The following is a 68,549-nucleotide window of genomic DNA, read 5'->3' as shown; positions in this document are numbered from 1 at the left end:
CTGGAAGAGGCAGTGCTGCTCTAAAGGGCTTTGTGATAAGACTCTAGCAATAAACAGCTTTATCTTACGATGGGGAGAAAACCACTCACATATCAAACTATCTTCACTGATTTATTAAAAGATATGCAAAATAAACAAGCTCCAAGTTTTGGACAATTCCCTGGGCAGATCTGTTAAAGCAAAACTTCCCACAGATTTCACACTGAAGAAAAATAGAAAAATGAATTTTGAAAGTACAGCTAAAGCTTGCAAATCCCATCAGAACTCTTCTCTTCAGGATATCCTCCTAAGTCACAAAGGGTATTTTATTCAGAGATACTGGAATGTGCCAAGGTTACTTATTTTGTAGGAGGATTTATGGATCTGAGAGGAATTTGGTGCATGAAGAAGCTCCATAAAAAGGTACTTCTGTATGTATTTCTTACTTGGGTAAGAAAAATCCTGTTAGATTCTATATTTAAGAAGTTCTAAACCCCCCCAGCAAAGGTAAAAAGGCTGGGTTTAATGTAAAAGCAGGCAGATGATACTCTTCTACAAATGTTCATGAGGCACGCCAAAAAATTACAGGATTTGGAATGAAATTTTTGCTTTGTTAAGGGCACTAGCACATGGTGTTCTAAAATAATGACAGAAATAGTTGTAGCCATATTGCTTATCCCAGAAATCCAACACTTCTAGGGAGAATGCCAAATGCCAGGATTGATTTCTCAGTCGTTGCAAAGTCTTAGGAAATTACTGATCATCTTCTGGTGGGGGAAACACTGATCCAGCCAAGGGCTCAGCAGCCTTAGGTGACACAACAATCAGCCAGGTTTTTAAGGCTGAAAGCAGCCTAAAGAGTAGGAAGAAAAAGGAAGGAATAAAATTATGCACGTCTTGCACAGCCCATATCAGCTGAAACCCGAAAGTAGAATTTCAAGTTGAACGAGATAAGTGTAAATTTTTCTGAAAAATGTGTTTGGTGACTGAAAAAAAAAAAAAAAAAAACTAAACAAAAAAAAACCCAGTCAAATTTAATGAGGGAAAAATTAAACTCTGATCAAGATCCAGGTGGAGGATGTATGTGGCATTATTATAGGCTCCCATATGTTTCCTAGAGGGATTGAACGTGACAAGGGAATTTAGACACACAGAAATGTAATTATTTGTGATTGAAACAAAATAGCAGCCAGTTTATGCACACACTGCTCCTGTTGCATTAATATTATTGTACTGAATTGAATTGTTTTCAGATGCTGTTGTATTTTCAGAGGTAGACATAGGTTTTTTCATATTGTGTTTCACATGTTACTTTTTTTAGCCATCAGAACTTAGTGACATAAAAATTGCTGTCTGAGTTGACACAGTTATTCCCTCTTGATGTCTTTAAGTAGGAGCATAATGTGACAGATGAGAGTGCTGAAACTCAGAGTCTCACACAGGCTTAAAAATAAGTTGTTCCTGCAAAACTTTGAAAACTGTTCTACTGGGGAACAATTTTTATACTCTGAAATTTATTTGCTTTTCTTTCTCCCCTCATTTTTCTATGTCTAGAAACATCTATGAAAACAGGGGTTTAGTTGTTCAGGAACTCATTTCCTCCTGCTGTGCAGCCATCACAGGAAATCATAAGCCTTTCTCTCAGTAGCAGCTGAAGACCAGGCAGCAGCATAGATCAAATAAACACTGAAAGATTAAACAGGGCTGAGATTTAGGGCTGAGTTTAACTGCAAAAACATGAGGACCTGTGTCTGAGATTGGCAAAGTCCTGCGGATGGGTAATTTTGGCTCAAAACAAGGAAACCAGTGTGAAGCCTGGGCTGTGTGAAGGCAGGTCCAGCACAGCCAGGACACAGGGACAGCAGTGACAGCAGGCAGAAGGAGTATTTCTGAGATTCCCTAGTCTTGATACAGAGAAGTCGGTCCAGCAAGATCTCTGGTCACTCTGGAGCTCTCAGAGAAAGCTGTTCTTGGAGAACTTCAACAGCATCTAAGCCAGGCTGGAGTCACAGAATCCTTCCCACTCCAAGAGGAATCCTTTCCATTCCAAGAGGTCAGACTGAACTCCACTGGGAAAGAGGATTTGTATCCAAGCATCAACGTCCAGGATTCACACTACCGAACTTCCCAAGGCTTCACACATGAGGTTCTGGGTTTATTTCAAATGTTTATTTAATGTTAGATGAACCTGTTTGGGGTATTAACTACATCAAGCCCAAAACGATGATAAGAGTCAGCTCTTTGGGTATGAGCAGGTACAGAAAGTTCAGTTTCAGAAAATTGCATCTTTCCCTTCCTGCTTTTTATTATTTGGATAATTTGCATTAAAATAATGTCTCTGCCTGTGAGTGTTTGCCCCCACTGCTTTATTATTCACTCAGAACACTCATCCCTTGCACATGACATGATCGTTATTTGCTGTTGAAATACTTTTAATCACAAAATGGATTAAGTCTTCAAGTGAGGAGTGAGCAATTGGAAAGCCCTATCACCTAAGCAACAGCACTCCTATTTCATGCCTGTGTGTCTAATTATACCTAACAAGGCAAAAACCCCCTTATCTCCGAGGGAGTAATACCTTCCCTTTCTTCCCTAACAATTTTTTTTTTTACATCTTAAACGATGGGCAAAGCTGGTAGGTTCTGTGTTTTGTAACGAAGCCAAGCAGTTATTTGTTAAGCATCAGTGCCAGGTTGGTATCTGATACAAATGATCAGTACTGATCAAAAACGATCGGTTTCATATAAAACAATCCTGTTGTAACAAGAAGTGGTCGGGGGGTTGCAGTGCTTGGGACATCCTTCCACCGTGGCAGCTCCTTGGGGCAGACGAGGACAGGTCACTGGGTAAGCACTGGGGTGGCCGAGGCTTCCTGGGCAGCAGGGCTGACCCCCAGCCCCACTGTGACCCCCCAGTGCCCAGCCCAGTCCCAGGGGTCCCAAAATGCAGAGCAGAGCCCTGCGGAGCCCACGGGGATGGCAGCGCTCTGCTGCCTCCACGACTGCCCCGAGAGACCCTGAAACACGGCCGCGGTCCATAAAGCTCTTCCCAGGCACTTCCAGAGGCCTGTACGCCTTTCCCCAGACATTCCCCAAGCGCTTCCGAATGCCCCATAACGCTGTTCCCAGTGCTCCGTAACGCTCTTCCCAGAAGTCCCCGAGCCTCCTCCCGGGCAGAGCCGCGGCCTCGCCCGTCCCTCAGGGCCGGGTGCCGGTGCTCAGCTCCCGCCCCCGGCGCTGCGAGCGCGGGGCGGCCCCGTCCGGAGGAGCCCCCCCGAAGCTGCGGGGCCCCGCCGAGGCTCCCCCGCCCCAGGCCCGGCCCCGGCGCGGCCGTGCCCGGCTCCCGGCCGGCAGGAGCCGCTGCGGGCGCGGTGCGGCGGGGATGAGCGAGGCGGAGGGCGGCTCGGCCGCCGCCGTGGAGAAGCCGCCGCTGCCCGCGGCCGGGCCCGGGGCGGCCGCGGCGGTCGCTGCCGCTGTTGCAGCCGCGGCGGCGGCGGCGGCGGCCGGCCCGGAGCCCGGCGCGCCGGCGGAGGAGGCGGCGGTGGTGTGGAGCCCGGAGGTGGAGGTGTGCCTGTTCCACGCCATGCTGGGCCACAAGCCCGTAGGTGAGCGCGGGCCGCGGCCTCCGGGAGCGGCGGGAGCGGGGCCGGGCGGGGGCTCCCGGGCGGCTCCAGCGGCCCCCGCGGCCGCCCTGCAGCCGGGCCGGGCCCGCGGGGCCGCGGCGGGGCCTGTGGGAGGGAGCGCCGGGCCCGGCCGGGCCCGAGCCGCGGGGTGAGCGGCTGCCCTGCGCTTCCACAGAGCACAGAGCGGGTCACGCTGCAGGGAGCGCGGGGTCCCGGCTTAGGCAGGGTCAATGCAGGGCACAGGGCACAGGATTGTGTCCAGGCCGTCTGGAATATCTCTAGTGAGGGAGGCTCCACAGTCTCTGTGGGCAGTGTGTTCCAGTGCTCGCAGTAAAGATATTCTTCCTCGTATTCAGGTGGAGCTTCCTGTTCATCATTTCTGCCCATTGCTTTATGTCCTGTTGTTCTTGGCACTCCCCTTTAGATATTGATAAACACTGTCCCCTCTTAGACATCTCTTCTGAGACTGAACAGGCCCAACTCCCTCCCTTTTCATTGTCAGAGGGATGCTCCAGTTCCTTCTCTGTTGCCCTCAGTGGACCCACGCCTGGATCTCTGTGTCTCTCTTGTACTCTGGAGCCCAGCACTGGACACAGCACTCCCTAGACATCCCTCGCGATGTTTCTCACACAGCCCTCTAAAAGCTCTGGTTGTGTTGGAATTACCCACAGGGGCACCCTCAGCTCCCTAGAGAGCAGCACCTGCAGTGCAGGGTGAAAGATCAGCCTGCCCAGCTGCCAGCTGTCTCTCCTCCCATGTATGGATTCCTTGTAACAACATGGCTTTTTAAACTCACAAGTAAATAAATAAATTTCTTTATATCTCTAACTATCATAAATAAAACTGTTAGCAGTGTTAATTGCACTGGGTTCTTCCCCCAGGTGTGAATCGCCATTTCCACATGATTTGTATCCGGGATAAATTCAGCCAGAATATCGGACGGCAGATCTCATCCAAAGTGATCTGGGACCATCTCAGCACCATGTATGATATGCAGGCTCTTGTGAGTATAAAGGGTTGGTGCTGCCACAGGGTTTCATGGAGTTCCAAAGTTGTGCCAGGCCAAAATCACTGGGCCTGTTGTGCCTTCCATGGTACTTAGAATTAGGTGTCATTCCAGTGAGTTGATGGGGTTTTCCCTGAATAAAAGTAGATTAGGTAAGAGACAATAAAACCTGCAGTGGCTTCTGAGGGTTTTTTGGGTTTTTTTTGATACCATGTTCTGACTTTGTTTATTAAAGTTGCCTAAATGCTGATCCAGAAAATGTTTATATACATATATGTGTCAAATGAGAAAGTTACCATTGTTTACATAAGAATTTGCTATGTTTGGGTTCCAAAAATGATCTCAAATGATCGTGAGTTGTGATCTCAGGTATCCTGACCTCAGTAATCAGTTTGATATCAGAAGCCTCCTGATTCTCTAATATCAGAGGTGTCTTGTTAAAATTTATTTAGCTCCTAATTGCAAGTAAAATAGAACTTGAGATTGCATGTCAAAATTCAAATTAAAGTCTTTACCAGTCACTCACAGAGATCCTTCTTTTCTTTCTAAGCATGAATCTGAGATTCTTCCATTCCCTAATATAGAGAAGAATTTTGCTCTTCCTGACGAAATGATTCAAGAAGTGAGAGAAGGTGAGATGTGATCGCAGTCTCTGATTCTTGGTTGCTTTAATTTCATCTCAGAATCTTTAACAAAACTCCCCCCAGAAAGCATGTATTGTCAAATCTAATAGAAATGTGCCGGAGTTTGACAGAAATCTCAGGTTGAGCAGTGAGAGCTGGATTTTGAAATTTAGCTGTTGTGTGTTATCCAAAGAAGGAATTAGAAAGTTCAAGCACCTGCCAAAGGACTTCTTGGGATATTTTAAACTTCTGTGGAATGCTTCTCAATCACTAGGTACATTAAAATTTACACTAAAAATTCAGTGTAAAATCTCAGTACAAATAAGGCATTGCAATATGTTTTGCCTGCTCAGCATTTCACTTTCTCGTGTTAATAATAATTTCTTGGCACCGAATTACTGCTGAATGTTGCATGGAATATTTGCAAACCTGCAAATATGCAGAGGCTACTAATCCAGAAAAAAATCCACGTGGTTCTTTAAAACCATCTAACCATTGCCAACAATGCTTTCTGTAGGAAAAGTAATGATGGAAGAAGAAGTGAAAGAGGAAGTTTTAAAAGAAGAGATGGAAACGCATGCAGGTCCTGAAGAAGGTAATTTTGTAACTCTCTACTGTGTAATACGAGATTAAAAACCAACTGTAATTGAGAAATTAATGTTAAAATGTAAATCCAAATGCAGTGTACTTTGTGATTTGTACTCAGACTTAGCCTGTGCTCATGCTAAGAACTTGACTAATTTAAGAGTGCACAGAGTAAGCAGCTGCTTATTGAAAAGATTTCTTCTTTGCTCCTAATTTATCTGTATAAAGTTGTATAGCTTTGGAGACTTTTGGCTTTAATATGTACTTGACGAACCCCTGGGGGTCTGAAGGAATCTGAGGATCTCTGGAAGACAGCGGAGTCTGATTTTTTGGAACTTGAATGCTCTGTGTTGGGAACTTTGTAGTGATGGGGGAAATAGGACCTATAAGTCCAAAGAGATTGTAAAATTGCGTGCTGAAATGGGAAGGTGGGCAGAGTGCTTATTTTATTTTATTATCTTGCTGCTTTTAAATAAAAGGCTTGTTTTCCTAACACTTTGCTGTAGAACAAGTCAAATGTGAACAGTAGAGATCCTGCTATTTATCTTAACAGACCAAGCCAACTGCTAACTATATAATTCCATCATATTTATATCACTGAATAAGTGGTGTTTAAAGACTGTAATAAAAGATCTAAAATGTATTTTAAAATATATTAAATTTTTGGGTGTTCAGTTTTAAAATTATCTATGGTACCAAATGTAATGACTCCTGTTGATTATAAATTCCATAGACTGGTCCTATGTTTCTGTAAGTGTTCCTTTTAATTCTTTTAATATTAAGTGCTGTTTAATTCCACTTAATGAGTTTGATTTTTAGCCTGTCAAAATACATGCCTGTCTTTAAAGCAAATAATAAAAGCAAGATGTGCCTTTCTCAGAGATTTTTCCTTAAGACTTAAATGATGGACAAATATGCTGAGAGTCGATTGTTTTGAGAAGTTTTATGGAATATAAAGAAGTTTGATATCACTCTTGTTTGCCTATGTGTATGACTCTGATCTGGAATCATTACTTTGGTCCTGTTTCAGTTTTTGCACCCTCTGGAAGTTTAGGAAAAACAACAGAAAAGCCAAGCAGCAAAGAGAAAGAGAAAACTTCATCAGATCCTGGATCCAAAGAAGGGTCTGATAAGAGGAAGCGCAACAGAGTCACCGAGAAGGTTCTAAATGCCAACAGCAACCCCTCGAGTCCCAGCGCCGCCAAACGACGCAGGACGTAGAGCTGAGGAGCAGTGACAAACTCTGGGATGGGACGAGGGAGCAGGACAAACAAGGAGCAGCACATAAACTTTGGGAGGAAGTAGAAGATACCTGAGCCAGTATTTGAGGAGTCTGCGCAGTGGCTTTGTCTCTCCTGGGGGGTTTTGTGGGCAGCAGCGAGGAGCCGCCTTCCCGGGGTGTGGGACAAAGCTGGCAGAGGGGAGGGTGGGAGTGACAGTGCCAGGGCTGCATTTCAAACCAGCAACACACTCTGTGTCAGCACAGCTCGTGGGAAGAGTGCCCCACGGGGCACACGGACCATCAAAAGCAGAGGTGATTTCTGTAAATGTGGGATTGCTTTTTCTGCCATTGCTGTCTGTGACTATTACAGACCATCTGTGGGTAATGTTTGGCCATTTCCCTTCCATTTGTATCAAATGCCTCAATTTGTTGGTTCAGTAAAACTAAAATTGTTTTAAATGCAGATGATCACTGCATTTGAGGTGTTGTGTTGCTCTCTTTGCTGGAGGAACCTCATCTCACCCTTTTTGATGTAACATCTTTCAACCATAAGTAAAGTGAAAATTATAATGCCCTTAGCCCAAATAATTTTAAAAAGTGTCCTAAATAAAAGACCTGGTTTTATAAGGGATGAGCTGAGCTGTGCCTGAACATGGAGGTGTTGCTCCATCCATTTGTAATACAGTAGTGTATGACAGTGGGGTTTGTACTTAATTATTTATTTTTTTAAAGCAGTTTTAGTAGATGTGAATGGAATTGGTTTTCCAAAATGTTTGTTTTGTTCTACAACCGAAGAATCTTGCTGACATTGTAATGCTTATCTTTTGTATGCTAGGACATTGAGATTTGATGAAGCTACTATTTTTGTGTTGTCAAAAGATGGATCGCAGTCAACACACACCTGTTAAATGGTGAATGAAGCAGGCTGAAATGGTACTGAAGTTGTTTCACTATATTAACTATCAGTTAATAAAAAGAAGAATTACTTCTTGATCTCTCAGTATTGCCTTCAGGGTGAGGCATTAGGAGTCTTCTCATTTTTTGGTTTTATTCTAGGTACATAGCCAAGTTCTTGTCTGCCTAATTTACTTCTCTTGTTTTATACAAAGAATAAATTTGACTTGTTTTTATTTTATTAAATGGCAGTTGTTGTGTGACTTGATTAAAATCTGGCCCAACTTCTTAAAGAAGTAATTTAGCATTAAAGTGTTGGTTATTTTGTCACGATCTACATAAGATTTTGGCCATAAAGTGCAGATTTTGGAACTCAAGTCTCATGTGCCTGTGGGTAAACCCTCCTCATCCATGGGATTCTAATCAAAAAGTTTTGCTCTACCAATGAAATGTTTATATAGCTTGAAGTAGGAATATGTTGACAATGGCGTGTGCTGGTGCAACCACTCAGCACCACCCTCGTAGCACGGAAAGCCCACTTGGGGATTTCACAGACAATCCAGCAACACCGATTGTTTAGGAATTGTTTGGATGTGGAGTTGAGTATCAGCAAATGTAAACACTTTGCTTGTTGTCCCCCTTCCCTTTCAGAGTGCTGGCTCTTTGGGAATGCCGTTCTTTGATCCCTGTTCCTGTACAAGGCTGGGAATGCCGTTCTTTGATCCCTGTTCAAGGCTGGGAATGCCGTTCTTTGATCCCTGTCACTGTACAAGGATGGCAATGCCATTCTTTGATCCCTGTTCCTGTACGAGGTTAGCAATGCCGTTCTTTGATCCCTGTCACTGTACGAGGCTGGGAATGCCGTTCTTTGATCCCTGTTCAAGGCTGGGAATGCCGTTCTTTGATCCCTGTCACTGTACAAGGATGGCAATGCCATTCTTTGATCCCTGTTCCTGTACGAGGTTAGCAATGCCGTTCTTTGATCCCTGTCACTGTACGAGGCTGGGAATGCCGTTCTTTGATCCCTGTTCAAGGCTGGGAATGCCGTTCTTTGATCCCTGTCACTGTACAAGGATGGGAATGCCGTTCTCTGACCCCGCTGCCGTACGGGGCCCGCTCTCCGGGGCCGCTCTCCTGGCCCGGGGACCGCGGGCGGCGCCAGATCTCCCGGGCGCGGTGCGGGCGGGCGCAGAGCCCGCGCGGGCGGCGGCCAATGGGGCGCGGCGGCGCAGGAAGGGGGCGGGGCGTGCCCGCGCTTCCGTCCCCCCGTTCCCCCCCACACGTGCCCGGGCTTTGTGCGCGCGGGCGGGCGGTCCCGCCGCCACATCCCGGTCTCTTTCGCTTTCCCTTTCTCTTCCCCTTCCCATGGCGGCCTGGTTCGCGCTCAGGGCGGAGGAGGACGAGGCGGAGGACGAGGCGAACCTCTGGAAGTACGACTCCACCTGGGAGGGGGAGGAGGAGGAGGAGGAGGAGGACGGCGAGGAGGATGGCGGCGGCGGCGAGGCGGAGGCGGCGGCGGAGCGGCCGGAGGATGCGGGGGAGCAGCCGGAGCAGGGCCGGGCGTGCGGCTGGTGGCACGGCCAGGTGCGTGTGGGGGGCACGGGGCTGAGCGGAGCCTGCGGGGCGGGACGGCCTGAGGGCAGCCCTGCCAGCCGCAGCCCCTTCCCGGCCCTTCGTCCCCGGGCAGAGCCGCTGCTCGCTCGGTGCCGGGCGAGGCTCCGCGGCCCTCGGGGCAGCCGCAGCACGGAACGTGTCCCCAGCACGGAACGTGTCCCCATCTTGAGGGAGCACATCCCCCTGGAGCAGCGGGGCTTGCGGGGATGCTGTCACTTCGTGACTCCTCAAGGTCCGTGACACTGCCGTGAGCTGGGCGATGTAATTTTAATTTGTTTTTCCGCACTGTTCCCTATGATGTGGATATTTTAGCCCATAAGTACAGGTGGTGTGTGGCACCTGCCTGTTCGCCGCCGCTGCTGGATTTGACATTATGGCATTGATGTTATTTTAAGTTTTTGATTGGTATCCTCAGCTTTGTATGGTGGCCTTCCTAGGCTCTTTTATGCCATCAATAAAAATCCATTACATAACATCTGCTCAGTTTTAGAAGTGAGCTGTAACTCTTTATTTCTCGTAGACATGTTTTATTTCTTAGGGAGCGTGTGTAGAGCAACTTTGACAAGCAAAAAACGGAGTGCTTTAAAAACCAGAGGTACGTGTGCAGTTTTGAGCAAGCTGCAAAACACAAGCACTTGTGTCTGGTGCCTTAAAATAATATTTATTTGAAATAAAATTAATTTGTTAGTCTTATCTGAGGTTTGTGTTATAGCATCAGTGGATTTCAGTTTGACATTGGGTGTCAGTAATTTCTTCTCCAGCATTGCTTTGGAAAATAGAACTTTATCCTTTTCAGTACTTCCTATGCCAGGCAAAACACACTACAGTCCTTTAACTCCTCCCCTCTCTGGGAAAAGGAAACCACTGCTTCACTTCGAGTTTCATTTCTGCAGCTGATCCTTATATTTAGAATACAAATAGGCAGATAAAGCTTTCTAATGAATATACTTTTAAAAGAGCTTGATATTCAACTTCTTTTTTTTTTTTTCTTAATAAGCATTAAAATGGAAATAACCACCTTTGAAGGAACAGTAAATTATCTGTGCACATAGATCTGGGAAAGGCCAAAGGTATTTTGGGTGGAGTTCCTCTAATTCGGAAGGGAAGGGGCGGAGATTTCTTTTGAAGTTTTTTGCACTGTTGGAGTGCACCTTATCAACTTTTCTTTTGTTTGTGGCTGGACTTCACAAGCTTTAATAACTCCGGAACATTCCATTATTTTCTTGGAATGTGTTTGTTCTTCAGGTTCTTTGTTTTCCTTAGTGCAACTCTGGATGGTGGCAACTGTAAAAGCAGGGACCATTTTTTCACTCCAGTGAGTGCACTTTCCCAGCTTTGCCTTACAAAGGAGGATGATGTTGTCTCTGAGACAGCCCTGGAATATTATTCTGCATTTTTAAACAGGAGCTCTTCCTTCAGTGATGAATGTGTAGTCACCTCTCTCTGGCAGTGCCCAAAAAATTGTAAGGGCACTGAGATGAATGCACAAAGAAGCAGTAAATCTTCTGCTAGCCATTTATGCCTCTGCAGCCTGTCAAAGGCATGCATCAATTTCCCAAACTTGTTCCTTACTTCTGCTTATTTAACACTAATTCTCATTCTTCTCCCCTCAGCGTGGATGTTTTTCTTTACTCCTGAAGCAGATAATGTCTTTCTTTGGTACCGAGGTTAGAGTTTTTTTATTTTTATTTTCACTCCGCGCTTTCAAAACAAACTTAAAATTCTGCTTCTGTCTTTGCATTTCACTTGTTGTCTCTGTGAGTGTGCACAGCCTGAAGTTCCTGCAGGTGTGTCTTTCCAGCTCTTTTGCATTTCAGTGCCTTCAGCTTCTACGAGTGAGCTTTGAAATCTTTGGGGGTTGTGTTCATTTTAAGAAGTTCCCTCTGAGACTGCTGTAACACCTGGAGTCCATGATCAGCTGTTTTAATAACAAACCCCATGGTCCTGCCTTCTCTTAAATCTGTGTCAAGAAAAGGTTTCAATCACTCTTCTGGGCTCTTATCTTTCTTGTTCTTGTGCCTTGTTCACAATCCACATCCCCTTTGGTTCCAGCGGCTTTCCAGCTGGTTTCTCAGCCAGATCCTCTTTCTGCCACCCTCTCCTGGTAATGTTCTCTGCTTCCCTTGCCTTTCCCACAGCAATGCATGTTCTGCCTGGTGTGATGCAGGTTTGGAGTGTGAAACCCACTCAGTTTTGCCGTGAGACAAAAAGGTGTTGGATTTCTACAGGGAGGTTTCAGCCTTGCTCCTTGGTTTGTGTTTCTTACCTGGAAAGAAAGGCCTTAAGTGTGAAGTCTGTAGAGACCCAGGAACAACACCTGCTTGGAGGAGCAAAGCTGAGTTTTGCCCTCTTTGCTTCCCCATCTTGTTCTCTGGATTGCTGTGCTCCAGGTTGCCTTTTCCCTGGATCTGGCTTCCTTCTGGATAAGCCTTTTACAGCCTCTTACACCATGGCGTTGCATCTGTCCCTGTACCTGCAATGACTCTTCAGCAACCCAGTTCTCTTTCTAAGTGGGACCCACTCTGCTGTTCTCCTTTCCCACCTGACTCTGTTCAAGGATGTTACTTTAGAACCTTAAATCAAAGAATTTCTGGGATTATTTGGTAATTGGGAACAAAATTGTCATTAATGCCACATGACTGTCACCAGGACAACTGAATGGGTGACTTCATTACAGCAAGGTGTTCAAATGTAGACCAATTCCTGCCTTAATAATTAATGAACTAGTGACCAGTGTTTGTTAGAAGGTGGTTTTATTTTTCTCTGTACATGTGATGTTAAGAAATATCAAATGAGGTTATGAAGTAACTTGGGGGAGTTTTTGCTGCTTCTGTCTTCTAAATTTCATTTAATGCTTGTTTTGCAAGACTCTGCACATCTTACCCCCATTTCTCACCTTCCCTGTTCTCTCTGTGAGCTGGCATTGAACCCTCTGGCTGTGCTGTGCTTTGGGTGCCCTCTGTTCATGAGCAGTCTTGCTCCTTTTGGTGGTTCTCAGTTCAGAGAGCACTGTAAAATCCTGTCATGGTTTGGAATAAGATGGTTCAGCACTCAGCACAATTAAACCTGTCTGTGTTGCTTGTGAAATGTAACAAAATCCCTTATCGCTGAGGTAATCAAATGTATAAATAAATATTTGTATATTTCAGTTAAAATGCACTTTAAACTAAGGCATACTTGCAACTGGTATTTCCATGAAGTAGTGCAGAGGGGGAATTAAAGCTGTTCTTTGTGAGCTCTGTCCAAGTGTGACACTTGGAATGTATCTAGCACATCTGTGATGAGAACCTGGTGCGTATCCATGTGACACCACAGGTTTTTCTCTGTAGCAACTTGAATTATGCATAAAATACAGTGAATTCAGCTGTAACTAGGTAGATCTGTCACTTGGCAACTAATAAGGATCCTGTGAGTCACTGCTGTGGGTATTCTCATTTTGTATCTTTTTTTTTTTCTTTTTTTCTTAGTGAAGTTTGATTTCAGAATGTTCCAACTAAATGCATTTTATTTGCAGGATCAAAGCTCGAATTCCTCACTGCTGTCTTGGAGGGGTTTTCAGGTAGGCTTGACATAAAATTTGGTTACATGGAAAGATGGGTAATAATGAAGATTATGATTGGAAGAGAAGTCCAGTAAAATAAATAATGTGACCATGTGGCTCTGGTGCTATCCACTGTCTAAATCAGCAAGGCTGATCTTGAGCATAAAGCAAAGATGAAGAAAACTTTTATTTCAGCAAGGTCTGCAGGGAATGACAAGCTTGAATTCAAGGTATATTTCTGCATCATAAATTCTACAATTTTAAGGTCTAGCCTCTGTCTTCACTAGAGTTTATAGCAGCTCAGAGACGTGTCTTGTTTTCAAACCTTTGAGTTAAGGAAAAACAATCACATTTTCGTATTTGGGATCTCCAGCTTGTTCTGATCTTTTCCATTGGCAAACCCAAGTGGGACAAAAGATACACATAAAACATAAAAACGTTGATAAATAAGATGAGAAGGAAAAGGAAGTATTTTGGTGACAGGGGATGGTTTAAATTTGTCTTCAGGAATGCAGAGACATGACTACAGCACCAGTCTGGTTGGTTTTAGGGGGTGCTGGGAGTGCAGAGGACATGCAGGGGAACACGTGTGAGGTGCTGAATTCAGCCAGGGCATTATATTATGTGATTTTATTTTGCAGAAGGTGATTTTATTCTGAATCTCTGCTCTGTCTCTTCTCTCCAGTGCAGCGGGAGGCGCAACTGGACTGCGGCGAGAGACCTGCAGAGATACAGAAACCATTACCCAGTACGTGCTCCTGGGGCTGCTCCCACCACTTCTGCCTGCAGGAACTCTTCCTGGATTTGGGAGCACCTTTTTGCCTTTGCTTTACAGGCTCAGCACCCTCCAAGGATTCATTTGTGAGGGGGAAGGGATGATGTGCTTGTGGGTGCATCAGAAACAAGCTGCTACTTTCCAAAGCACATTTTGAGGATTTAGCTTGAAATGTGTGGGGAGCGTGAGGGAAAGCAAGGAGAGGTATTGCCTTTTGAAAGGTTGCTGCTTGCTCATTTCTTGTTCTCGTCTCTAGGACTTGAAAGAACCAGAGAATGAGGAGGATGAAGAGATGTGGAACTTAAGCTTTTACAAAAATGAGATTGTTTTTGTGCCCCATGGTGAGTGCCTTGTGTGGTGGCTGCTTGATGCCATCTGGTGCACCTAGTTGATGAAAGATTAGTTTCATCCATGTGAGACAATAAGAAACCAAACAACCAACCAAAACCACCACCCAAACCAATAAAAACCCATCAAGAACTTAAATTTTTAAATATTCCTGCCGTATTTTCCTTAATATTCTGATAGTAGGAAACAAAGGTGTTTTTCTGGCTGGTTGTCTTTTTGGGGAAGCTAATGCCAGTGTGTAAATATCTGGGTTAGGATAGGGAGCTGTGTGGAGTGACTGACTGGCTAACTTTAACTTTAATTTGGTGTCACTTCTTGCCTGACCTCTTCCTTTTCCTTGCAGGTGTGAATATTGAAACTCTGCTTTCATCTTGGGGGGACAAGTATGAAACGCTGGAAGAAAACCATTCCTACATACAGTGGTAAATTGTTTGCATGAACATAGTGCCTGTGTAGTTGTGCCTCTTTTAAGTGTCAGGTGGATCTGTGTTCCTGATTTCAGCTTCACACAAGGCCCAGCATTACTTTAGTTAATTGAGTTGCACTCCTCAGGAAGCAGTGCAGTAGAACTCCTGAAAACACAGGTTTCTAGTGCAGCCGTGGCAATAGATTTCAGTCATTTGTGGTCTTGTGGCACAAAGTTAAGGCAAGGAGGGAGATCCACATAAGCAACTTTTTTTTGTTATTGGTGTAGACAATACTTTAATGGGAGGAGTTTACTGGGAAATAACTTCTGTGTCCATAAGGGTGGGAGTTCTCCAAGAGCTGACTGTAGTACCACAAATTTTGCAGTCTTTTTTGGTTTGAACAAGTTAGGTATCCTAGGTTGGGTGTCATCTTTGCTCATCTGACCTGAAAATTCCTTTCTCTTCAGGCTGTTCCCTTTACGTGAACATGGGATGAACTTGCGTGCCAAGCCACTCACCTGTCAAGAAATCCAGGTATTTGTTTTAAGCTTTTGTCTCTCTTTTTCTTTGAGATCTGAAGGGTGTTAGGATTTCCCCTAAATACCTTATATTTAAAGTCTGATGTTTTTTTCTGTTGTTTCTTGGGTTTTTAGTGTGCACAGAGCTCACAGTGAAGCATTTGCCTGTCTTGTGTCAGCAATGAAATGCTTAGTGATACAATCAGCCCTTGTTTAGAATTCGGGTGCCACTTCATCTGGTGCAGCTAATTAGGGAGTTGCATTTTTTTTTTCTGATTGCTGTATCTTGTTTTCAGGCCTTTAGGAAGTCCAAGGAAGTCATGGACAGGTTTTTACGTGCTTACAAGCTCATGCTGGGATTTTATGGAATCAACCTGGTCAATGAAGAAACTGGAGAACTTGAGAGAGCAGAGAATTGGCGTGAACGATTTGAAAACTTGAACAGGTGATTGTGTTGATGCTGTTGAGCATTTACTGCAGCCAGGCATTTCTTTGAAGGGGGAAAAAAAGTCTAAGCCTAGGAAATCCCCAACCATTGAGGAATGGAGACTTTTGTTGATAAATGTTATCTAGTGAAAATATTTTTAACTTTTATTCTGTTAAGGTACAAAATGGAAGTCTTTTTGTATGGTTCCCTGATTGTTTATGAAGCACCCTTAATGTGTGTAAAATGCTTTGAGTCCTTGTGTGAAAAGTGCTCTGCAGATGGGATGGTTTTATATTGCAGGTTTTGTGGAGTAAATAACAACCCTTCCTGTTGATATTAAGAAGTGAGCACAATCACAAAAGAAAAAACAACTTGAAGTCCATCAAGTGTTAAAACAAAAAAGGAAAAGCCAGCTGTGGATAGCTCAAGGTCCTGAGGTTTTGGCAGCGCCCTTTCATGGCTGTGTTCTCATCACTACAGGCTTACCCTGCAGGGTCTGTCAGGGGCAGGACTTGTGTATCTGCCCCAACATGGTGGTTCTTACCTGCTGGTGGCTGATTCAGAAAGCCAAAACCTTTCCAAGCAGCTGATGATGAATCCCTGTCAGTCCCGGGAGGGTTAGGAAGGAGCTGCTGAAGGCAAACAGCAGCAGTTGGTGCCTTAAAAGTGCTCCCATCTGCATTGTCAAATAGTCTTTAGCAGCTCACAGTCAGTTTTCAGATGCCCCAGAGGTTCACAGTGACTTGTAAGACTTTCCCTTGACAGCTTTGCTTACCTGTTTCCCTCAGGTTCAGCCACAACAATCTGAGGATTACTCGCATCCTGAAGTGCCTGGGGGAGATGGGTTATGAAGATTATCAAGTGCACTTGGTGAAGTTTTTCCTCACAGAAACTCTTGTCAAGGAGACATTACCAAATGTCAAGAGAAGTGCCTTGGATTACTTCCTGTTCACTGTCAGAAGCAAAGAAAAGAGGAGGGAACTCATCCACTACGCTTGGCAACACTTCAAACCTCAGAGCAGCTTCGTGTGGGGGCCTCGTGACAAGCTCCAAAAGTACAGACCCCGCTCTGCCAAGCCACAGCTTCACCAGAGGCCTGAGGACAAACAGGACACTCTGTGTCAGAAATGTGATCCTGTGGAGAAGGATCAGAACCAGTCTCCAGAGGTGGAACAGAAAGCTGGAGGTGCTGCAGAGTTGCAGCCTGAAATGAGTGATGAACCTGTAAAGGAGAAGATAAGCAAATGTGTTTTGAAGGGAGGAGATGATGAGGAGAAAGAAGCTTCATTTGCCCAGCCGGAGGAAGAGGATTTAAAAAGTGAGGCTGAAGAAGGGCAGGGTACTGCAGAGAATGATTGCACAAAGGAGAGCAAGAAGAGAAAACTGAATGCAAGTTTGGCAGATGCTAAAGGCAATGGATCATTGAAAAACTCTGCTGATATTGAAAACATTTCCCATAACCTGGGAGAGTGTGCCATTGGTGCAGAGATCCCCTCCTCAGACCCAGTCTCCCAGGCAGAAGAGGATCAGGAAGCTCTGAAGGAAGGTGATTCCAGCACCAAAGAGCCGGCGGCGCCGGAGGCCGCGGACGCGGCTGTGAAACGCAGGAAGGTTGATAAAAAACCATCGAGAGGCAAACAAGTGAGCTTGGCCATAAACCTGGGCACGGGGCCCTCAGCCTCTGGTGCCAAGGCAAATCCATCTCCTGCTAACGGTGAGGCTGGAAAAGGAAGCGTCAGTGAGGAAAATGCAGCTGTGGAAGTGCCAAGTGAGAAGGGGGGTGGTGATGATGCAGATGGTGGGGCTGTGAGATCCCCAGCTGCTTCCAGGCCCCCCAGGACTGGCTGCACTGCTCCAGTCAAGGATGGCTGGAAGTCCAATGGAAATCAAGACTCAGCAGGGGGTGATCAGCCCCACTGCAAACTCCTGGGGGGTAAAAGCAAACTAGATGGGGTAGGACAGCAGGAAAAGGTGGAAAAGGCAGGTGAAGAAGGGCAAGCAGAAGACACAGACAAGAAGCAAGCTCCAGAGAGTCATGAGCAGAGCGTAACACCCACTTGTCCTGAAGAAAACAGTGCTGAGGTCCCACCAGAAAAAGATGAAGGCTCTGAGAATGGAGTAGAGCCTGGTGGAGAGCAGGGAGCAGCAGAGTGAGACCAGCACAGCGAGCACCTGAGCCAGCAGAGATGGTACTGCCCTGTCTGCTGGGAGCCAGCTTTGGTGGCTTGGAGAACTGAATAAACTTCCTTTGGGATGATCCAGCTGGCCCCTGTCTCACTTTCACTCTTCCATGATTTTTGAATCATCTCTAGTAAATTCACTGAGATCCAGCTCTTGGTTACCCTAAAGAGGAAAACTTTATTTACTCATCTTCACAGACAGGCTGTGTCCTGTTGCTGGGTTTTATCTGATGTTCAGGGCTATCTTGGAGCAATGGGGATTTTTGCACTTTGCTTTGATTCCGGTTATGTCCCTACTGAAAGAGAAGAGGAAAACTGATCTGTCTCCTTGTTTGAATTACCTAAGTATTTATTAAAGACACGATTTTTAACGTACGACAGCATGACCTAATTTGCCAGGCCTTTCTACTGCTGTGTAACTTCTGTTTGTTATTGTGAAAGGCTCTACCTTCCCAGGAGTTTTTTCCTGGCAAAAGTGCTGTTTCTCTAAAAGAGATGAGTGTATGGATTTCTCATTATGTCAATGTAGTTGCCTCTCCTCCTATAAGGAAAGTATGTTTGGCTTTAGCCTGGGATAAATCTGTAGCCAAAATGTGTCTCTGACCTATGAACCTTTGGGTAGAGATTCTGTTCTCTGAGGTGCAAAGTGCTGAGTAATTATTTTCTCTTTATCCCCACAGAGGTTGCTTTGTAGTTCTTGTTAGAGTTAAGACTACAAATTGCCTACTGGTTTCTAAGAGAAAAAGCTCCAGGTTTTGCATAAAACTGTTTAGAGCTGCTCTTCCCTGTGTTTTCCAACCACTTTACAGTCTTCCACAGATTTTTTTTGTCCATAACTGTTTCAGAGGCCCTCATTTCTCAGTTGCCAAAGCAGCACAAATATTTCCCAGTGCTTTTTTTTTCAGCCTTTGCAGGTAATTTGCAGTGGCCTGGGGGGGCTCTTTCCTGCAGGCCCATGGTGTGAGGTTTGATGTGTCAGATCCAGCCCGTTTCCTACTCAGGGCAGGGTTGCTTTGCCTTTAATGTCAGACAGCCAGGGCGTGTTCCAGTGCAGCATGTCTGGAAACCACTGGGCTCTGTGGGGCAGTTAATTGAAACGCTAATTGGAGAGGCTATGCTTGTCTGGTTCGTTTATTTCCAGCCCTCAAGAATTTACTTTCAGACCTTGCCAGCTCTTTGCCTGCCTCTGTTCCTGACCTCCCTGTCAGCTGTTCTGCCCTGCTACACAATACTCCACCGGCTCTGAAGGAGCATCAAAACAGTTTAGCACCTTCACTCCTAAAGATTTACAACAGAGAATCTGTTTCATGAAGCAGAGGAAATTGTTTCCAACAGCCTGAAGGTCTGGATTTGCTGTTTGCTCAGGTTGTTTGGGTTGGTTTTGAGGTTATTTGGTGCTGTTTGGTTTGTGTAGGAGATGGCCAGAGAGCAGCTGCAGCAGCTTGTGCAATGTCAGTGTTTTTCCTCTCTGCTACTACTCTTAAGAAGCTTTATCTTTCAAGGAATTTGAGGAGTGATTTGCCTTCCCAGACTGGCTTCTGATCCAGCATGCCACATTTTATTCCCACATGTGTGTGGGAATAAAAGTCTGCAAGCCTAACATCTGATGTTCATGGTCACACACGTACTGAAAAAAGGCTTTAATGTTTTTAAAACACTTCTTTCTTCTTAAGAACAGATAGAGGTAAATAGCCAATAAGAATACACTTAACTACAGATAGAAATACTTGAAGATGTTGAGTGAGAATTCTTTCCTAACAAATTCCTAAGAATTGTTAATTGTGGCTTTTGTACAGATTTATAGTAATTTTCTTATTTAATGAAATTTTCATTGTGAATATGTGCTCAGTTGGGGCATAGATCCTATATCTTGTTATGGTTTTGTGTTTAATGGGATTCTACTCTGAGCCCCAGCCTGGAGTGAGTGCTCAAACCAAGCCCTTCCCTCTCCTGCCAGGTTTCCTTTTGGCTGTAGGTGTGTGTGGTGAGTTCACAAGGTGTTTGCCAGCACTCAGAGCTGTATCACAGAGTCTTTTATGTTAATTCCCCTATTAAAGCATGACTTTAATGCATATCAGTTTCCATTTATGTTTTGTCATCTTTGAGGGTAGGATATAACCATGTGTATTTACCCACCCCCCTGGAGCCATGAGCTGTTGCCTGGTTCCCCCCAGCAAGAGGGTGTTCTGCTGGGCTCAGCATGGCTCACACCTGCTGTTTCTTCCCTGTGGAGGTGATGCCCAATCTTCCTCCACCTCTAAAACGTGCCCAGTGAATGTTTTAGAGGAAAAGACCCCCCCCCCCCAGTGCTGCTTGTTTAATGATGTGCTTGGAAATCATGGAGTTGCAGAATGGGTTGGGTTGGAAGGGACCTTAAAAGTTTATCCTGGTCCAACCTCTCTGCCAAGGGCCGGGACACTTTCCACTGGGCCAGGTTGCTCAAAGCCCCATCCAGCCTGGCTTTGAACACTTCCAGGGATGGGGTGTCTGTTTTTTCAGGATGTTTGGCGTTGCTTTTGCAGCTCTTCTTTCTCCCACAGGTGTTGTGGTGCTCTGCAGAGCAAAGCAGGACTCTGGAGCCTCCCGTGGGCTCCTGCCCAGCCCGGCTGTGGGAGCTTCAGTTCAGGGTTTTTTTTCCCCTCAGGACACAAGAGCAGGGGTGTCTTTGTGGTGACATTGCCTCTAAGTCGTTGTGTCCTCTCAGCTGTGCTGCCTGTGGGTGTGGGATGGAGGGTTACAAGTGTGGGATGGTTCTGAAGGTGGACACTCCCAGGGCCCTGCCTGTGCTGCTCATGGGCAGGCTCCACCTGCTGCAGCCCCCCCAAGCCCTGCCTTGCTGTGGCCAAGGTGTGTGAGGAATTTGGGTCTCCTTTGCCTTCCCTCCTGCCACCAGCTGGCCTCAGCATGGAGGGGGAGGTACAAGCTGTGCAAAGCTGCTCTCCCTCTTTGGGGTTTGGGCTGTCTAATAAAGGATTCCAGTTGCTCTGAAGCCATCAGAAGACTCAGAGACACACATTGCCTTTCTGTCCCCAACTACCTGTTCCACAGAATCTTGTGGGAACTTGGTAAATCTGAATCCCTCTGCCAAAGCTCTAGGAGTACTGGCTGCTGGGGAGCTGGTCAGACAAACACTGTCTGCTCCTACAAGCCTCCTGTTGCAAAGATGCCAAGCTAAAATCAGGTATTTCAGCTCCTCAGCTTTGATTTTCCACTCCTCTTGCATTCTGACCAGATGAGCTGTGTCATTTCAGCCCTGAGGAATCTGGCCACCGTTCCTCTCTGCTTCCAAGCCCTGCTTTGGATGAAATCGCCTTTAATCAATAAAGGGAATCATGAAGCTCATTGCAGGACATGCATCTTCATGAATCTATTGCCATTTGGGATCACCAGGCAGGGAACTGTCCTTCCTTCCTCACAGCATTTCAAGTATTTCTTTGTGCCTTTGAGAATATTCCTCCTTTTTCCTTCCTCCTTGTACCTGTCTGTGGTTGTGTTTTCTGACCAGCATTCATCGCTTCTCAAGGAATCACTGCTCTTCAGAACACCCTAAAAAACTGCCTGAAACCAGATGTGAGCAACCTCCAGAGCTAACAAAGCACCTCACTAAGCAGTAAGTGCATTTCTCTGTGGTGATCGTGTTACAGGTTTCTTAATGCTGGAGTTAGGTGCAAGAACTCACCCTGTGCTCCTTTTTACCTCTCCAGCACCGGGGTGGTGATGGGCTTTGGGAAATGTCCTGGGTGAGACCTAAGGAACAGCTTTGTGTTTGCAGCTGGAGTATCCCAGTTTAGCTCCTGTGTCCCATCTCCCAGTCCAGCCCTTCCCGAGGCTGCAGGAGGCTGGGGCTGCCCAGCAGGGCATGAATGAGAGCTGCTCTGCTGCCTGCTGCTCCCCCTCCTTCTCCCACCTCCTCTCCTCCAAGCTCGGCCCCTCTCCCTCGCTCCAGCTGGAGCCACAGGTTTATCTGGAGGCGAGGAGTCTCTGCTCTGTAAGCTGAGCCCCGAGGAGGAGGAGGGATCTGCTGGACCCTGGAGGAGAAAGGGTTTGGCTGCCTGGAGGAAAAGGAGAGAGGCAGAGCCTGGGCACCATGGCTGGAATCCCTGCTCTTGGGCTCCTCTCCCTGTGTCAGCTCTTGGCCACAGCATCAGCTCAGGTGAGAAACCTCATTTGTGTCTCACGCTCAGGGGAAAACCTGTAAGGGTGAAAAAGAGTGTTTGTTGTACCTGTGGGGTGAAACGTGGCAGTAGGCAGTCATTACTCTGAAGTTTATTACAAATGTGCACCTGGGTTTGTACCTGTGTGGGTAGGTGGAAAAACTGTTTTCTGTTTCTGTAGAAGTGGTGTTTTCCCATCCAGGACTGCAATTATGAGAGGGAAAGCCTTGGAAAGGGCAGATCTGTTGATGCAAGAGAAACAGTTTGCTTTTTCAATGAAGTAACAGATCTCCAGCGAAACTGATCTGATCTGGCTCTTTATCTGAGTCACAATTTCTTACTCATTCCCTCAGTCAATTTTCAAATTTTACACTTACAGCATGTTTAACCCTTGCTCACTTGAGACATTAAGGTGTATTAAACTTCCCTGTCTGGTGTTAATATTATTGTCTGGGGAAGTGACTCCTCAGTGAGTTTTTCATTGTTAGTGAGGAATTTTCGCAGCCTGGCTTGGGAATTCAGAACTCTGCTGTGAGCAGAGCTGCTTCTACAATGAAACCTTTGTTCCCTGAAGCTACAGTAAGTTGCTCTCTGGAGCCCTCTCCATACAGAAGTCATTTATTGGACCTTTCTCTCCTTCCCCCCACCTCAGACCTTTCCAAAATCCCAGATTTTCAGGGGGCACCCTGCTCAGAAAGGAGACTTTTTTCTTTTTTCTCCTGTCTTCATTGGTGTCTGCCTGTCTTTGCCAGCACCCCATCAGACTGGGGCTATAAATTCATCTACCAAGCACTCGGCACCTTTTCCATGGGCTTTGCATTTCCTCCTCTGCCCAACCCAAAACGTGCCTGTTGTCAGAACAATTTCCCATCCAACAAAACCCCTTTGCTGCCCAGGGACCAGTTTGCATTCCCAGTACAGGCCATCAGTAAAAGCAGCTGGGGATGTGCTCAATGAAAAGGGTTTCCAAAGAGCCTTGCACTGTTCTGGAGCAGCTCGGAGCCCTCCCAGGGTGGCAAGGGGTGCAGATTTAGGGTTAAGCTGTAGGATTTTGCCAGTGAGTTCTGATCTAGCCCATGTGTTCCTTCTGATGGAAAAACAAGCTCTTGTCTCTCCCTTTTCCACAGTCCCTTCCAAGAATTGGACCACAAGGCCCTCCTGGACCACCAGGACCCCCTGGACCATCTGGCAAGGACGGCATTGATGTGAGTGGCACAGGGCAGGGGCTGGCTGGGGCCAGGGTGGGGCAGAGGAGCTGCTCTTGCTCTCCAGATCTGCAGCCTCTGGGCATCCCTGGGGGATGGACCTGGAAAATCACTGTCCTCCTTCTGCAGGAGGCTGAACAGCCCGTGAGGTGCTGAGCCGGTTCTTTGCAGGATCAATCCCCAGGGAGAGCTCAGGGGTTTGTGACCCTGCTTGCAAAGTAGAATATTTCTCTTTTTGTGCAGGGTTGAGTGCAGAGGTACGATGTGTGTGGGGTCAGGGCACGTTCAGCAGTTCAAAGACAGATTTATGTGACACTTCAGAGCATCTCCACCTCTAGAGAGGCTACAAGAGACTCAAATATGCAGCACTGGACACTGCTTTTGTCTTACTGGTTTTATTTCAATATTGTCATGGTGGTTATCCCTCACTTTGGCACATGATGTGTCAGGAACTGGCTCTTGTGTTGCCAGACATGAATTTGTAGTGGCCAAAAAGGCAAATAAAATGAGCCTGCTGTTTCAGCAGGCAGCTCCTTACACCTCCTGCAGAGGGAGAAGGCTACATAGCCCAGGACTTAATGGAGGAGAAAATCTTTTTTTCTTCTTTTTCATTACTTTTAATTAGTTACTTTTAATTGATGTTTCCTTAGAAATTAAAAATATTGCTTCTGTGCATCTGTTGGATAAGGACTGAATTGTGTCCTGTAGCTGGCAGTGGATAAAATGAGCATCAGATGGGCCTTCAGCAAGACCACATCAAATGCAAAATCTGGGGTCCTGCTTTGATTTCCAGTTTGAGCAGCTCTGGTCTCTCTGAGCTGTCTATGGAATAGTGCAGGGGTTTTTAAAGCTCGACTGAAGTACATTTATTGGAATTGGGCCCTTAAGCAACCTTGAAAAAATCTATTCATTCCAGGCAGGTCACTTTCTTTTGAATAAGGAGGTAAAAAAAAATAAATGTATGAGTTCCCTGGTACATGGTGAACAAGGAGTGTTTGTGCCTGCAGTGGGGAGCTTTCCCTGCAGCTCCCTGAGCCAGGCTGGGCTGAAGAGAGAACCTCATTGATTTCCACTGCTCCCTCTGAGTGTCCTTTTGGCTAAAGGAGTCTGTATTCCTGGGAATCTCCCTCTGGTTTTGTGGTTCAGAGAGAGATGTTCAGAGCTGGCACCTCGGCAGCTTCCAACTGACTTTGGGGGTGTCACAAAAGGCTTCAGGGGACACCCCAGAAGAGGGCAAAGGACACTGGATCCCCTTTGCAGCAGTGGAGTCCCTGCAGCAGGGCATTGCTGTGGCCAGCACCCTTTGGGAAAGGCTGGCTGTGATCCACTGTGGAAGCAAAAAGAAGAGTTTGGGAAAGATGAAACCCTTCAGACTTCAAGTTTCAACTCCTGCAGAGAGGAAATGGGAAAGAAACCCCAGATGTTGTTCAGTTCCTGCTTTCTACAGAATATTTAACTCTGGAACAGCACCAGCATGGCTTCTGATTGCTCTTGGAAACAGGAGCCCAGGGAAGTGTCACTCATGTGGACCTTCACCCCTTTATCCACAACTAAAAGCTTTGGAAGGCTCCCCGTGGGACAGGCTCAAATAACAACATCTCATTAATGTGAAGAACTTAGTCCTAATAAATCAAGTGGCTGGGTGAAGCGTTTGAGGTGCAAAGTCCTGCAGCCCCAACTTCAGCCTGGAGTTTTGGCTACACAGAAATAATCTCTAATTTGAAGAGACTTGAAGCCCATCCCTCGTGTGGATGGAGGATGGCAGGTGCCCTGTTCAGGTGAGATGGTCTGGGTGGCCAGGGAAGGCTCCAGGATGGTTCCTGCTCTTCCACAGGACATTGAGTCCTTTCAGGAGTTGCACAGGAGGAGATGCTGGGCTGTGGCTGGTGTGGAGCAGAATCATGCAGCCTCCATGCTTACAAGCTGTGCTTTTTGTGTCCATACACTCCAAAAAATGATTGTAAATAAAATTCAGCACTGTTCTACGTTTTCCTAGTGCTGCATGGGGGGAGTCGTGTGAATCCTGAGTAGCAGTGTCAATTATGCCACTGCAGAGTGAAACCATTATTTTATTTTTCTTTTGGTGCTGAGACTTTTTTTCTTAAATTGCAATGAAAATTTTCTGCACTGTATTCCTGAACTCTGTGAGCCACTCCAGCCAGGTCATTGTGACAGGTGCCTTTGGATGAAAGTGGTGTGAAGTGCTGCTGGGTGTCTTTGAGCTGGGTGAGTGCTGCTGAGGTGTTCGGCAGTCTCCTACCATCAGCTGTGAGCACTGAGAGGTGCAGAGCATGCAGCTGAATTATTCAGGATATCTCCTTGGATGAACTCCACCAGCGCAATTTCTCAAAGGTCCAGCTTTCATCCCTGCCTTTCAGGGGGAGCTGCAACATTAGGTCCCTCTGAAATATTTTATAATTAAAGCCTTTAACAAGCTTCTCATTTCATACCCAGTAACAAGCAAAATCTCTCTCTCCCAAGACTGGAAACAGCATGTTTTGATGGAAAGAATTAGTGACAAGTTCCTGTGAATTATTTCTGGAGATGTAATTCCCTAAATTGCTAATAAGCAATTGTCACTTTTCAAAAATCAAGCTTTTTTTTGCCTTTTTTTTTTTTCCCCTTTGCTTTCTCTCTCCTGGCTTGACTTGCTGAGAAAGAGTAAACTTCCACACAGCACCAGGAGAGCATTTCCTTTTGCTGAAGCCCTGGCTCTAATTCCCAGTGACCTGGCACTGGGGGTACATCTCCTGATTAGGCTTTGCATGCAGCTCTCTGAAGTTCTGGGGCTCCTGCAGAGTCCTGCAGGGGTCCACCACAGCATCAGGGTTTAAGATGGTCCCCAGCAGCCTTTGCTGGTGCTGTGACCTCCCTGTGCACATTCCCACCACGGAGGAAAGGAAAAAAGGCAAGGGGCTGGCAATCCCGGGTGCTGGAGGAGGGAGCAAACCACCCCTACAGCCATTTCCAGCTGCCTTTTCATTTCCAAAGAACTGCTCCTTTCATTTCCTGGGCAGGGAACCTTCCCCAGCCTGCCATGATAACTATTTATGGAAAAGCTGTGGGCAAAGGACACTGAGGAGCTGCTTCAGCAAGTCAGAGCATAAAGATGCCTCTGTTCAGGGACCCTCAGCTTGGGCAGTGGTGCAGGACATAAATCCTGAGCAGCTCCAGGCTGGAGGGCTTTGCCCACAGCCCTCCCAGTAAACACAGAAACATGCTGTAAATCCCACAGCTCTGCACACACCTCCTGCCTCCTAATTAGCAGCCCCAGGGTGGGAGGGATGGTGTTATTTCCAGCCTTGCTCTGTTCATAACCACCCTTCTTCCACAGAGCTTTTCTCCTCCCAGGGTTGCCCCTTCCCTCTGCTCACCCACAGTAGCTCTCAGGATCTGCAGTGCCCTAAAGCCAGGAGGGCAGGGTAGCCTCTGCACTGGGACACAAAGTGTTTTCCTGTGTTGTTCCTGTGTTCTTCTGTGGGATGAGTTGGAAACCAAGCTCCAGTCAAGCTCCTGCTGTTCACAAATGGTTGCTTCTTTTGGGGCCTAACAATAAAATACAGATTTTCATCTGGAGTCCACACACACACTTATGAATGGCATTACAACTGGCTGAGCTGCAAGAAGTGATTAAAAACTTACAAAATGTTGTCTCACGAACACCTTTAATGCTGTTCTTAAAAGTTTCTTTTTATTACAATGGAGAAAAAAATAGAGTGCTTTTGAAATATTGTATGAAAATTGCGTTTAATCCAGACTGTGCAATTGGATTAGGTGGAAATCAGTTGGGGGCTGTGGCTGTTTGCTTTCCCTGTCCAAGTTTAGTCATATGAAGGAAATCCTTGCAGACAGTTTGTTCATTCTTCACTTCGTGGTAATCCCCAGCTCCTGGCAGTACCACAGCTCCATGCTGTGCCCTGGAAAGCTGGGGTTGATCCCTGTATCACCAGGAAGATGTTTGGAAGCTGTGACACCCATCCAGCTTCCTCTCTGCCCCGCTTGCAGCCAATCCCAAGCGCAAATCAATTCTAACCATGTCTGGAAGGAGCTGAAAGTTCTGGGGGCACTGCTCAGGAGCAGTGGTTCTCTCTGGGGGGCAGGGGATGTGGATTTCCTCAAATCTGCTGCTGTAGATGTGGGAAAAGGCTATCCAGGCTCATCCTGCTTAGGGGGAAGCAGGGTTTAGAGCATCAGCTCACGAGACTGAGCCAGGTAAATCTCGGAGGGGGCACGAGGAGAGGTTTGAGTGCAGTTGGGAACAGCCTTGTTGGAAAAAGTCAACAAAGGTTCAGCACTAACACTTTTTCCCTTTCCTCTAGGGAGAGCCAGGCCCTCCTGGTTTGCCAGGCCCACCAGTAAGTATTTCCTGCTTGCCATTGACTTGTCCCTCCTTTCAAGAGGACACAGGACATGAGCTGGCACTTGCAGCCTCACTTTCCTCCTCACCTGCCACAGAACTCCCAGGAGTGGGGATGCTCGGGGGACAAACACATTCTCCTGCTTCATTGCTATCAGTGAAACAGAATGAAAGTTAAATTCATGAATGAGATCAGTGGGATAAAGCTTGTGCATCACCTGTATGGGGACAGGTGTCATGGCACCGAGCCACATTATGAGGTCATTTTTGGCACTGCTCTGAGTCTGCTTCAGCCCCTGAGCCTGCCAAGGGGTGCTCAAACCTGTACCAGCTGGCAGAGAGAGCCCTTTGCTTTGGCCACTTACTGCATCCCTTCCTACCCCTACTAAGAACAGCTCGTGAGCCTGTGGGAGTGAGCCAAAGCACTGAAATTTAGGATTTGGATATGGATTCATAGCAGATTCACCTCTCTTCATGGCATTCTCCCCTGTTGCATGCTGTAGGATTAACACATCAACAAACGAGCTTCCATCCTTGCATCCTTGCCATGTTTCTCTTGTTATTTTGTTATAATAATTGACTGTTTACCTCATGTAGGGGCCAAAAGGTGCACCAGGGAAGCCTGGAGCTGCAGGTGAAGCTGGGTTGCCTGGCCTTCCTGGAGTGGATGTGAGTATTTTGTCATCTTCTCTTCGGTTTTTTAAACCTTTCACCTATGCAGGAGAGCTTTCCTGATGTGTCTCATCAACCTTCTCTGTGCCTGCTGGAGAAGGAATGGGAGTCCTGGGACTAAAACTGTGTCTTGCACATCAGGAGAAATTGAAGGAGAAACAACTCCGGGCTGAATTAAGGGATTTGAGAACAATTTTGAGATGCGTTGCTGACAAGATGGCACTCTGTTGATCTTTTGGGATTTTTTTTACAGGGTTTAACAGGAACTGATGGCCCACCTGGCCCAAATGGGCCTCCAGGAGACCGTGTGAGTACCTCATTAGATCCTAGGTCCCTTTGAGTGGTCGTTGTCACTGAGTGTAGGGATGATTTTCACATTCTGCTGTAGATTGGTGATATTCAAGTACTGATTCTGATGTAAACCCTTGCAGAATACTTGGATCCTTCAAATGCAGCCCCAGGTGGCTTTTCATTAGGAAGGGCATGAAATCCACCTTTCTCCCACATGCCTTTGAACCTGCTTGGGTTGCCTCAGAGGTGGCTGTACTGGGAACATATCAAGTATGCAAAAAGTTTCTTGAAGCAGTCAACAGACTCAATGGTGAAGTCTGTCAAAATGAAGTTATTTTGGCCTTTATTTGCAGTCTGAGTTGGCAGATCTGTGTTGTTTATAATTAATGCTACTGTGTGTTAATTGTTTGAACTTTTGCCTTTTATTATTTCTGGAACTGTCCATATGGTTGCATTATTAGTTGCCACAGTGTTCCCCAGGCAGCCTAGCAAGAATTAAGAGGGTTTTTTTCTGCTTTCTGCATATTCTAGCTCTGCTGAGGGGCACCACAGGGACAGAGAAACAACTGCCAGAGATGATACAGATGTCCTTCAGCTCATCCACAGCCATCACCCCTCTTAGGCCTCCCTGTGACATTAAGGAATAATCCTTACTGAGCCACTCAGCACAGATTGTGATCCAGCGTGGCTGTTCTCCTGTCTCCCAGATGGGAATCTAAGGCTTGTGTCCACAGCTGGCTTGCTGGCCTCTTGGACTCAGGGCTGCAGTGATGGGCTGGATTTCTGTCACCTGTTCAGTATATCCCAATAATCCACTTGTTGGCCCAAGGACTTACTCAAATCTAAACAATCTGTGAGTTATTTAAGGGGATGAGCAGGACAGCCATGTATTTGTGATATGTTCTTCTTCCTTTCCCATGTGGCAGGCAAAGTCTGTGTGGCCACTGACAAAGTTGAGTGACAGGACCCAAATGTCCTGGTCACAGCTCCAAGCATCTGTCCATCACCACCACCCTAAACCCCACTCCTTTTCTGTCCCTTGTGCCCATCTTTCTCCCCAGAGATCCTGCAAAATCCTGGCCACTCTCAGACATTCTGTGGCAAGAGCCCAGCAGCATCTGGGAACAGATTCCTGATTTCTAAAGGAGGGAAGCTCAGGACCACCCGTGGAAGGCTGAGAGCAGTTCTGTGCCCTGTTTGGGGCTGGGTGGCAGTGCTTGCCCATGCCCACGTTAGCACACAGCTCCTGCCTTGCAGGGTAATTGAGCAGATCATTTTTGGGCACAGGAATTCCTCTCTGGCTGCCAGGAGGAGCCCCAGGCAGAGCTGCCCTCGCCGCCCGCTCGGCTTTGCTGGGCTCTCCCGTTTCTTGTAACTCAATCTGGCAGCACGGGGCAGACCTGGGACCCCTCATCATTTATGGGAGCTTTTCGAGGTCAGTGGTCCATCTGGGAAATTGTTTTAATTGGTCTGATAAAAACCTGGGAAAAGGGAAAGACCTCTGAAAGCTTTAGCACTCCAAATGGAGCATTGTTAGCCTGACTTGCTTTTTTTCTCCCTGTCTTGTAGAACATATCTCAGTCTTGCAGGACTCACTGAAATAAGCTGTGGGTTTGAATTCATGCTTAACACTGATTTCTTCCAAATAAGGTTAATTTTTGGAACTGGAGTGTCTGAGAGCAAAGCTGCTTAACATAAAGAAGTGGGCTCATGGAAGCCAGTTATCAGTAATGATTTATTGCCAAACATTTCCAAAAAGATTTTTATCTTAAATATCTCCTGCTGCTCTTAGCATCCATTAGCTTTTCTCCTGCTTGAAGACTGATTAGATAAAGTCTACTTGTTTTTTCAATTTTAAAACCCCTTTATTTATAGCTGGGGTTGAGCTGGGTCCTGACCTCCATGTTAGATACTGGTGTCCTTCACTGGAAAGTTCTCAAAGGCCATTTTGAAGTTTCTCAAACTCCATTTTGAAGTTTGTTGCTTTCCAATGAAAGCAATAAGGAAAACATAATTATTCACTTCTATTTATGAATGTCATAATAATCAAGTGTTTTCAACGCTCCAGAGCTGTCTGTTCACAGGGTAAATTACTACAAAATGAAAAATTATGGTGATAGTGTTTTCTAATCAAAAGAGAAAGAACATTGTTACCAGGAGAATGAGTCGAGTCAGACAATGTTATTAAAATTGAGATGTAAATTAGAGTCTCTCTTTTGCCTTAATGCAGTAGCATCAGCTCATTCAGGGATTTCACAATCTCTTACCAGGAATGCTCACTGCTGCATTCTGCTCCTTACAGCCTCCCCGGTATCAAAATTAGGGAATAAAGGGCCAAAGTTTGGCATTTTGGGTGCTCTGCCATCTTTCTGGCCTGTTGGACAAAGCAGCTGCTTTCAGAATTAGGGTGCCAGTCAGGAGGTGCCAGGAATCCAGTGTTTCCTTGCAGGGAGATCCCAGCCTGTCCCTTACAGCCAGCAGCAGTTGTGAGGATTTTTAGCCTGCAGATAAAAGTGACTGGAGGCAGAGCAGAGTAACCTGCAGCGGGAGAAATGAATGAGCTGACATTCACAGCACAGCTGATTTTTATTGGATTGCAGTCCTCTGCTCACAAGACCACTCTTAACAAGGCCTTGGCTCCTCTGTGTCTTTCTCCTTAAGCTTAACAAGGGAAAGCATTTCTAATCTCCTTTGGCCCCCAGACCAGGAGCAGAGGGCAGGTGTCATCCCTGGGGGCACAGGGGGAGCTGGGATATTCTCCAGTTCATCCACCTTGTTCTCCTGGTCCCAGGGGCAGACAACATTTGATTCCAGCTCAGGACATCTCCTCCAGATGTTTCTGTGCAGCATTTCGGGGATGTTTGGAAAAGAGGTTTGGGCTGGGGAGAGGCCATGGAAGCTTTGTCCCTGTGCAAGGAGCTGTCCCTGCTTTGTCCTGTATTGTTGAGGGTCTTCAGGGTAGTCAGGACTTGGTGAAGTGAAGGAGGGATCTTGATTCTATTTCAGAAGGCTGGTTTATTATATTATGATATATATTATATTAAAAAAGTCCACACTATAACTATACTACAAAGAACAAAGAGATAAGAATCATCAGAAGGCGAGACAGGAATAGAAAGGAATGAATAACAAAGTTCTGTGGCTCTTAGGGAGTCTGAGAACTGCTGCCTCCTCAATTGGCCACCAAGTAGAAACATCTTCTATTGACTAATTGAGGAAGCACCTGCTGCATTCCACAGCAGCAGGTAACAAATTGGTTACACTTGAAGCTGAGGCCCTTCAGCTTCCCAGGAGAAGAAAATCCTAGCAAAGGGATTTTCATAAAATATCACAACTACAGTCCTGCACCCTGCTGCCCTGGAAGCTGTCCCTGTCCACGGCAGGGGGGTGGAACAAGATGAGCCTTCAGGTCCCTTCCCACCCAAACCATTCTGGGATGCTGTTTCAGCATTATCACCCATCATGGATTCTGCAGCCTGCTGGCCAGCTGGCAGCTTTGCAATGCAGCAAAGGGGCTCAGGAGGTCTCTCTGGGCTCTTCAGTCAAGCAGGAGCTTCACAGCTTCAAGAGAGACTTAATTCCAGTCTAAGCCATGAGCTCACCAAGCTCCAGTCAAGCCTAAGAGTGGGAATGCAAATTGGGAAGAGGAGATGGGGGAATTGCCAAGGAAGCAAGTGAAGAAGCAGAAGCTGCCAAATCTTTGGCTTTGCTTGAAAGGAAAATAGATGAATTAATAAAATTCACTAGAACAAATCCAAATTCTGTTAATAGTTTAACAAACTTAGTAATTGGATCTACAATATGAATGCATTATGAATGAGACTATTTCAAAGTAGATAGAATTCACATTATGAATGTTTAGATATTCATAGAGGATATTTTAGATATTCATCTGAGGCCAGCTGGGACTTCCAGAGTAATTATCCATAAGTTTTTGTCCTTATATGTATGAATTCAGCTGAGCATCTCCAGTTGTGTCCTGCTTCTGCAAGACACTGCTGGAGTTTCCAAGCAAAGATTGGTGTCAAGCAGAGCAGGCCTTGGTGAGTCCCCATATGGGGATTTCTCTTTTCTCTTTCATTCCTGCTGATTTTTATCCTGTTTTATTCCCACAGGGTGCCTTAGGACCTGCTGGGCCACCTGGACCAGCTGTAAGTACCTCCCAGAGCAGCTCGTGTGATGAAAGTGTGGAATATTATGCCAAAACCATCACCAAGAGAGGATGGGAAGCTTTGTATCCCAAACAAAAGGATCAAGGCCTGAATGAGTGAATATATTGTTTGAAATGTTTAAATATGTATGTGTGACCTGTTCTGGTGGCACAGACCTGGTTTCATTCTCTGAGGTGCTCAAAAAGCAGAGCAGCTTGGGATACAGACTGACATATCAAATGCTATCACAATTATTACACATTATCTAATGTCTAATCAAAATTAAAAGAAAAAGGAGAAATAGATAAACTGGAATGTTGTCTTCCTCTCCATGTCCCAGCCTTGTGCCACTACACATCTCTCCTCTTACAGACATCTCATAGGTAACAGAGATGGAAAGGGAATACAAATTCTTAGAGGCAGCAAAAGAATTCATCAAAACTCTGCTCTGATTGCAAATTATAATCATTATAATGGGGCAAGGGAGTGATAAGGAAACTTAGAACAAAAAAAAAATTAGCAGCATTTTTTGAGGTTTTCTTTTATTCCTCTGTGTTCAATTTCTGAGTGATCTTTTTCTGTTTCAAATGTTGTTTTCAGGGCAAAGGCCTACCAGGACCTCCAGTAAGTAATAAGAAATTTTTTTTTCCCCAAAAAAATTATAAATTAAGATTCTGATTTTACTGGATACCCTGAGTGTTGAAAACCCACCCCAGGCCTCAGGTCCTTCTACTGTGCCAGGAGTCCTGCAGATCATTGCCCCTGTGGGGTTTTTATCCTTGCTCCCACCTGGGGAAGCTGGCTCTGGTGTAAACTCGAGGCACAGCAGCCTTGTAAACAGTGGGAGTGACCAACCCTGGGCAGCTTTTTTTTTTAGTGGGCTCCTGGGAGCTGCCCTGTGCCTGGGGGATGCAGATTGGCAGTGAATTCCAGGGGAAGGTGGAGTAAAAAGCAAAATGTGCATTGGGAAGCTGCTGGTCTGGTGCAGGATGGAGCTCCTCGAGGGGATTGGGAAAATGGGGACAGCCCAACTGGAGCCTTCAGTTTGAGCCTTCATGTTTTCCAGATTCTGTACTGCATTAGTGCAGGACTCTGAGCTTCATTTGAAGTGTTAGCAAGTTCTCTTCACAGTTTAGCTGGACAAAACAATCCTTTTCCAGCCTGAGAACTAAGGGCACCGTTACAGCTTCAGCCCCAAAAAGTGCAAACAGCAAATTGAGGAGAGCAGTCTGAGAGGATGGGACTGCATCACCTGGAGCTGTGGTTGGACCCCAATTGAACCCCAATACGGAAATGCACCAAACCTTATAAAACTCTGAGAACTCCGGGTCCATCCTGGGTGTAGCCATGGCCAGGCACTGCCCAAGGTGCATCCTTTAAAGGCCTTTAACAAATCCCTGCTTTAATCCTTTAACTCTTAATCCTTTAACTCCAGCCTCTGCTCCAGGCAGCCTCTCGAGGCATCACAGCTGCTGGGTACCCCCGGGCTTTGGGGTGTCAAGGTCACCAGAGATGTAAAAGCTCTTCTCTCTGTTCAACAGGGGCCTCCAGGACCCAGTGGGCTCCCAGGGGGACATGGATTTCGGGGCCCTTCTGTGAGTTTCTCCTACCATTTAATCCTCATTTACTGAATGTGCCACCACCACAGAAGAATGAGTTTAATTTTTGACTCTTACCTCTCTCTGGGGTGATATTTTGGTAGCCACCCCTCACATCCCTTTGCATTTACATTGAAAGGGAATTCTTACTATTTTTCTCTCCTTTCAGGGACCTTTTGGTCTGCCAGGGTTCCCAGGGCCTCCTGGACCACCTGGGCCTCCTGTAAGTTGAGACTTGCAAATAAATGGGAGGAAATTCTTGGGGGGAGTCTGGAATTTTCTTCTTGCTTCACTTTTTATTTGTTGCCACTGCCCTGAGCATCCAGCAAACACCAAGCCCTGAGGAGAGCAGGGACTTTTCCAGCTGCCCTTGGATGTTTGGATGATGATCTCCTGATTGTTATTTGCGCTCTGTGTGAGGAGGGAACCATGGAACCCCACCTTGATGGCACACAGGGCACGGGGTGGGCTTGTTGTTCTCTCAAGGAAGGTTTTTTGTGCTTGCTTGGATCAGGATTTGTGCTTGTAGGGCCAGCAAGTGGGGACTTGCAGTCAAGTCCCTGCTTTGGGTTTGCTGCGGCCTCTCTGGAGTGTTGAACAGTGGGACTGGGAGGTCTTTCCCAAGGCCAGGAGGAAGCCAGGCACAGCTGCTCTTCTCCAATTGCTGCCTTCACCACCTAAAGCCCAAGAGTCCTCCCACGCCCAGCTGGGCATCTCCAGGGGCTGGTTTCACCCCTGCTGTGTCTGCTTTTGGGGGCTGGTGCAGCTCAGAACACTCCGGGTTCAGGGCAGCACTTTGGGCTGTGGGGCTGAGCGTGTGCCCTGTGCTGCTCCAGCTGAGCTGGGTCTGTAAAAATTGTCCCAGAAATTGTGTTTTCTCCTGGTGTTTGCCTTGTATTTAAAAGCCACCGTTCCCTGAATTGCAGGGTCTTCCAGGTGCCCTTCCTGATGGCGGTGGGGACCTTCAGGTAGGTTTTTCTTTGTGTTTTCTTTATTTTCTTTATGAAAATATGCTTTGGTTTAATCCCTGATGTGCCTTTTGGTTGGCACAGCTAGGGGAGTGTCAGACCATTTAACATGCACTGCTTAGACCTGCAGGTGTGGGTTTAAACCCCCTTATCAGAGTGGGGGGTGTGTTGGGTGTGTTTTCTGGACTGAAATGTTTATTCAAGGAGGCAGATGTGCACTGGAACAGATTTCCCAGAGAAGCTGTGGCTGCCCCATCCCTGGAAGTGTCCAAGCTCAGGTTGGACAGGGCTTGGAGCACCCTGGGGCAGTGGAAGGTGTCCCTGCCCGTGGCAGGAGGTGGAATGGGATGATCTTTAAGGTCCCTTCCAACCCAAACCAGTCTTTGATTTTGTCCTCGATTTTTGCTTCCCTAAATGCTCATTTTCCGTGCATTCTTCACGTGCTAAACAACTCCAGCATTTGGTAGCAACCAGCTTTTCATGCTTCCAGTCCTGCTTTGCCAAGGACAGGCAGTGTGTGCAGCTCTGTTTGTTCCCAGGATGGTGGCCCTGGGTTCCGTGGACACCTGCTTTGTTTAGGCTCCCTTCCTCAGGAGAAAGCCCTGATCCCTTTCTTTTGGGGGAATGAAAGGAGTGTTGGATCCAGGAAAGATGGAAGTGATATTTGCAGATTTCACAGCTGTTGTTGTGACAGCTTCTTTGGTTTCCTAATTGGCATGTCCCAAAAAAAGCTCCGAGTCAGTTTAGCCTGCCTTATGGCACATCACATGGGAGTTAATGGGAAATTGTGCTATTTCTGCATGTTTAATTTAAGTTACCCTATGGAATATACTAGAAAATTAAATTTGTGCTACAGAGGTGCTGCCTGAATTTGTATTAAAAGAAAAAAAAAAAAAACAAACAACAAAACAAATTAGGAGTTATTTATAAAGTTTCAGGAGTATGGCCTTTTCCTCATTAAATTTCCATGCATGTTCTGGTCTGTTCCCACCAGGGGCTCTCCCACCCCTGGACATCTGCAGATATCAGCTTAGAGGTATTGGTTTTTTATTGGTACCATTCAATTAACTCTGAGGCCTGTCCTTGTTTCTTTCAAGGAGTTGGCTAAAGGAAATCAATAGGGGTCAGTTAATGCAGAGGATTAATTACGGTCCTAATGATTTAAAGAAACTGATCCAGCTTCACCGGGTTCTTCAGCATTTTGGACTGTGGACACTGTCAGCCTTCAGAAAGTCTCCCAGTCCATGTTCAAAGGGGAGTAGGCCATTCACAAATCATTATTTTGTGGGGTACCAGGACCTCTAAGACTGTGTTCCACAGGGAAATGTTGGTCAATCCATGATGCTGTGATTCCATTGGATTTAGTGAATTTAGGGCCAAAATCCACAGGATTTTTTCACCTGCTGGATGAAGCCAGCCTCCCTGGCTGTGCTGTGTGCCTGCTAAACCAAAGTGTTTCTGTTCCCTGCAGTGCCCAGCTCTGTGCCCACCAGGTCCCCCAGGCCCCCCAGGAATGCCAGGCTTCAAGGTAAGGAAACATCCCCTGCAATACCAGATTTGTCTCCCAGAATAAACACCACTATGAAGGCATTAAATTGTATATACAGTCTCTGCATATAGGCTCCACACCTCCCAAAGCAGCCATGCATTTGCATTTATTCCTACAAATGAAATTTAACCCTTGGCATCGATTAAAAACCCTGCAAGGCCAGTGGGGCAGAGCTGATGGACAGGAACCAACAGTGGCAGCAGTTCAGGGCTGCCTCAAGAGCCAGGTGCTGAGAGCTGGAAAAACCTCACCAGTCCTTAACTGCAAAATGTAACTTACAGCATTAATAGACTGCAATTTAACTGTTGTTTTAATAGCCAGCATAGCAGCAGGCAGATTTGTGTTTCAATATTTTAAACAGAATTATTTGGTTGGCCTCTGGTATGTAAATTTTCAGCCCTCAGGAGTTAAACATCTCCTCCTCTGTCCCCTCTGTGTCTTTGCAGTAATGGACTCCAGCAGTGAGACAAAGTAAAATGTGACTCAAGTTCTTTTAGCAGGATTTAGGAGTCGCCAGTGAGTGGAGGAACTCCTGGGAAATGCTCTCAATTCCTCCTGAAGTGACCTTTCTCACTTTCCCTGTCTGCTTGGGCTCTGCACTGAGTCATAAACATCATTACAAATACAAAATGTTTAGGGATAACTGCTCAAAATTCATAGCTCATGAAATGGAAAACCCAGTGAAACTCTCCAATTATGATGCAAATGGTGCACAGGACCTTTGCTGTGGTGAGGAAGAACATCTGGCATGGCTGAAATGAGCCTGGGTCTCCCCCACAGCCACAGGAACAGAGCCAAGACACAAAGTGAGTCAGAGCTTATGTGAAAGCTCTCAGTGGGACCCGGATTTCTTTGAAAGCTTGATGATGCAGAATTAAAGATGACTTAAAAAGGGAGGTTAAAAATGCAGAATGGGGCTCTCAGGAGTGACTCATCCCCATTCTCTGGGGTGATGGGAACTGAGTTCTGGTCCCTGTGTTTCAGAGTTGCATCCAGACCACGAGCTTAGTCCAGTGCAAGTCACTCTGGAAAACCAAATCTGGGAGTTTTCAGGAACTGCATCAATTCTGCCCCTGGTGCCTGATAGCCTCCCCCAGGAGGGACCTCCATTCACAGCACACCTACAGACTGTTTTCCCTGAAAGTCATTTGGGCTGTGGGCTTTAGGTTTCACAGCTGTCTCACCAAATCTAATTTGAAAGCAAGACTCTAGTGGGATGTGAATAATCATGACTCTTATTTCTAGGGACACACTGGTCACAAAGGGGAGCCTGGTGAAGTAGGAAAACAAGGAGAAAAGGTAAACTTAAAAGTAATGGGGGAGGATTTTTCTCTTTAATAACACCTTGAAAAAGAAATAAGGGATTTTTTTCAAGGAGGCAGGGAGGAATGAGGCTGTTGGCTGAACAAGGAGCAGTTACTTTGGCTGCAGTGCGTTGGCTTCCACTGCTCTCCCTGTAGGACCATGCGCTGACTCCCCAGGAAAATTCATCTTTCCAAGGATCATCATGTTAAGATCAGTTTGAGTTATCCTTTCCCATGCAGGGATGTCAGCTCAGGAAAAGCCCTGCTTTAATCACTTGGACAAATTCCTGACTGATCTGAATGTTCTTGCACATAGAAATTGTCTGTAACACAGAAACAAATTCTGAAGAGAAATCTGGGAGGGAGAGGGGGAGAGAAGGAGGGGGGGAGCTGAAGGAGAAATAAGATGGGGCTGTCCCTGGCTGTGTGTGCAGGCTGCTGCTGTCCCTCCTCCTGGCTGATTTGTTTTTCTGTCCCAGGGCAACCCTGGCCCTCCCGGCCCTCCAGGGATTCCCGGCGGTGTTGGCCTGCAGGTAACCCCACCTCTTCTCTTCCCACCATTCCCATGGCCTTGTCACTCGTGGAGTCACCTTGGTTACACAAACAGTGATTGAGTTTGAACTGATTTGTTTCCTTAATTAGGGCCCGAGAGGACTGAGAGGCCTCCCTGGTCCAATGGGTCCAGCTGGCGACAGAGTAAGAAAACAACTTCTGATTTTTTTCTTTTCCTCTCCACCACCAGTTTGTCTTCTGAGAGGTGCCAGTGGCATTTGTCCTTACTGAATTCCACTGGAACATCTGTAAAGGTGTAAAGTGTGGGCTGTTCCCTGCAGCCCCTCCATCAGAACAACCTCCCAAAGTCAGGAGAATTCACACACCCAGGGACTGGCAGGGTCAGCCCCAGCCAGACTGAGGCATTCCAACCAAAGGGCAGCACTGACAGTGCTACAGAATCATGGGGAAAGAAAAAGGAGAAACATTTAAATGAACATTTCACTTTCTGCTCTGTCTCTTTACAAGAAAAAGCCAAAGAATCACTGATGGACAAAGGTTTTCAGGACACAAAAAGGCTCCTCAGTGAGAACAGGGTCAATCTCCAGCTCATTGAGGCTTTGGACTCCTGTCACAGTCCCTTGAGCAGCAGCCCAGAGGCTGAATGGTTTAGAATTGGATGAAGTCATGCATTTATTTAGGAAAGAGAGTGTTATCAAGATAGCAAGGCCATGAATGCTGTCAGTGTATCAGAGGTACAGAGGTATCAGAGGATCCAGAGTAAAAAACCCATTGTTCAGAGTGGGACTGACTGTCCTGCAAACCAGCAGGAGATACAGGCTTGTCTTTCCAGGGCTGTTGTGTTTCTCAGGTTGTGGTACCAGGTGGGGATTCTGTTGCTTCCTGCTCTGCCAGGGCCAGGCTCACAATGCTGTCTGTCCTCTGCAGGGTGACATTGGATTCAGGGGCCCGCCTGGAATCCCAGGACCTCCAGGGAAAGCTGTATGTATCCCAGTCTCTCTGTGGCCCTGCCTTCCTCAGCCTGGTTTATTCCTCCTTCCTGAGCTCTGCTGCCAGGGAGCAGAGGCTGTGCTGGCCACCTCCAGCAGATTATTCCCTCTGCCCTTTCCCCCCACTCAGAGCAGTGTTATTTTACCTCACCCAGACCTCACAATGTCTCTCCCTTTACCATGCCCCACACCAGAACAAGTTCACCACATTTCCATTGCTCTGTGCTTCACTGCCCTTCCCAGAGCACCAGCAGCTGTGGGCAAGCCCTGGAGAAGGGAACATCCATTCCTTTTGGAGGAAGAATCAGCCCTTTTGTGAGCTTACATCCCTTGAGCCTGCTCTGTTCCCGGGTGCCCACAGCTCTCAAGGATTTTTGCTCCAAGCAGGAATAGCTGTGTGTTGAGGATGCAATCCCCATCCCTCTGCAGCACCACCCTCTGGGGACCACCCCCTAGTTTTGCAATTATAGAAGAAATTCATCAAAACTAAAACAAAACGAGGTGCTTTCTCAGCAAACCCTTCATTACACCCAGCAGGATATAGACAGTAAATATTAAGGCTTTTCTCCCACTCTGTTTCTGCTTAAAGAAATTGCTTCATTAAATGAAGGGGAAGATGGTCTCTGCCCTGAGGGATTGCTGGCAAAGTCCCTGCTGCAGAAGGTGTGTCAGGAATTGGAGTGTAACTGAGCAAGTGCAGCCCAGCTCTCGGGGGACTGGGTGTGCTCACACCTCTGCTGACACCAGCAAAGAACACAAAAACCTCCTCATTTTGCCCCAAAGCAGCAACCTCTGCCACTGTGTGATGAAGATGCTCAATGGCTTTTCCTCCTCTGTCACAGGGAGACCAAGGGAGCAAAGGACCTCAGGGATTCCGGGGGCCCAAAGGTGACACTGTAAGTGCAGTCAAACGCCCTTTGCTCCAGTCCAAAGACTGTTCCACAGGTTTATTATGGCTTGTGCTCCCTTCGTTTGCTTGAAAGGGATGGAAGCATCATCTCAAAAATGAGATGTTTAACTCTTACTAAAGATGCCTGAGCAATAAGGTGTCCAAGTGCTGCCTGGAGCACAGGGAGCAGATCTTACATCCCTTGAAATGATCAAGAATCTTCCCAGCTGTTGTATCCAGCACTGGGCTGGTTTCCTGCTGTGTCCCAAAACAACCTCTACACTTATGTGGACAGAGAGAATCCAGCTGAAATGGAATGAAATGTCCCCACAGAATTTGAGTATTGTCTTTGTTGACTGTTCTTCAGGTTAACACGGGATTTATTGTTGTTTTCTAGGGTAAACCTGGACCAAAAGGAAACCCAGGGGCTCGTGGGCTCATAGGAGAACCTGTAAGTCAGTTAAGCAGGATGCAGGTCTTGCTGTTTGTCTTGCTTGCAGATGAGGAGATCAAACAGAGCAGGCAAAAAGCTGCTTCTTGCCATCTTGGCTGTCAGGCTCCTGCTCTGTGGGACTCTCTGTAAGCCCAGCTGGGCTGAGCCACAGCTGTACTGCTGCTAATGAAAACCTCCCAGTACAACTGGAGCTGGACTCGTTGCCAAAAGCTTCTTTGGTGTGGATTTTGCCAACCACAGAGCCTCCTCTGACCTAAGCATGTGCTCTCCACGATTGCAGGGAATGCCTGGCAAGGATGGGCGGGATGGAGCTCCTGGACTCGATGGTGAGAAGGTTTGTAAAGTCCTACTTCAAACTGCAGGGAAGGAGACTGAGACTGAGCTGGCAGTGCTGCAGCTCTCCTCAAGAAGCTTGGCTGGAAAGCTTTTCCTTCTAAAAAAGTTGTCTGATAGTGTCACTAGTGAAGGAGAGTGAAACTCTCCTGTTAGTTAATCCTGAGTGAAATTCTCCTGTTAGTTAATCCTGAGTGAAACTCTCCTGTTAGTTAATCCTGAGTGAAATTCTCCTGTTAGTTAATCCTGAGTGAAACTCTCCTGTTAATTAATCACTAGTGAAGGAGAGTGAATTTCTCCTGTTAGTTAATCCCGAGGGAATTCCCTAAAGAAGGGAGGTGCACAGATGATGTTAGCTCAGCTGTGCCCCTGGATCCAGTGGCTCCTGCTGGCTGACTCCAGGCCTTCAGGGATGCCTTTTCAGAGCTGTTGACAGAGTTGATTTTAGCAGCCTGGAGACCAGGTGCTGTCAGGTGCTGGTTGCCTGGTTCCTGAGCAGTGCTCCTGCAGGAACATTGAATTTGTGCTGCCAGGGAAGGCTGGGGGCTGCAGGGAGCAGGGAAACACCTGGGAGCTCCTGTCCAGTGCTCACTCCTCTGGACACAGCAGCTCTTGGTCCCGTGCATACAGGGAGGGAGAAAAGTGCAAATGCCTGTTTGGGAGTGTGTCCCCTGCCTGTGCCAGGCCATTTCCCTGTGCTGGAGGATCCCTCCTAACCTGTCCCTATCCACAGGGTGACGCAGCTCCCATGGGTGCTCCTGGAGAGAAGGGGCCAAACGGACTTCCTGTGAGTATGGAGCAGGACCTGCCACCTCTGGGGCTCCAGCAGCTCCGTGCCTGCAGAGATCCTTCCTGGGGACGGGGCAGGGTCATTTGGTGGGCTGTTTCACAAGGAGCTCTAGTTAAGCCAAGAGGAAATGCACTTTTCCCACCGTGCAGACAGGGAAGGAGTGTGCCAGACAGGATTGGAGAACACCTGGAGCAGCACCTCACAGTAATTCCCTGGCTGTTGGCTTCTCTGACTCTTTAAAATCTAAACTTGAGAGGGATTTTCTCTTTCACATCCCACTGATCACTGTGTGATCCCTGATGGAGGCAGGTAAGAGCTGGGGTATAATATCCTGAGCTCTGTCCCTGCCTTACTCCAGTGCTTATTGGCAAAATGTTTCATCTCTCCAGACTTCCAACTATTTAAAGGAGATGAAGTATTCCTTTCTTCCTGCATTTACAGAATATTTTGAACTCCCCTGGAGAGAGGTTTCTGCTGTGCAAAATGTTGCTGCTGCTGGTCCATTTGTATATTCCTGCTCTTTGCTCTCATGCCAAGGATTAGTGTTCATGGAGCTGCAAGGGCAGCAAGAGACACATTGAAGTCATAATTTTCACAGTGGAAGCTGCAGAAGTCTAAACCTTCCATTGCTTCAAGCAAAGGTCGCTCCTTGTGTGTCAAATCAGAGCAGAATAACAAATTTAATAACTTCACTCCTTCTGACATTGCTTTAATATAATTTTTTTTCAGGGTCTGCCTGGAAGAGCAGGTATTAAAGGCTCAAAGGGTGAACCAGTAAGTGAATCTCTCTAACGATGGGGTCTGGTGGGGAAACTGGTCACAGCAAGACTTTTTAGCTTTGGGGGACTGGGAGGACTTACCCCAAAGTGATGGTTTCTGTTTTTCTGCTGGGGCTGAAGAGCAGCAATCAGGTAAAATAACTGGGCTGGCACCTGGTTCAGTAAAGGCACAGGAGAGTCATCAGTGGTTTAGTAAACCCCATCCTTCTGTCAAAGTCCCAGGAGCAGGTTTGATCTTTGGGGATCAAAAGGCTGAGCACCAGCAGGAGCAGAATGATCTCATCTTGCCTTCTGCAGGTTTTCCCTCACCTCAGGAGAAAAACTTCCATGGAGCTTTAGATTGACACCTACCTGTGAGATTAAAGAAAACCTCAGGCAGACCAAAGCAGTCCAGCACAAAGCTGCTCTGAGAGGTGTCTTTTTTTCCCCTGTCCCTCTCCTTTATGAATTTTTCCCTCTGCACCATTATTGCTGCTGATCCTCAGGGAGGAGAGCACGCTGCAGGAAGGTGGTGCAGGAATCTCCTCCTGGTGGGAAGGGGGGTGCAGGAGTGAGTGTGATGGGCTGTCCTGGCATCTCTGTCTCACGTGGGACATGGGGACACTGCCTGGGGCTGGCAGCCCTCCCTGGGCACTGGTGCCAGGAGAGAGTGTGCAGCTCTGCTGTTCTCTGGTGCTGTGAGTTTTGCCTTAAATCTGTAAAAGTTTAAAGCTGCTTTTATTTCCTGATCCAGGTTTTAACTCCCTCCTCCTGTTGTTGCTTCAGGCAGGACAGAAATGACTCCCTGAAGGGATGCCCTAACTGAGTGATTGCTTTGTGCTCTGCAGGGCAGCCCTGGAGAGATGGGAGAGGCAGGTCCCTCTGGAGAGCCAGGCATCCCTGTAAGTGCCCCCATTTCCACTTAGCTTGGGCTCTGCTGGAGAGTTTTAAACCAAACTGGGGAGCGGGAGATCATGTGCTGCTTCCTTGCATAAATAAAGCTCCCAGTGATGCAGCACCTGCAATCCCAGGGGACTGAGCACTCCAGGCATTCCACACTGGTGTGGAGCTCTCAGGGAGCACTGAGCTGGCTGGGCAGGGTGCTGGGCTCTGGTACTGGGCAAAACCCACCAGCAGCGGGCTGGCAGATGGGCCAGAGGGGCAGGAGATTGGGACTGAACAGCCTGGGATCCAGGAGTGTGTCCCAGAGGGCTGGGAAGGGTGGGTTTGTGGCTCCTGAATGTCACAGCTGACTTTGGTGTCCCTGCCAGGGCGATGTTGGCATCCCTGGTGAGAGAGGTCTGCCAGGACCCAGAGGAGCAACCGTAAGTACAGAGCTGGCTGTGAACCAGAGAGGTGCCAAAATAGGCTTTGGAGAGGGGGGTCACTCTCTGGCTACAGTAAAAGGCCACTTCCTCTCTCCGTGGTGTCTCTGGGGAGCTTTGGCAGCAAAGAAATTCCTCCCCAAGCTGGGTCAGGTCCTGTTCTCACTGACAGCTCCGTGCAAATGCCAAGTGATCCCTCCCATTCCGCTTGGCGGAGCACACTGCAGCTTCCCAGGAGGTTTGTGGAGCTGCCAGGAGAGGCTGGACAGTCAGCAAGCCCCTCATTACACAGGAGTAGGAAGGTTCTGCTCGTGCTGAAGTGAGGCATTGGTGAAGAAGAGCTCCTGGGAAGCTTTTACAGAGGACTTTGCCACCAGCACATGACACCTGAAATCTTCCCCAGTCCTGCATCCCTTTCCTTGGAGCAGTGCAGAGGGATTCCCTGCAAAGCATGAAGCCATAAATGCAACAAAACTGGGAATAACTGCATGGTGTCCCTGCTCAGTAGCAGAGATGATGACAAATAATATCAGGAGGGTAAAACCCTGATTTTGATCCCACTACTGAAAATGCTTGGGTACTTTTTCATCTTGTCACTCCCCAGCTAGTGCTGCTGTTGGAGTTGGATCTGATCTTCTAGTGGTTTTGTTGGGTTTTTTTTTTCCTTTTTCTTTTTTCTTTTTTTTTTTTCCCATCTTAATCTCATTTTGAAATCCAGGAGCCTACAGCAAGTCTAATATGATTTCTGGTACGCGCCACTTGGAAGAAATTGAACTGCATGATTTATTGTTTGTGAGCAGCTTCTGCTTTAACTTCCAAGGAGAGGGAAATCAGCTTTAGAAATAAACTGTATTAATAATGTTTGCTTTTATGTCTGCAATTTTTCATCGGAGTGGCTGGCCTCACAAAAGGTACCACATTATTACAGCCAAAAAGCAAAAGCAGTTGAGCTAATTGTGTTGGTGCAGAGTTTTGACAGGGGTGCAGTTGCAGCTGAACCCATGGACATGTCTAACCTGGGCTTCTCATTTCTGATTTGTTGTATTAGAATCAGAATTTATTAGTTAAGACTGGGCTGCTCCAAGAGAGGTGCAGGGCTTTTCCAGTGTTAAGGCTGTTTGGCTCAAAATAATTTGGGTTTTTTAGCTCTGAGTACCAAGAGTTTCTCAGAACCTGTCAGGTCCCTCCAGCTCCCCCCAGCAGCTCAGCAGAGTCACTTTTGATGCAATTTAACTCAGCTTCCCTAAAGCTTTGTATTTATAACTTTCAAAGTTCCTTACTGAATAACGAGCAGAAAACAAAGTGAAAACCAGTAACCACAAAAATACCTGAGCAGTTGTTCATCTTTTTGAGGCTGATGCTGCTTTATGTCAGTGGCCAGTTTGAAGTTTATTTGTGTCCCTGAATGCTCCACCCAGCAGGGATGGCAGTGAAAGGAGCCAAAGCTGCAGCCCTGCCTGGTGACAGAAGCTTGCTGAAGGCATCTATTTCAAGAAGACAGTTCACAAAATGAGATTTAAATGCCTAAATTACTTAGGTTTTTTTTTTGTTTTTTTTTTCATCCAAGATCTTTATTGGATATGTGATTTTTTTCTCAGGAGAAAGCAATAGAGACTCCTAATGGTAATGTTCACGTCCAGTCTGGTGAGCCTCTTGAAAGCCTCTGCCCTGACAGATCAACTGCTGGCTTTTTGTACCTTGCTGGAGCCAAGGATGTCCAAGCAAATGGATGCAATTGCCAGTTTTCATTTCCAAGGGCCTGCAGCACGTGTTTTGCAGTGGTTCCTTGCAATCAATTAAAAGCAGAATATTGGCATAGCAGATCCCTCTAATGGATGGTGTCTATGCTCTGTCATGCTGCCACTTTTTGCTGTCCCTGACCTCTACCACCCGTGAGCCCGGTATGTTGTTAAGCACTGATGATCCAAATTAGCCTTCCTGTTAACAGCAGTGCAATTAGCAACGCCCAGCGAGCCCCAAACCCCAGCTCTGCAGTGTCCAGCAGCAGTGCCAAGGGGCTGCAGCCCAGACCTGCTCACTCTGCCCCTTCAGAGACACAGCTGCCTCCCCTGGCCCCAGATGTTCTCCTCACCAAAGCTGATCTCTCTCTTTGCAGGGACCCCTGGGCCCCCAGGGCCCCATAGGAGCCCGTGGTGTCCGAGGCTTCCAGGGGAGTGGGACAGAGGGGTCACTGTGGGACAGAGGGGTTGTTATGGTGCTTTGACAGGTCAGGATGACAGAGGGGCTGTTATGGTGTTTTGGCAGGTCACTGTGACAGAGGGGTCACTGAGGTGTTTTGGCAGGTCAATGTGACAGAGGGGTTGTTATGGTTTTTTGGCAGGTCAGGGTGACAGAGGGGCTGTTATGGTGTTTTGGCAGGTCAGGATGACAGAGGGGTCACTGTGACAGAGGGGTCACTGTGACAGAGGGGTCACTGAGGTATTTTGGCAGGTCAGTGGGACAGAGGGCTGTTATGGTGTTTTGGCAGGTCACTGTGACAGAGGGGTTGTTATGTTTTTTTGGCAGGTCAGGGTGACAGAGGGGTCATTATGGTGTTTTGGCAGGTCAGTGTGACAGAGGGGTCACTGTGGTGTTTTGGCAGGTCAGGGTGACAGAGGGTTGTTATGGTGTTTTGGCAGGTCAGGGTGACAGAGGGGTCACTGTGGTGTTTTGGCAGGTCAGTGTGACAGAGGGGTCACTGTGGTGTTATGGCAGGTCAGGGGGACAGAGGGCTGTTATGGTGTTTTGGCAGGCCAGTGCTCTCTGCAAGGCTCTGACCAGACACTTGGATGATGGCAATGAGGGAAGGGAGGAAATCTCTTTCCATTTGCCAGAATCAGAACCTTCATTACCATGGGATGGTAGAAAGAGCAGAAGGCCAGATAAGCTGCCTGCAGGAGCAATTTATATTTAGTGCTTGTTTGCAGAGGAGGGGTTGAGTTTTGAGCCTGTTCCCTGGCACAGGGTGCCCAGCAAAGATGAGGCTGCTCCATCCATGGAGGTGTCCAAGGCCAGCTGGGATGGGGCCCTGACCAGCCTGGCCTGGTGGAAGATGTCCCATCCTGTGGCAGGTGGTGGAACAAGCTGAATTTTGAAGTTTTTATGACTTTTTTGGGTTTGATCTTTGTAAAGACACCTCAGTTTCTCCTTGATCTGCTCCACTCTCTGCCTGTATTTCTTCAGGGAATTCCTCCTCCTTTTTGCTGCACTGGGGTCTCCAACATTTCTTCCTCCCTTCTCCAAGGGTGTGGGACCTCCAGACTCCACTCCCCACTGGCACTGGCTGAGGGAGCATCACTTGGTGGGATCAGAGATGTTGAAGGTTTATTAATCTTAAGAGGTTTATTAATGAAAGACCCAGGGCAAAGGTTGGAGCACCTTGGCACGTGCCTGACCTTGGACCAGGAAAGAAGCTGGAATGAGCTCTACCAACCAACACAAGTGGGGGAAAAGGGAGACAGACATCCAGAAAGAACCTTTCTGAACATGATGTGGAGACTGGTGAACTCCCAGGGGTTCTGGCACTGTGAGCTGTAGCTTGGTTTTTGTTTTTTTCCCAACAGGGGCCCAAAGGTGCCAGTGGTGAGCCTGGCCTTCCTGGCCCGACTGGGATCCGTGGAGAGACTGGAGACAGGGTAAGGACCAGGCTCCTGGGACTCATTCCTGTTTGGGATGGGGATTTAGAGGGCAATGGGCACCCAAAACCTGGTGCAGGTGATGTGTGTTGGGAGTCCCTGAGGCTGCCCCAGTCAGACCTCGGGGCAGGGAGCAGGGCTCGGGCATCCTGTCCCCTCTGTTCCTGGTTTCTGCTCCACTCCAGGAACTCCCACTATTTTCAGACAGGGTGGATTGTTTAAAAGCAACTTCCAGGCCCTATCCTAGCCAGAATACAGTGTTTGGGATTTTCCCCTGTTCCTTACACTGGTTCCACCAAAGCCTATCTCCCCAGGAGCACAAGAGAGCTGATTAATGAGTTTTTGTTACTGAGATGCTTGATTAGACTCTCTGGGTTTTTGTTTGTTTTTGTTTTTTTTTAATTACAGTTTTATCAGTGACTTTTCCTTCTGAACAGCAAAACACCTGGGCATCCCACCTCACAATAAATGTGGCTTTTTATTGAAATGAGTTCATTCTCATTTGAAAGAAGCCATCAGGGCAAAGTGAACAGCATTTGCTGGGACCTTGCAGGAGAACAGGAGCCATGTGTTCACCAGCTCCTTCCTCCCCAGCTTTAAGGTGAAAGTTTTTTTTTAAAAAAAGCTTTAAGTTGCTTTCTGTGTAAGCAACTGCAGCAGCACCACAGGGGTTCCACAATGGCTCTTCTGTGCTGGCTCCAGGCAGGTTTAAAAAAGCCTTTTGGAGTGACTGTGGGCTGGAAGTGTGAAACAGGAGTGTTATTGTGGAGCTCTGGGGCTCTTGGCTGCATTCAGGGCTTTGCTGTGGTGAAAAATGTACATTCAGAGGGGAAGAGGCCCCTGCACGAAGCACCCAGGGAGCTGCTCCAAGCAGAGGGAGGGAAAACGTTGTGCTTAAAGCAATAAAAAATAATCTAGGTTCTATTTCTGCCTCTGCAGTTCAGTGCAGTTACTCTAAGATGTGATTGTTGGTTGCTCAGAATGAGAGGAAACGGCCTCAAGCTGCACCAGGGAAGGTTTAGATTAGGTATTAGGAATTTTTTTTTCACAGAAAGGGTTGTAAAGCATTGGAGCAGGCTGCCCACGGAAGTGGTGGAGTCCCCATCCCTGGAGGTGTTCAAACAAGGTGCGGATGTGGCCCTTGAAGGTTTAGTGGTGACCATGCTGGTGGTGCTGGGTTCTTCCAAACCCTCAGGCTGTCTTTCTACAGCCTGAACAAACAGCCTGTGCTGCTGGGGATACACAAAGCACCCAGAGATCTGCCCTGGCCTTGCTGTGGTGCTGCTCCTGCCGTGGATAAAGAGGAGAGCTGCACACACAGCATTGGTGCAATTGCCCTGTCCCAGCTGCAGCCAACTCCTCAAACTCTCCTGGAATCAGTTGAGACTTTTCTGTGGAAAAAGAAAAATCCCCTCCTGCCTGAGCTAACTGACAGGCTTTTTCACAGCCCTTGGACTGACTGGTCAGGGATATAAACCAGCATTTCAGTGAATGTGTCTGCTGGCATGAGAAACACGAGTGGCTTAGTGCATTTGAGTGCAAGATATCAAATAGTGTTGAGATAAAATACATCAGCCATCCTGCTGGGCTGGGGTATGGGGAGGGGATGGGCTTGGCTGTTGTTGCTGACTGAGGCAGCAACAGACAAGTATTTTTCCTAAGGATTTTTATTATGCTCCAATTCCTGAGGATTCTGGATGCCAGCAGCCACCTGGGGCATTGCCTCTCTGGGCTCCCTACTGGAGCACTAAAGGCTTGGCCAAAGCCATGAGTTTTGTGTAAGTGATCAGAGGAAATGTGTGAAGACATGGGGCTGGCAGTCCTGAGCTCCTTGTTCCTGCAGGGAATTAGAGTTTTGCATGAAAATCCTCTGGGCTAGGCTTGTCTTCAAGGGCATGTTCCTTGCAGGGCTTGGTCTGTGGTGACTGAACTGTGTTTTATTGCCATAAACTGTCATGGAGCCTTGAGACTCTGTGAAGTCAGAGGTATAAAATGCAGACAAAAATGTTCAGCAAGGAATATATAGCTTTTGCCATCAGCAAACATAAAATGGGTGTTATAAAGTTTTAGCCACTCTTGCATTTCTATATTCCATTGTGTGTTTTCTGAGTTACTTTTCATTAATGGAAATCCCCCTTCTTTTTAACTTAGTGCTTGAATTGGCAACATAAAAATGCCCTTGTTTTGTGTGTTTGCTCTCCTTGAAGATCCTGTTCTGCTGAGCCATCTCTAGATCTAGTTAATAAAAAAAGATCAGTTTGCAGATGCCAGATTGATGAGTGTGCTGTAAAAATCCTGCTTGAAGGGTAAAATGGCTGAATTTCAACATGTAGATTTTGCAGTAGAGAAAAAAAAAATCTGGGGTTCTCCTGAACTCCTTGTTGGCTCTGCTCTCTGGAGCAGAAAAGTCACAAATAGGGCTGAAAATGTCTCTCTGTGAATGGCAGGAAGATAAAGATGGAAGGATTTTCCAAATTGCCTGGGTCATTCCTGAGGTGATTATCAGTCCATCATCTAAATGTATTTTATTCCTGTGGCCATGTTGTTCCATTAATCTTTAAATCAGGAGCACCTAATTTTAAATCCTAGGAAAACTGACAGTCTAATAAGGCCTTGAAAACGCATCTTGGCTTTTTGCCTTGTGGTATGAAAATATTCTTGTCTGTTTTATACCATGAGTAAATCCAAGCTCCTCCTCACATCACAGGCTGAGAAATTCCCCCACAACACAAACCAGGGACTGTGGAGAGTGTCAAAGAGCTAGCAGGGGTGCTTAAATCCCTTCTTATTTCTAGGAAGTGTGAATGAGATTTGTACCCTCTTACTTGGCAGCTGGGAGACTCTGAGCCCTTGCTGAGTGTGTCTGACCACACCAGGAATTCATAGGAAAGCAACAGTTTGAGCTCATTTGCTTCTTTCTCTTGCTTGTTTTCAGGGTCCTCTCGGTGTTCCTGGCCCCAAGGGGAACCAGGTAAGAGGTGACTTTCATGCTGTTGTTAGCAGCTGCATTTAAACCAAATTTCAGGGGCAGCCTTTGACAGCACAAATGGCTTTTTCTTCCACAAATGAAAATATCCTGCAGCAGAAACCAAAGCCCTCTTTGGTCCCGTTTTCCCTGCGTTGGCACAGATGTTGCCTGTTCTAGTGGAGACTCGTGAAAATGCTGTGGTACAAACACCAGGCCCTCACTGGGTGTTTTGTAGCCACAAGGATCTGTGCAGGAGCTCCTCACATCAAATTCCTCCTGAGTTAAGTTTAGAAGTGCAGCTTTTCCTCAGCCTCATGTGCCTGATGAAGGATGTGTCGCCCTAACCTCGAAGCCTGGCACACTAATGAACAAGTTTAATCTTCTACTTTTTGCTGCTCAACTTCCATGCTTGGTTTAATCTCAACAATGAGCTTTTTTGAGCCGTTTTCATCAAATATATGGCTTTTATTAATGCATGGCTGTGTTCTTGCAGAAAGTGAAGCTCTCCTAGCAAGCCTTGCTGGTCTGCTTTACCAGCACCAGTGTGGTCTCTGTTTTCTTGCTAAGGGGAAAGACCAACCTGATCTCTGTTTGTCTTGGAAAACTTCCCCTGGAAAGCTGTGGAGTCACCATAACAATGTTCATTATCTGCTCTAATAGCAGAGCTCTGTGCTGAGCCAGCTCTGCCTTGGGCAGGGCAGGGATTGCAGGGATTTATTTGTGTCACCCCAGGCAGGCTCAGATTGCTCAGGCTGGAGGTGAGCAGCAAAGGGCTGTACAGTGCATGTCACCAGAGCTTTAGCCACTTGTCCTGTGGCAGTGATGTCCCCAGGGATGCTCCTCACCAAGAGATCATGCAGTTTGGGGGTGGGATGAAGCTGGGACCCTGCTCAGGAGGCCATGAGAACAGGACACAACAATTCCCTGTGGCTGCAAACCCTGTTTTCTGTGAGACAGAGCAGGGGGAGCTGAAATTTAGGTTCCCTGCTTGAGGAATGCCAGCGCCAGCCTGTGGATGTCCTTCATGGTTCTCATCCGTACGAATCCAGCCTTTCATCCAGGTCCCAGCTTGTTGCAAAGGGCACCCAGTCCTCGTGCCAGCTGCCCTGTGCCATATGTGCCCTCATCAGCAGGGGAAGAGCTACTGTGGAGTCCAGCTTTGGGAAGAGAGAACTTCTCCTTGCTGGAGCAGCTGTGGCTGCTGGGAGCCCCCAGCTCCTCCCCCAGGTTATCCAGGCCTCAGGGGATAGATGCAGGTCCTTTCTGTCAGCAGTAGGTGCAGTGTTAACTCTGGTCTCTCTCTCAGGGCATTGCTGGAGCAGATGGCCTCCCAGGTGACAAAGGAGAGCTGGTAAGTGTCCTTAAATTCAGAAGAGTTGACTCCTCAAATAACAGATGGGTGCAGAAAGCCATGGATCACTGTGGTCAGTCAGAATTAATCACCTGGGATCCCCAACCCTGCTGTGAAAAGAGGGCAACCCAAGCCTTGCACACATCACAGCAGCTTGGGAGACTGGGCTTCAGATGGGCACTTTCTGAATGAATCACTTTCTTATTTCCCTTTTCTTTCTGACAGGGACCGTTTGGACCCCCTGGCCAAAAAGGAGAGGTAAGTGTCAGACACTGGGGGCTCACGCCCTGGAGGATTTAGGAGTAAGTGTGGCCATTGCACCTCTATAGAATAAACTCTGCTCTGGTGTCATTGCCTAGAAGCAGGCTTTCCTCACAATCATGCCATAAAATCTGTGAGGAAAATGGTGATTTGTGGCATTCAAAATATTGAAATCTGTTTGATAATTTTGCTGCAGCAAGGACTCCTCTTATCATGACCAATATCTGCAGAAACACCCCTAGGATGTAAGAAATGTATCTGATCCCATAGATCCATTCAGGAAACCTCAAGAAAGTCTTAACTAACCCCCAGGAGAAAAGAATGGACCATGACTGCCATTTTTAAGTTGTTTTGGCCTTTTTTATTCTTCACTGCAGCCAGGAAAAAGAGGAGAACTTGGTCCAAAAGGTGTCCAAGGACCTAACGGGACAGCTGGAGCACCAGGGATCCCAGGACATCCAGGACCCATGGGTCACCAGGGGGAGAGGGGTGTCCCTGGCATCACAGGAAAACCTGGACCTCCTGTGAGTATCTGCTGCTTCTGCAGCACAGTCAGGGAGCCTGTGAAGTGAAAAAGTGGATTGTGGGCTTCTGGATGCTATCCAAAAAATAAGGTCCTGCATTTCAGCAGGCAAAAAGGAGGCCAAATAAACCCCAGATTGAATATCTGGCCTAACATTACAGTTAATTGCTGCCATTTGTACAGCAGAATTCTGAAGGGAAGCTGTCACCTTTTGAAGAGGGGAAAGAACCCCCTGCTCTTCATGCAGGACCTTGTGGTCCTTCTCAATCTCCTGGAAAGGTGTTTTGTGTCCTGCAGCTTCTGCCAGGGCTGGTTGTTGATAAGGAGGTTGCTACAAAGACAAATTCTTCTGTTAACTGCAGGGCAAAGAGGCCAGTGAACAACATATCCGAGAACTCTGTGGGGAAATGATAAATGGTGAGTATTGCTGAGAGAAAACTGACTTTAATTACCAGATGAGTAGATCCCGAACATGAAATGGCTTCTGAGATTTGCTAATTTCCTGTCTTCATGTGAAAAAAAATACAGTGACCTTTAGTGTAAGGAAATTATTCAGGAGGTCACCTTGTTGTATTCAGGAGGTCACTTTGTTGGAGATGTCTTTTGGTGTTCTGAAATTAGTATTTTTTAAATGAGTCATCATGGCAATGGTCAAAATGCACTGAAAGCAGCTTTGGCACAAGTGTTGTGTGAGACCTCCTGCCCCAACCTGTGTCACTGAGAACTCCACCTCTCCTCAGTGCACCTCGTTTCCTTGAAGCAGGTCCTCAGGGAGCGTCCTTCTTTATTCTAAATGACTCTTTTGCATTTGGAGGTCACATCCCCTGTTTGGGATGAGGTTAAAGTTTGTTTCAGGAAATTATTTAATTGTCATTTCTTAGAATACTTGCCATGCTTTAAAGTGGTTTTAGAAACAGGAATAATCAACCCTGCAGATTTATGATTAATATCTCCATCTGTGCAGATGTAAAAACCCCGAAAAGCTACAGGTGAGCAGAAAGGACAGGTTCACTGTTCCCTCCTGCCAGGAGCAGTGGCAGGAAGTTCTGCCTAAAGACAGAGTGCAAATGCTGGAGCTGCAGTGTTCCATTGTGTTTTTCAGAGCAAATTGCACTGTTGGCTGCTAACCTGAGGAAGCCCTTGGCTCCTGGAATGACGGGACGGCCGGGCCCAGCTGGGCCCCCAGGCCCTCCTGGAAGCACGGGAAGTGTTGGGCATCCTGGTCCTCGTGGGCCCCCTGGGTACAGAGGGCCAACAGGAGAGCTTGGTGATCCTGGACCCAGAGGCAAGTGAAGACTGAAACAATTTGCTTCTCTTTTATGCCCACTGGAATAAACTTGTACTGAGTTCAGCCCCGGGGAGAGGAGATCAGGCCTTGGTGGAGCTCTGCATGCCGAGGGGTGCCATGAAAGCAAAATCCCTGCAGCGTGCAGGGCGTTTGGAGCTCCTCGTGCTCTCTCCCCGGTGTTGGTGGCTGCAGCTGCAGAGCACAGCTCACTCTGGGAATTGTGTTTGTGGTTGAAGGTGACCCTGGTGAAAAGGGAGACAAAGGACCTGTTGGCCAAGGCATCGATGGGCCTGATGGTGACCAAGGACTGCAGGGTAAGTGTGGGGAAAGAACTGAATGCTCCATGGCTGAAGTGAAGCATGCTGAGGAGGGACAGCTCTGCATGCTGATGGCCATAGATTATCATCACTAATTTGAACGTGTGGCAACTCTGAGGCTCTCCAGATTAAGGGAAAGGATGGTGCCTGCTTCCTGATGATTCCTTTATTAAAATAGTCAATATTAATTTATGCAAATTAATTAATATGTATTGGAAACTTGAAAGAATATTCTTTATTTTGCTCACCTGTTAAAGCAGCTTTTCTAATTGGGATTACACCTGCACAATGAATAAACTGCAGGCACCAAAAGTAGGCTCTCCATTCACAGAATTTCATAAAGCCAGAATATTTTCAACCATGTTAACTTAAATTCTTCCACAGAATTTATACCATCAAATTTCATAATATTGATACCCCGTTGTCTCAGAATCTTCCATAAAATAATTATTCCATGTTAAAAAACTGTGAGCTCACACAGCCAAAACATCCCTTGACCAAATTAGGGATAAAAAAAATCCAAAGCACATACTCCAGATTCAGGGTAAATTTATTGAAAACACCTTGTACTTAACAGGCCATAACAAGTGTGATGTACAGACACTCAAAGCACATTAAGATCTCTAAAATCAACACATATATACAGATATTAAAAAAGAAAAGATGGAAATATTTCATGTATCTTTCCCCTCTCTTGTTTAGGACCACCTGGTGTGCCTGGAATTACTAAAAACGGCCGTGATGGTGCTCAGGGTGAACCCGGGCTGCCAGGGGATCCTGGGACTCCTGGGACTGTTGGGGCTCAGGGAACTCCAGGAATATGTGACACGTCGGCTTGCATGGGAGCTGTTGCAGCATCAACTTCCAAAAAATCATAAACCAACAGTACAAGAAGTGAAGAAGTGACTGAATATTTAAATAAACAGTGCATTGTAAGAAAACAGAATCCTTCTAGTGCTAAAAGGACAGATGCTCCTTCTATTCTATTAAGTGGAGACTTTGACACAGTTCTATGAAAAAGAAAGCATCCGATGAAAACTTTAATTAAAAGATGCTTTATGACTATCTTTTCCTCCCCCCAATTATTTCCCAGAATTTTTACTGCTAAACAACCTCACCTTTCCTTCTTCCCTTTGCTCGAGAGACCTGCAAGAGGAAGCATTGCTCCTTTTTACCATCACCCCCCCTGTACTAAAGATCACGACTTTTTGCTAAGCAAGTTTGAGCCTTTTCCATTGAATTCCTTGGTGCTGCTCCCACTGACTTCAGTCCTGCAGGTTTGTGCTCTCAGACACGTTGTTAAGACGCTCAGGCACTGAGCTGCCTCTTCCATCAGTGGAAATCAGGCATTTCAATATGCTGTATTTTAACATCTGAACCTTCTGGCCTAAGGAATGACCATTGCTTAAGTCTGTGCTGTCAGCTAGAAATGTTCAGATTGCACCTCAAATATTTGCCAAGACTAGTAAACAGTAATCCTCTTGCAAGCAAATTCTGCAAAAGGAGTCATGTAAATATTTTACTTTCCAGGGAAGAATTTTTGCATATTTCCATATGATAACGAAGGCAATGAAGTAACAGCATTTTCATGACCTCTACTTCAGCTATTTGCACAGTAATTGTGATGGAACCCCACCTAAGAAAGGATGCTCTTTCAAAGTCCAGCCAAAACCACCTGTATGAACTGTTGTAAAAATAAAAGGAGATTTTTTTTAACCTTTTCTTTGTGATGTTGTAAGTGTCATTATACAAATCAAATTAACTTGGCTAAACTCCATTTTCCAGAACTAGGTTTTACTAGTATTGTTTGGACATAAATTGCTGCAAAATTGTTCTTATCCGTGATTTAAACCAGTATTAATTTTGGTAGAACTTTTTATACTTTAAAACTTGCTAGCATCATCTATTAAAAAAAATTAATAAAGCCACTCTCAGCTCACACACAGTTCTATTTCTGTCCTATATGCCAAAGCCTATGAACGAAGCATCATATTTCTCTTTAAATATAAAAATAGTTTGTGCATTTAAATATCTACTGTTTAAAATATTCCACTTTTGGTCTAAAGTAACAACACAAGAACCTATTGGACAGTTGTGTGGCAGACATTAAAAATAGGACTGAATTTAAAAATGCCAACACCATTGCACTACTCTTTGGAGCTAATTATGTTAAATATGTATGCAAATGCAAAATTCATAATACACACAGTTTAGAAACTATGCATTTGTCCAAATAACCAATACAATATTTACATTTTAAATGGAAAAAATGGGCATTATAATATGGTAACTTCAGTTTCTTTATACACTGGAAGAATGAGTTTGCATCTAGCCATTAAAATAACAGGAAGATGGATGTTCCACAACTCTTCCAATCTGTACTGCATCATCTTTAAAAAATAAAATAGAAGCAAAAAATTAAATGAGACCCCAAAGCAGGATGACAAGGAAATTTTGTATAACTAAAGGGTTAAAATAATTAGTTATGACATTTTCTTGTAGCTTCTGGTCCCAAAGCCCCTTGAACAGGGCAGATTCCCATTGCTGGTAGTTAACTTCCATTTCCATTTGCAATAGAGAACGTTTCTTTTAAATTTCTATTTATACATATTTACAAGTTACACTTTCAAATTCCTATTCAGCATGTAAATGGAAAGAATAAAACACAGTTTGGACTACTGTCACACAATTCAGGGTGGGCAGGTCAGGCTATTTGGTCTCCATGGCTGTGCGGTTTTCCTGTGCTGGACACATTACACACGAGTCTGGTCTTCCAATTTTTAGTCTCCTGCCTGTTTTACCACAGAACACAGTCTCAAATTCCTAAAAAAAAAAAATCAAAATACAAAATAAAAATGTTGTATTTAATGTAGATATTTACTTGAGATGGATGCTTTTGTTTCATTCGTGCCTTCAACAGGAAGGAGGAGGGGCCATATCCATATCTAGACCAGCAGGTTTTCCAACACACACCCTCCTAAAATTCTTAGCAGAGCCAGAATTACTCTGGAGCTGCAGCTACTGCTGAGGAGAACAGGAGCTGCTTTTAAGGCATGTAACCCTTTAACTCTGCTCACCCACTCAATGCAGTGTGGGCATGTAGCTGTGATCCCCCTCCCTGAACTAACTAGAAGCCTGTGAAATGGGTAGAAAATAGAGAAAATTAAGAAGGGGAGGAATGATTTAAGACAACCCTAATTTCATTTTGGTGTCCAAACAGGATCATGCTCAGGAATTGTGTAACTAAAAAAAATTAATTTTAAAATCCAACTTGAAAACACTGCCTGTAATTTCTCACTAGTGAACTCAGTTGAAAGAAATAAAAAATTAAAATTTAAAGGAAGGCTCAAGGATACGGTGGGTCCTTCACAAATAGCATCAAGCAGCAGCTTTGCATCTCAGTTATAGGTTATGACAGCTTTAAAACATTTCCCATTTTTATCAAGACCAAAAATGAAATGAGATTTCAAACCTGCTTCAGGGAGTCGCCGTGCCTTTCCTGAATGTACTTGAGGAATGCAGTCGTCCACTGCAAAGTTGTTGCCTTGTCAGTGTCAATTGTGCAGAAGGGAACGAGGAGATTGAGCTCATCACAACAAACCCGGATCCTGCGCCTGCAGGCAAACACCCAAGGTCATCCACCACGGGCCAGAGGGAAGGCAAAAATACAGAGAACAGGAAGACTACTCACATGTGCAACCAGCCACGGACTTTGGGCACTGCTTTGTGTTTGCTACAAGCTTAGTGTGTTAGTTTTGTTACACACAAGTCACCTTATCTTTAAAGAATGGGTGAAATGTTTTGAAATCTTTTTGTTTGTTTACAGAGTGAAAACACAAAGACAACCACAATGAAACAGGGATTTTTTTTTTCCCTCTAACAAACACCAAACCCTCACCTCCTGCACCTCTTTTTCTCGGAGCTAACACAAAACATGTCAAGCTTACATTTACTCAGTAAATTTTACTTTACTCATTTACTGTATTTTAGGCTTCAAGAGGTATTTCATGGCCCCAGCTCCCAAAATTACCTCCTGTCTCTCTCCAGGCGGTTGTGCCTTTCCCTTCTCTGGGCGCTTCCATCCTGGGAACCACTTTGCACCTGCACACTGGAGCTGGGCTGTGCTGACTGCCAGGGGCCCTGGGCAGCTGCAGTGCTCTGGTTGTTGTCCCGGGCGTTCCGAATCTCACCGAGAGGTTTGCGATCCATGTTTGCATCCAACAGATTTATTCGGCTGCAACTTCTGTTTATGGCTTGCTTGCATAAGGTGTCTTGTTGGAAAAATAAAAATGAAAAGAATGACCTATTTGTTACTCTCCCAGTAACCTGAAAATAGCCATCATGGAGAGTTCTTTTGGTGCTTTATTTATGTGGAATAATCTTTGAAGCTTTACTGCCAGCCTACATTGATTCTTTCAGCAAGACATGTCCTGCAGAGGACCTAAGGCACTGCTTGCTATTCCAAAATCCACACTGCTTCTATTTTCTCAGAGAGCCCACTGAGACTGTGCCTGCCCTTGGTGAGCACTTGAGGTAGCCCCTAAAATGTTCTTCAGTTTGATACTGACTGGGTCTGCTGGATCAGCTTTGGGGTCAAAGAATGTACCCCTCTGCCACAGGGCTTGGTGATGTTTGCCCAAAGGCTGGACTCAATGACCTTGGAGGTCTTTTCCAACCTTAAAGATTTTATGATTCTCAAGAAACCAGCTGCTGACCCAAGGCCCAGATTTTCAAAGGTACTTTGTAACCTCAAGTCTCCTCATTTCAAGCCAGAAGTGCTAAACAATTTTGAAAGTACAGCAAAACTTAAAGGTGTTGAACCTCCTTGGAGAAATCTAGCCCCACGTTGCCTATAGAGCATCTTCACCATAAAACCTCACCTCCCACATTCACTAAAATCATATTAATTCCAAAAAAGAATTCAGAAAAAAAAATTACATCTGAAGACCGAGAGAAAACTAAGGGAAAAGAAGATAAATGGTTTACCTCCAACTTTAATCCAAACTTCCTCAGGCAAAGCTTTATTTATAGCACCTACTGTCTGTTTCGTGGATTCAACTTCCTGATAAAGAAAAGGGAATGTTTTGGGTATCCCAAGGTCTTGATGTTTGGCAGCTTCCAAAATAGTGCAAGATGTTCCACAGGTCTGTGAAAACAAAAAGGAAATACTTACAGGACTATATACATTAAAACAAAATAGATTATTTCGATATCTTTCTGTTAGCTTCTTAAATTACTTCTTTAGGCTGAATAAATCCACACAACCATGTTGTTTTGACAGAGTGATGAATTTTGGGGATACCTCTGACATTGCTCAGTGCCATGCTATCACTTTTGCTTCAGAGGTTACTGCAAGTTGTGGAGAGCAAAATATCTTTATCACCAAAATGAATTTAAAAAAAGGAACTACAGAAAATCAGAAAATGGTCTTTTTCTTGTCTTGCACAGATGAAACAGATGATAAACTGATAAACTCCAGAAAAAGGAAATCTGGTGGCCTACTGCTCATTACTGGGACACATGTAATTAAAAATGGCACAAAAGTTACTTGATTGTCTTAAAGATTAATAAATAAATTGCATTACAGATCATTCTGATCATCCCTATTCAAACCCAGCCACACTCTACCACAAACCTTCAGAACTCTACTACACCCAGGAAGTTATTACTGTCAGCATTGGAACTTGGCAGAGGAGAGTTACCTGTGCTTGGGAAGGGTTAGCACTTCCAGCAGCAGAACATGCATTCATGGTAAAGAACGGGTAAGTGAATGGTAAGGAATGTGTGGCAGGTGCAGCCTTATTTTTCCCTAGTGCAGCACACCTGTTCCCTTGCTGGTGAAGAGGAACACCCACCACTTCTGAGGGCTGGCGGATCAATGTCACTAAACTTCAGACAAAAACAAACAAACACAGAAAACATACCAGGCTGACTGCTTGGAAATGAGCGCAGAAAAAATAAAGTACAGCTGCAAATATTCTAGAAACTATCACCAAGAAACCACTTTCATTTACTGTAAACAGAAATCACTGCTATTGCTGTGTCGCCCACTTCAGGGGCCAAATAAAAGAAAAGAAAAATCAGCCAAGGAGGTTTTTTATTCTGTGCAATAACAAGGTGCTTCACGCCTCAATAAAACGTTTTGTCAGCACATTAAAATAGGTACAGGGTTAGGTTGCAAAACAGTGTTTTTGCTCCAGTTTTCCCCATAGTCAGGCCTCCACATTATAACCTGAATCTGTCATCATCATCATTATTATTATTTTTATTATTATTATCAAAAATGTACTTTGCTTTTAGCAAGCTGCATATTTAAACTAGGTAATGTTTTCTCACCTTTATTTACAGTACATGTTATCAAGAATAAAGCCATAAAGTAATTCCTTTTGGAACCCCATGCTGTACCATTCATGCAATAAACAGAGGGGCCTAAGCTGAGCTCAGTGGAGTCGCAGCCACGTTTGATGGCACAGTTTAACAAAGCCCAACCCATCCTTCTCATATATTAAAACAAGCACTATTCATAGGTTTCACTTAGCAAATCACTTTTGAACTACATGATACATAGTTTAACAACATAAACTAAAAGTAATTGCAACACACTTGTTAAGAGTTACTCCAGATTCTTGGGGTTCTTGACATCTGGGGTTTTCTGTCGGGCTGCTGTTGAATCTGTCTTCCAACCGAGCTCTGACTGCAGGTTTAGATCTAACCTCTGGTGCCAGTGCCGAATTTTCAACAAATATGTTTTCCTTATTCTCCCCCAAGAAATTTTCACCCTGTTTAGCTTTTGCTACACTGCATCCCGAGACTTCTACAGAGCTACTACTGCTGGGCGCTTTCTCTCTCTGGTTCACGGGGAGGTTGGACTCGCTAAGTAACATCATCCTGAGCTCCTGCAAGTCAGCATAGCCCAGGTGCGGGTTAGAACTCGGCCAGTAGCTGTCACAAGGCAACCCTGACTGACAGGTCACTGGGCAGACCGACTGGTTCCCAGAGCTGTTGGATGAGCCCCCGTCCTGACTGGTGCTGGGGGAGGGCTGCTGCAGAGGGGGGTCTGCAGAGGGGCCAGGCGAGGAGAAAGCGCTGAGCCTGGCTTCCACTTCACCTTCGCTACTCTGCGCCTCCGTGTGCGAGCAAAGTATGTGCTGCAGCTGGGTGTACTCAATGTCCATCATCTCCACCAGGCTGGCCTCGGGGGTGGCGAAGCCAAGGTTTTGCTCACCAAAGGAACTGTCACTTGAGCCTCCAGGTCCGACAGCAACGGGAGCGGGGTCAGCAACACTAGCTGGGCTCTGAGGAATGGTCTGAGGCTCCTCGGGGGCTGATCCTGACATGGCTACAGCAAACCTAATCAGTTACCAATGTCCCTTTCAACAGAAAACCATAAAACCTTCAACAATTGTCAGTACTATCCATTAAAAAAAAAACCCAAAGGCAGAAAAAAAATTGCACTTAACACTGATTGGCGAGGTAACAGAGCGGGGACCAAGCTGCCGCTGGCGGGGTACCTGACACCCTGACCATGTCTCCCCCCCCGGCTGAGACCCTCCCTCCCCCTCCAGCACAGCTGCTCACGACAAACGGCCTTCACCTGTCCCCGCCCCGGCCTCGGCGGGGAGGCTGCGGGCACTCTGCGGCCTGGCACCCCCTGAGACAGCGCCCGGACGGCGGTGGGGCAGCCCGGGCGGGCGGGAGCGGGGCCCCCGCGGCCGGGGGCAGCCGTGGGGAGCCGGGGCGGGCCGGGCCGGGCGGGGCGGGGGCGGGAGGGGACGCGCGGGCCCTCAGCCCGGCCGAGCGCTGCCCGAGCGCGCCGCGCGCCGCCGCCAACGGCTGCGCGTAACCGCCGCCCGCGCGCGGGGCCGCGCGCCCCGCCCCGCCCCGCCCCCGCCCGCCCCTCAGGGCTGAAACTGACCCGGAGCGGCGCTCGTTGGGGGTGGCGGTGTTGTGAGGAGAGAACGGAAGAGAACGTGCGGCTGTAATGTGTGTTTACAGACTTTTTCAGGCGCTGGACACACGGTTTACCGCTTTGGCTGATTTGCGGTGCTCGGCTGGGTACACGCTGTTATGCTAAATTTTAAATAATTAAACCTACTGGTTGCTTAGCCTATGGCTAAAGTCCGTAACTTGGCTGTGTCGCTAACGGAAAGCTCCCAGAGAGCAACGGCTCGGCTGCGCTGAGGGAACTGCCCCACCTGCACCAGCAGCACCGGCGGCACGGCGGAGGCAGACTGGTGCAAGAAGGAAAAGCAACAGAACCAGCTGGGTTAACGGGAAAAAACCAGCTGGGTTAACGGGAAAAAACCAGCTGGGTTAACAGGAAAAAGCAGCTGGGTTAACGGGAATCGCTTGTCGTTCCCCACAAGGGGCCCTGGGGCCGCCTCAGCCCCGAGCCCCGCGGCGAGAGCCCGAGCAGGGCAGCGAGGGGCCCCCGGCCCATCCCGCCCCGGGGTGCGGATGGGAAAACTGAGAGGAAAAAAGGTCCCAAGGCAGTGTGCACCGACATTTCCATGAAATGCAGCCGCACTCCGACCGTCTCACTCGTGACTTCCCTCTAGACGCAAACCCAGGAACTTTAAAAGCAGTTTTTTGCACACAGAACTCAACACACACTTTCCTACTTCTCTAATCTTCTTCCACACTCCCCTTTACAATGCTCACACTTGGAGTACAGCCTTTTATAGAAATAATAGTATTTCTGCTTATATTGTTCCAGACTTTGCAGGGGTTTTTGCAAAAAAAAAGGTTTATCAAAATACTCTTTGTAATGTTAGCTTAGTACAAAGATAGACAAAAGCTCAAAATAGTGAGTTCTTTCATGTTAATCAAAAGTTTGGACAAAGCCAGAGAACTGTTTTTCTCTTTCTTGCAATGCAGGACAATCATTCAGTACCATTTTTAGTCTCTGTAAATTGAGTTAAATTGTTATGTTCATTTCAGCCTGGCTTTTACCGCTGCTGTGGAGGATACAGGAACCCTGCTGCAAAATCCCACTCCAGCTGATTGTTAACTGCATAAAGCTGTGGTTTAACAAAGTCACTGGAGGCTATGCTGTTGATCTTTTTCCACTTGATCTCTGTGAGGATGGATTTTACCGATCCTAAAGCATAAGCAGATCCCCCAAACTACTAAAGGAGAATTTCCTAAAAGATGAAAAGCCACACATCTATTTCATAAAAATGTAAAGCCAAGAAAATCATAAATGGTGTGACCTGAATTAATACATTTTCTTTTCTTTAGATTTTCTGATGTAAAAATCTTCAAATTCTAAGCATTCTGATTCAAATGTAAAAAAAAAAAAAGAAAAAAAAAACTTCAAAATAAATTAGGGGATGCCTTAGAACTGAGAAAAGAATCATTAGCACAGATTTTTGCTATTTTTTAGATTGTTTTGCAATCAAACATTGGCTGGCTGTGACATCCTGCAAAACGTCTGTCATTAAACTATGAGGAAACAAAACCCCTGTGTCATCAGTCTCTTTGTGGTTTGCTGAGAAATAGCAAAGTGTAGAAAATAATATACACAGACACATTTATGAAATGGACAACAGCTCTCTGTAGGTGTTTATTCTACTTACAGTAACAAAAACCTGTGAAGTCCCGTATTTAAATGTACAGTGATATATTTTGCCATATAAAATACAATTTACAGAATTTTCTATCAAGTAAACCTAAACAAACACACGTCTTGCATACTTTTATGTATGTCTTTAAATTAGAAACATCTCATTAAGAAAAAAAAAATCTTACACCGTAGTTGATGTTTGCATTTAATACAATTTCTTTGCATGTTACCGTTTTCCCTCAGGTTCAGGACACAGATGATCATTTCAGCCAGCAAATCCTGGATGTACAAGGACCTCAAGGATGCACCAATGTGACTGTGGTGACACACATGCTACCTGTAATATAGTCCTCAAAATGCAAAATGTTTACAGGAATCTAATTTTACATTTCCAAATCAATCTTAGCAAAATACCAAAATATTTACCCAGCAGTCAATTTACACATTCAAATAAACGAGTGGGGTTTGATTTCAGCTTTAGAATTACGTGCTTGAGGACTACATGGGAAGTAGCAATGTGATGTATTTCACCATGAAAAATGTCCCTCTTCAATCACAACATGATGTACCACCATAATTTAAACTTCAATGCAGCGTGTCTTTTTCAGTGGAGAGTTTTATATACACTGCCAGCCTAAGTAGGGCCTAACAAAAGAGCAGGATCATTTATTTTTCAAGAGCCCTTTTAGAATGAAAGAGCACTTCTATAATGAAAAGTTCAATCAAATTGGGACATTTCTTAAATCTGTGGAAAAATTCTGCAAAACCTAAACAAAACCAAAAAATGCTCCACTAAATCAGTCCAATTGAAGTAACAGATTTAGTGGCCTATTTAACCAAATGCTCTCTCTTCCTTTGGTTTACCACTTTTCAAAATAAATGTCTGATGCTTTTGTAAGTTTTGCTGGTTATAAAGGTGCTGCTCTTGTAATTTCTTTAATGACAGGTTTGTAAACATGGGATATTTAAAACCTCAAGAAAAATAACTAAGTATGACTTGTTTCTTTGCTGTACACTTAACAGATGGATTCCAGACCCAAAATACATGTATATAAAAGGAAGATAGTGCACTTTAAGCTTATAACATTCCATTTTCAAATCCTCCATCAGTCACAAGTAATTATTAACAACACTGTTCTTTTGCAGCTTTTTCCTAAACACATGACCCTTCCATTGTAAAAGAAACATGACAGGACACCAACATTTTTAGTGTGTGCTGTAGGAACAATTTTGACACCAAAATATCACGTAAATGAGATGCAAAGGTATGGCTCCTCAGGTCTGGATTAAATTCTCCTATAAAATTACAATTCAAGTTACTGGAAAACATAACTTTATAATCTTAAAAAGCAATATGCTCTTCTTAGACTTTTTCCATTTCTGTACTGTAAATGGAAACTTTAAGATAAAGATGCAAGTAGAAAAAAAACAAAATTTCAGTACAGGTAACGTTGTGAATCTTCATAAGAAAAACATTATGCACAAAATGCAGCAAGTGAAAGTCCAGTATGTTCTTGCTTTTCATCTATCTGATTATTTTCATTCACAGTTGTTCAAAAATTGCTTATTTGTCAGTACATCGGGTAAGGCTAGTTTTACAACAGAAGTTTTTAAAAGGTGAGGATATGTACAGTATTTACAGATGTGCAGTCCTTGCTGTGTTGCCAAAGTGTATTATTTGTGGGAAGTATCAATCACAGTTCTAGAACTGATTGCTGGAAGATGAAGCTTCAGTTTCCACTGGTTTCTGAGTTTCCTTCGGTGTTTCTGGCTTAGTCTCTTTACCAGTTTCCTTACTCTTACTCCTATCTTTGCGATCTTTCCCTCTTTCCCTGTCGCGATCTCTATCTCTGTCTCGATCCCTTTCCTTTTCCCGGCTCCGATCCCGGTCCCTGTCTTTGTCTCTGTCGCGATCCCCGTCTCTGCTTCTTGATCGCTCTCTATCACGTCTTCTGTAAGAGTCCCTCTCTCTGTTTCTTGTCCTATCTCGGTCTCTGCTTCTTTCCCAGTCCTTACCCCGCTCTGAATCCTTGTCTCTATCTTTGTTTTGGCTCCTATCTCTATTTTTATCCCATTCCTTCTCTCTGTGTCTCTCCCAGTCCCTGTCTCTGCTCCAGTTTCTGCCACGGTCTCTTTCCCAAGGTCTGCCGTGTTCTCGATCCCTTCGTCTTTCCTCAAAGCCTCTACCTTGGCGATTATCTGCTTGTTGAAGCTCTGGCTGATCCAAACCCTTATCTTTATTTCCTCCCTCATATCTCTCTCTCTGCCTCCCTTCAAATGTCTGGCCTCTATAGTCAGGATTTTTGCCTTCTCGGAAGTCAGATGTGGGCCACTGTCCTTCTGACTCAGGTCCTTGTCCAGACATATTGGAAAGAGATGCAGATGGTCCACCTTCCTCTCACATCTCCTTTCTGTGAGTTGGTGGATGACTTGGAAGGTCCAGGAGTGGTCTTGGGGGTGGTTTCATACCTTGTGGTGACTGACCCTGGTAATGAAATCTAGAATGAGGTTCATCTTCTTCTGGAAACATTGGAGGTGTGCCTCCTCTTGGTCCTCCAAACTGATGTGGTCCTGGACCTCTCTGGTTGGAAAATCTGGGTGGTGGGCTCCCTCTCCGTTCTTCATATGGCTGTGGCAAAAGTCCCCTTGGGCCAGGCATATGATTTGGAGCTGGACCTCTCTGCCCTTCAAACTGATTTGGATGAGGTCCTCTTGGTCCCCCAAAATGACCTGGGGCTGGACCTCTTGGCCCTCCAAACTGAGGGCCTCCTCTCTGTCCTTTAAACTGACCTGGCAGGGGTCGTCTTTGACCTCCAAAAGGAAAAGGCGAAGGTCCTCTGTTTCCCATAAACTGGGGGGAATCTGGTCCTTCAAACTGTCCTGGAGGCCCCATCATTTCATCATATTGGGAATCTGAGACATTAAAACACTTCTGTGCAATACATTTTGCAGCCATGCAGAGTGCTGTAATTTGCTCTACAGAATTAAGATTTTGGCATAAGGCTGTTCATACACCAGCACTACTGTCTCTGGTGTCTAACATCATGTTTCTCCTGTGTTCTCTTCCATCTACATTAATCTATTTTCTTTCCCCAGGATGAAAGTCCTCCAGGCAGTGTGAGAGGAGTCGATGGCTGTGTCACGTCCAGCTTGCACAGAACTTTCTGCAGTGGGAGAAGGACATCAGGAACGCAGCACTTGAGAGGGCACTGCCCAGTACAGAGGCAGCCCAAGCCCCTCTGGGTTTTAGTGCTCCTTTTCAGACTTCCCTCTCACTACAATAGAGTGTTCTAGGGAAAAAACCAAAACTCCGCAACTAACTTCAGTCTTATGCACAGTATATGAACTTCTGTGGCACCAACAGTAAGGAAGCTGGTAATTAACATTTTTCTTTAACAATAAATCTGTAAAATTCCACAAAATTAATAATGCAACCTAAGCAGAGAACAGCCACTTGTGATCCACTTGTTCAGAACTGGATCATATTTACTACTTAATAAAGTAGATGTTTATGCCTTTGGAGGGAAGAAAATCCGCAGTGCTGCAGCAGTGCAGTTGTAATAAACCCATTAATACCTGTTAGAAAGTATTTACACAGCCAGCGTAAAGGCTGAGCAGACTGAGCAATTTCATCCTGGGACAAGAGCGGATCTCTAGAGGCACCAGCACTGCTCTTACACCAGCTGACAGGAACACAGGTGTGCACAGCCCAGTGCAGCCAGTCACCCACGCAGGACCTGCCCTGCCAGCGTTCTGGGTGTCACTCCAGACTCAGGCAGTAACCTCGGCCTCCAAGTCCCACAGCTCCTCGGGCTCAGCCGCGGGTGGCTGCGGTGGCCGTCCCTGCGCCGTTGTCGCAGCGCTGCAGCTTCTCCGCTCCGAGCGGGGCAAGGTGAAGGCAGCCACTGGCACACAGGGCAGCACAGGCTGCTGGCCTGCGAGGGAAACACCTCACCCCTTTGCCAGTAGCTGAGAATTTAACTACCACATTTCCCCTCTGGATAGTTGTTGGAGAGGACAGGCAGGATTTCCCAACCTCCGAACTGGTGTGGTTCAGCAGTTTCCCACTGCCAGTCAGCCCAGGTCCCAAGAGGAGTCATCTGACACAGCAGCGTGATGACCCCCCCCTGTGTGACTTGTGACAGGAATAACCTGAACAGAGCAGAATTTAACCAACCCCCCTGCCCCAAGCAGTGGCCACTACCGAACTTCAATCCACGAGTTCTTCCGAGGTGAAACCTTTCAGAACTGAAAAAACGGAGTAAAAGACACGGGTGAGCAGGTGCTTTAGCTGTCAGTCCTTAAGCACTCCACAACGGGAAGCTACTTACCAGTTCTGAGCCAGCTGTGCCCCAGTCCCGTGCTGGGGCCGCCTGACATCTGAGCCTCGGGCACTGCTCAGCGCCGCTGGGTGCCCCGAAGCCCCCTCTGGTGGCACCGAGCACCGCTGCCCGCGGCTGTGCAGATGAGGAGCTCCGGGACCGCTGCAGCTCCCAGCCTGTTCCACTGCTCTCTCCTCACACCTGCTTCTGCAGGGCTTTTTGTAACTTCCTTCACAGATAACTCAGTGCTAGCCCTAATTCACACGTGTTGAGCTGCT

The 68,549-nt window shown here is 46.3% G+C and overlaps 4 protein-coding genes across 4 annotated transcripts; 3 read left to right on the top strand and 1 right to left on the bottom strand.

Moving 5' to 3' along the window:
- Positions 1–3,152: 3,152 nt before the first annotated feature.
- Positions 3,153–8,177, top strand: LOC119710104 (MRG domain binding protein). Its single transcript, XM_038158724.1, has 5 exons — positions 3,153–3,583; positions 4,483–4,604; positions 5,158–5,239; positions 5,748–5,825; positions 6,846–8,177. The coding sequence occupies exons 1-5, from the start codon at positions 3,361–3,363 to the stop codon at positions 7,034–7,036; spliced, it is 696 nt and encodes a 231-aa protein (XP_038014652.1). The 5' UTR covers positions 3,153–3,360; the 3' UTR covers positions 7,037–8,177.
- Positions 8,178–9,188: 1,011 nt separating this feature from the next.
- On the top strand, positions 9,189–19,813 carry OGFR (opioid growth factor receptor). Its single transcript, XM_038158725.1, has 9 exons — positions 9,189–9,515; positions 11,159–11,212; positions 13,060–13,104; positions 13,772–13,834; positions 14,118–14,202; positions 14,553–14,631; positions 15,084–15,150; positions 15,431–15,579; positions 16,350–19,813. Exons 1-9 carry the CDS (start codon positions 9,297–9,299, stop codon positions 17,713–17,715), a joined length of 2,127 nt encoding a protein of 708 aa, XP_038014653.1. The 5' UTR covers positions 9,189–9,296; the 3' UTR covers positions 17,716–19,813.
- A 1,269-nt stretch (positions 19,814–21,082) lies between these two features.
- COL9A3 (collagen type IX alpha 3 chain) lies at positions 21,083–56,105 on the top strand. The gene is made up of 33 exons (XM_038158718.1): positions 21,083–21,351; positions 21,688–21,894; positions 23,023–23,100; positions 27,420–27,455; positions 28,055–28,126; positions 28,383–28,436; positions 32,536–32,571; positions 33,172–33,195; positions 34,113–34,166; positions 34,339–34,392; positions 35,096–35,137; positions 36,609–36,665; positions 37,932–37,985; positions 38,470–38,523; positions 38,633–38,686; positions 39,431–39,484; positions 40,335–40,388; positions 40,779–40,832; positions 41,116–41,169; positions 41,902–41,955; positions 42,688–42,732; positions 43,565–43,618; positions 43,988–44,041; positions 46,158–46,211; positions 47,605–47,676; positions 50,612–50,647; positions 51,951–51,995; positions 52,221–52,253; positions 52,634–52,780; positions 53,142–53,196; positions 53,882–54,064; positions 54,304–54,381; positions 55,087–56,105. The coding sequence occupies exons 2-33, from the start codon at positions 21,829–21,831 to the stop codon at positions 55,260–55,262; spliced, it is 2,037 nt and encodes a 678-aa protein (XP_038014646.1). The 5' UTR covers positions 21,083–21,351; positions 21,688–21,828; the 3' UTR covers positions 55,263–56,105.
- Positions 56,106–56,232: 127 nt separating this feature from the next.
- Positions 56,233–61,721, bottom strand: TCFL5 (transcription factor like 5). Its single transcript, XM_038158719.1, has 6 exons — positions 60,988–61,721; positions 60,087–60,273; positions 59,371–59,530; positions 58,415–58,655; positions 57,857–57,998; positions 56,233–57,207 (listed from the first exon to the last, which is right to left on the bottom strand). The coding sequence occupies exons 1-6, from the start codon at positions 61,719–61,721 to the stop codon at positions 57,094–57,096; spliced, it is 1,578 nt and encodes a 525-aa protein (XP_038014647.1). The 3' UTR covers positions 56,233–57,093.
- Between the last annotated feature and the right edge of the window lie 6,828 nt (positions 61,722–68,549).

This window comes from Motacilla alba, chromosome 20, assembly GCF_015832195.1.
Source record: "Motacilla alba alba isolate MOTALB_02 chromosome 20, Motacilla_alba_V1.0_pri, whole genome shotgun sequence".
In the NCBI taxonomy this organism is placed as follows: Eukaryota; Metazoa; Chordata; class Aves; order Passeriformes; family Motacillidae; genus Motacilla; species Motacilla alba.
This window is presented reverse-complemented; position numbering and strand designations above follow the sequence as displayed.

Coding starts and splice junctions, on each gene's coding strand:
- TCFL5 (XM_038158719.1), bottom strand. CDS start 61,721: ATGTCAGGATCAGCCCCCGAGGAGCCTCAGACCATTCCTCAGAGCCCA. Junction 59,531..60,086: donor CTAACCCTTCCCAAGCACAG/GTAACTCTCCTC, acceptor TTGTTTTCACAG/ACCTGTGGAACATCTTGCAC. Junction 57,999..58,414: donor CGCCTGGAGAGAGACAGGAG/GTAATTTTGGGA, acceptor GTTTGCCTGCAG/GCGCAGGATCCGGGTTTGTT.
- LOC119710104 (XM_038158724.1), top strand. CDS start 3,361: ATGAGCGAGGCGGAGGGCGGCTCGGCCGCCGCCGTGGAGAAGCCGCCG. Junction 3,584..4,482: donor GCTGGGCCACAAGCCCGTAG/GTGAGCGCGGGC, acceptor TTCTTCCCCCAG/GTGTGAATCGCCATTTCCAC. Junction 4,605..5,157: donor TGTATGATATGCAGGCTCTT/GTGAGTATAAAG, acceptor TTTCTTTCTAAG/CATGAATCTGAGATTCTTCC.
- OGFR (XM_038158725.1), top strand. CDS start 9,297: ATGGCGGCCTGGTTCGCGCTCAGGGCGGAGGAGGACGAGGCGGAGGAC. Junction 14,632..15,083: donor AACCATTCCTACATACAGTG/GTAAATTGTTTG, acceptor CTTTCTCTTCAG/GCTGTTCCCTTTACGTGAAC. Junction 15,151..15,430: donor TCACCTGTCAAGAAATCCAG/GTATTTGTTTTA, acceptor TCTTGTTTTCAG/GCCTTTAGGAAGTCCAAGGA.
- COL9A3 (XM_038158718.1), top strand. CDS start 21,829: ATGGCTGGAATCCCTGCTCTTGGGCTCCTCTCCCTGTGTCAGCTCTTG. Junction 34,393..35,095: donor CTGGACCACCTGGGCCTCCT/GTAAGTTGAGAC, acceptor CCTGAATTGCAG/GGTCTTCCAGGTGCCCTTCC. Junction 35,138..36,608: donor ATGGCGGTGGGGACCTTCAG/GTAGGTTTTTCT, acceptor TGTTCCCTGCAG/TGCCCAGCTCTGTGCCCACC.